The sequence below is a fragment of the Vicia villosa genome, unplaced genomic scaffold (assembly GCF_029867415.1).
Source record: "Vicia villosa cultivar HV-30 ecotype Madison, WI unplaced genomic scaffold, Vvil1.0 ctg.000359F_1_1, whole genome shotgun sequence".
In the NCBI taxonomy this organism is placed as follows: domain Eukaryota; kingdom Viridiplantae; phylum Streptophyta; class Magnoliopsida; order Fabales; family Fabaceae; genus Vicia; species Vicia villosa.
In genome coordinates, this window is record NW_026705162.1 from 630955 (window position 1) to 703043 (window position 72089).

General features: G+C 34.0%; 5 protein-coding genes across 5 annotated transcripts; 4 read left to right on the forward strand and 1 right to left on the reverse strand.

Annotated features, from left to right (window-relative positions):
• The first annotated feature begins 13628 nt into the window (after positions 1 to 13628).
• Positions 13629 to 17245, forward strand: LOC131627350 (fluoride export protein 1-like). Its single transcript, XM_058898194.1, has 7 exons — positions 13629 to 13806; positions 14149 to 14507; positions 14614 to 14691; positions 14808 to 14906; positions 15376 to 15568; positions 15674 to 16095; positions 16471 to 17245. Exons 2-7 carry the CDS (start codon positions 14232 to 14234, stop codon positions 16696 to 16698), a joined length of 1296 nt encoding a protein of 431 aa, XP_058754177.1. The 5' UTR covers positions 13629 to 13806; positions 14149 to 14231; the 3' UTR covers positions 16699 to 17245.
• Positions 17246 to 18082: 837 nt separating this feature from the next.
• LOC131627351 (flavonol synthase/flavanone 3-hydroxylase-like) lies at positions 18083 to 19509 on the forward strand. The gene is made up of 3 exons (XM_058898195.1): positions 18083 to 18675; positions 18846 to 19173; positions 19254 to 19509. The coding sequence occupies exons 1-3, from the start codon at positions 18221 to 18223 to the stop codon at positions 19464 to 19466; spliced, it is 996 nt and encodes a 331-aa protein (XP_058754178.1). The 5' UTR covers positions 18083 to 18220; the 3' UTR covers positions 19467 to 19509.
• Positions 19510 to 29612: 10103 nt separating this feature from the next.
• On the forward strand, positions 29613 to 41109 carry LOC131627387 (origin of replication complex subunit 3-like). The gene is made up of 17 exons (XM_058898242.1): positions 29613 to 29907; positions 30191 to 30409; positions 30498 to 30672; positions 30800 to 30969; positions 31067 to 31197; positions 31555 to 31828; positions 31950 to 32021; positions 32647 to 32714; positions 32803 to 32893; positions 33653 to 33861; positions 34626 to 34695; positions 36380 to 36465; positions 37546 to 37635; positions 38980 to 39055; positions 39894 to 40021; positions 40246 to 40422; positions 40562 to 41109. Exons 1-17 carry the CDS (start codon positions 29842 to 29844, stop codon positions 40665 to 40667), a joined length of 2208 nt encoding a protein of 735 aa, XP_058754225.1. The 5' UTR covers positions 29613 to 29841; the 3' UTR covers positions 40668 to 41109.
• Positions 41110 to 41123: 14 nt separating this feature from the next.
• On the reverse strand, positions 41124 to 44095 carry LOC131627386 (G-type lectin S-receptor-like serine/threonine-protein kinase At5g35370). The gene has a single exon (XM_058898241.1). The coding sequence runs from the start codon at positions 43978 to 43980 to the stop codon at positions 41299 to 41301; it is 2682 nt and encodes an 893-aa protein (XP_058754224.1). The 5' UTR covers positions 43981 to 44095; the 3' UTR covers positions 41124 to 41298.
• Positions 44096 to 46743: 2648 nt separating this feature from the next.
• LOC131627363 (uncharacterized) lies at positions 46744 to 47459 on the forward strand. The gene is made up of 3 exons (XM_058898208.1): positions 46744 to 46818; positions 46891 to 47100; positions 47193 to 47459. The coding sequence occupies exons 1-3, from the start codon at positions 46744 to 46746 to the stop codon at positions 47457 to 47459; spliced, it is 552 nt and encodes a 183-aa protein (XP_058754191.1).
• The last annotated feature ends 24630 nt before the right edge of the window (positions 47460 to 72089 follow it).

Here is a 72089-nt window from a genome sequence, read left to right on the forward strand (position 1 = left end):
CAGATAAATCTCGGATAAACCTGGCCAAATAAAGGCTTAATAGTGTCCAATTTATCAGAAATATAGTATTTTACTCTTTATTATTTGGAGGAGCTTTAGTTTTTTATTGTATTTTTTAAATTTAAATTCCAACTTTATAATTTTTTTTCTGGCCATTGAACACTTAAAAAATAAATTAATATTGTCTTTGTCAGTTGGCCACTTCTTTTTTTTACTTTTTGAAGTGAGTTCAGACAGACAAGTACATACACATAAATAATCATATACTTTCTCTAAATTACATTTGAACATATTTCCTTCCTGAGCGTTGCTATGTTTACACTGGAAATTGTATATCATAGTTACACCATCACTATTTCAAATCATTTATAGTGTGTTATACAAAATCCAATACAAAAAAAATTATTAAAAAAAACATAAGGTACGTGAAACTGTATATTAATCCGGTATGAGTGTAGCATTTTCATGTACACTTAGCATTTCTCTTCCTTTATCTTATCAAATATCTTCTAATAGTTATTGTAGAAATCGTCTTCAACTTTTCTTAGTTTCTAATTCAACAACCCTAAATTGTCAATTAAAAGTATTGGTCATTGGGGTCCTTACATACAACTAACAATAATTGCCCATTATATTAAGTCATTGAGTGACAGCCATTAGGGGTGGGAGTAGACTGGGCCGAGTTAGGCTTTGTCAAGTTTGAGTCTGCCCTGTCAAAAATTTCAAAGCCTAAGTCTGATATACGGTCTATCAAAGGCTTAATTTTAGGCCTAGTCTAGTCTTTTTGAAGGTTTGTTTGACCTAAGAGCCTACATAAAAGCTTATTTTATTTGAGCATTTGTAAATAAGAAATTTAATTAATATTTAAATAGATTAACAAATTAAAAGATCAACAAAACTAAATGTTTATTTGCATTTACTTATTCAAGTTTACCTATTAACATAAATTTTTTGATACTATTTGTTTGACAGAACTTAAGAGAACAACTTATGGTGTTGTTCATAAAGTTTTTGCAGTTAATTTTCATCCGTTCATCAAAATGAATAAGCTTGATTTTTGTATTTTAATTCAAAGTATGAATACAATATTATAATAATAATTAAATTATTCATATTTATATTTAAATAGGCCAGTTTACTAGGCTTAAAAGATTTTTTGTATGGACTTTGACCTAACCTTTTTAGCTAAATAGGCTCTTAAAAAACCCTAAGTCTTTTCTATTTGAAAAAAAAAATCCGGTCTGATCTCGACCTATGTAGGCTAGATCGTCGTAGGCCCCTGTTTTTTTCTTCTTCTTACATTATTACACTGGTTGATATTTTAGATTTAATATATTATACTTTTGTTATTTATAAGAGTTGATGTTTCCAGTTTCGTAAGTTCAACTCAATTGATAGAAATAAAAACATTCAATTGTTTGAGGATAAATTGAAATATATAATTAAGAGTTTTTTAATAATAACATTTTTTGCAATTGATAGAAATAAGGGCTATTTGAGGGAAATTAAAAGACTATTGCTTTTTTGTCAAAAAAAAAAGACTATTGCTTTTGCAATTGATAGAAATAAGGGCTATTTGAGGGAAATTAAAAGACTATTGCTTGGATGAATAATAAATTTAATTTAATAAAATTATATTTATATTTTCATATAATCATTATTAATATTTTAGAAAAAATCAAATAAGGAAAGTGGAGAGTATGAAGATTAAGGGAAATGGTACATAGTAAAACTTCATCAAGTTTTAGATAGAAGAACAAACAGAATTTTAATCGGAAGCCCAACCCAATTTCTTAGGAAGAGGCCCATCGCCATATATGGAAAATTTTAGAGAATTTATCTTGCCACCTTTATTTTATACCTCCCAATCTCCCATCTCTCTAAATAAGGTGTTTTTATCGGATTATTCATGTAAAATATCAGATTTTCAAAATTTTCGGTATTTTATCGGAAACTTCATATAAATACCATAAATATTGTTAGATTTATCAATTTACCGTGCCAAATGCTACATATCAGATATTTTAAATTTTTGGTATGTAGCAACAGTTAAAATTAATACCGAAAATTTGAAATATCCGATATATGAAAAATACCGAATATTTCAAATTTTCAGTGTGACTTCTGTTCATAAAATTATCGAAAATTTTAAATTTCTGGTATATGAAGAAGCTGAAGCTGCCGGTTCAGGACCGTAAAGATATAAAACTTCATTTGCCATACCAAAAATTTCTGGTATACACCAGAAATTTAGAATTTCCGGTATTGGTTTTCTACCGGAATTTCGTGAAATTTTCGGGACGGGGTAATGAATTTTGTAAAATTACCGAAAATTTTAAAATCTCCGATAAATCGCAAAGGAAATTTTGAAATTTCCGATAAATGGATACCGAAATTTTGTAAAAAACAAATAATTTCCAGTATCAGCCAAAAAGAGGTATCAGAAATTTTCTTTTTGATGATTTTGGCAACAAAGGTAAAAAATTTGAGTAAATAGTGTCAGGGGCATTTTGGGAATAATGTAAAATGGGGGGTGACATGTATAACTTGGGGGTGGCAAGATAAATTCTCAAAATTTTACCTTCAACTGCTATATTTATGAAAAATATCAATTTTACCCATATGTATTTTTAACTAATTTATTATTTTATCTTTTTAATATTTATTTTGCATACCGGAAGACTTTACAAAAGAGTTCCAGTGGTTATTATTTTTAATATTTTTCAAGTTTTATTTAGTATTCCGAAAGACTTTGCTAAAGACTTTTGGTAATCATTTTTAACTTTTATTTTGCATATCGGAAGACTTTGCAAAAGAGTTTCGATAGTCTTTTTTATTTTTTTTACATTTTTCAAGTTTTATTTTGTGTTTCAGAAGACTTTGCAAAAGAGTTCTGGTAGCCAGTTTTAACTTTTATTTTGCGTACCGGAAGACTTTGTCAAAGAGTTCTGGAATGAAAAATAATTTTGCAGGAAAAGTGAAAATTGTGACGAATAAACTATTTTTATTATGGTATTTTGGTCCCAAAAAATATAATGTAGGGGTAGGGGAATAAATGATGGGGTATGAGGTAAAAAAAATTCATTTATGTAGTGTACCTGAGCTATGCCCCATAGAAATATTTATGCCACCCTTCATTTTATAGCTGACACTCCTCATATTCAATAATATTCATGCCATTCTTGTAGAAATTTAAGTAAAAAATCTGGACAAAAAATCTGGTAGTTTAATCAAAAAATTGGGTTCACAGCAAAAAATATGGCAGTGTAAATAAATATCTGGTGCATCGGATATTTCAAAATGTCTAGAATATTTTTTGTACCGAATTTTTAGCAAAATCCGGAAGCTACTGTTGAAGCGATAAAGAGGCAAGCAACAAAAGTTTTGAAAATATTTATCCGGGAATTTATCGTGTCCACAGAGATTAGTGATATCAAACTGCCATTCAACAGTTTCCGCAGTTATGACTTTAGATTAAATGGGTTTTAAGTAAAAATGGAAAATATAACATATGAACATAAAATAAATACATTCTTGATAGAGAATAGCTTATCTGGTTTGAATCTAAACTAATCCTCACAAATTTAGATTTATCAGTCCGTTGAACTCAATCTACAATACTCATCAGAATCACCACATACCTCTCACGTCAATGTCCATTTCTGCAACACCGACGAGAGTTGAACTATATTGCTCTTTCGACGATGTCTCAACCGATCGAACAACACAGAAGCATTAAACTCCGATATCATGTGGATGTTAACCCCAAATCCTATGTCTAGAATCTAAAACTAACAGGTATTCTCCTAATCAAGATTCACGAAGCATATTTCTAATACAACATAAATCCGAAGCGATTAAGCAAAAAGATCAGAAAAACACCGATTAAGATTTGTAAAGCAAACTTTATACAACTAGTAGAAAGAGTAACAAACATCCATGTGTTTAGAGTAATTTACATACAAACTCAACAAAAGAGAAATACAAAGAAAAGAAAAGAAGAAAACCAAACATCTCACGGTTTATCATTGCCGATTAATGAGAAATCAACTCCCGAATCATCCATTTGCAAGTCCCAAATGTTGTTTCCAAGCTAAATCTACCAAAAATGGAAGGTTGATGAGTTGAAGTTCAAAAATACCCAAAACATAACCTAAAAATTGTGTTTTTGGCCCTTAAAACGTGTTTCTGTCAGCACCGCTTCGCCCGGCGGCAAAATGGCTTCGCCCGGCGGCTCAACACAGAAAATTTTCACATTTTTTGGTCAGTCAGGCTCGCCCGACGAGCCCAAAATTCGTCCGGCGGAACACACCAGAAACAGCAAAAATTCGGCACTGTTTCGGCCATAACTTGAGAACCGTAACTCCGATTTGCACCCGGTTCGAAGCGTTGGAAAGCTTATCCAATGCTCTATCTAACTATGAATAAATATCAATGCTTGAATACCTACAAAAATGAGATGAAAACAATTAAACTCAATGATATTTACACAATAACGCAATATATACACTATAACGTAAACTATACCAAATATTGACTAAAGTTGAGGTTTATTGATGTAAAACAAATGAATTAAGCCGATGAGTGCTAATTATTCACACTCAAATTTACAACAATTTAGAACTCATCAAACTCTCCCCAACTTAAACTTGTTTGTCCCTAAACAAGAATTAATCAACTCAAAGAAACAAAAGCGAAAATCCCAAAATCACAAATCAACAAGTTTTGAAAAAATAGAACAAATGTATGGCTCAAATGAAAAATGGTACACACAAAGAAAATATACTTACCACTAACTACGACGACAACATAAACATGACACAAATTCTAAATACAAAGAATATGTCAAACATTCTAAAACAACACTAGTTCGCAAGTGAATCACACCTAGCACACAATCATTGGTAGATGAAAAACACAAAAGTGGTGTATTTTCACTCATCCAACAATCTTGCAAACAAAAGACTAAATTATGCAACCATCCAAAAATCATGTTGAAAACATAAAAACAAGAATCACAAGGACTTTCAAGGTTGTAATGTGGCTTGGTTAACAAACAATGGATAACTCCTAAGGCTAATGGAAATAAAAGCTTGCCCAAACCTAAGGGAGTGATCAGCTCACAAAAGTTCAAACACAAAATTTCAATCAAACTTCTTCATAATCCCAAATTTCTCAAACCAATCACATACTTATTAACACAACATTATTCCATATTCTTTTTTTTTTTCTTTCTTTTTCAAAACTTTTTCTTTTTTTTTTCTTTTTTTTCCTTTCTTTTTCTTTTCACTTCTTTTTCACATTTTTTTCTTTTTTCTTTTTTTTTTTCACACCTCATAATCAATCAACCAAAAAGCAAGTAAACATTCTCTCCCCAACTTGAATTCAACCATATTATCAAAGTGTGAATACTCCCTACTTTCTAAGGCAAGGTAAAAATTCAAACAAAAAATCATGGTTGAGGGTTCAAAAAAACAAAGAATCAATGTCCATACAAAAAGTGAACTAAACACTCATAGACAAGCATCAAATTCAAAGAATATGGACAATGACAAAAGGCTCAAAAGGGATACAAATGATCACACACTCACAAGGTGAATTGACTATTTGGCCAATGTAGTTGTGCTCAAAATGGAAAAAAAATGTCTTGATCACTTTCATGCATCATATAATCAACACAAACAAAAGATTAAGCATAATAAAATCCAGTTAGAACAGGAATTGTGGTCTCCAGCATATGTGAACAATGGAAAGCTACCTCACAAAAAGGGTAGGAACTAAAGTGATCCATAAACGAACAAGTATACAAAAGAATGAATGGCATAAAAGTTGTAAAAAGCCTAAGTATCAAGAATATGCTAAAGTCTAGAAAGCGATAAAAATATGCCTTGAATGTGTACAAAACTTTAACAAAATCATTATCATACACTCGCGAGTCGAAATGATCAAACTTGGGAAATCACCTTAAATTCCTCAATCTACTCAAAACAAGCTCAAAGACAAACACACAACTATTAATATACACAAACTAAAAGACAATATGAAATTGTCTAAACAAATTTAAAAGTGAAGCTTTGAAATTTAAGAACTGGTCCGATTTAAATTTGTTTAGACAACTGCATCAGACTACCTAATCTTAACACAAACTAAAAAGAATAAACATGCTTGTTTTACGTCGTAAGCTCGACGCCTGTTATTTAAGAACGTAGAAACTAGGACTCGAAGACACGTTCTCTAGAATGTCCTCAAATTGCACAACCACTGAACCATTCAACTAGATGTGATTATTTTCTTAAGTGACATGTATATATTGCATGATTCCATATCATATTTTAAATTTCCATTATAATTTTTGTTTACACTATTATATATTTAAAATTAATTAACATTATATTATTATTATATAGATATTATTTAATAAACTGTAATAAGTTTAAAAATAATCCATTGTATATATTTGAATAAATAAACTATTGTATATATTTAAAAATAAACAGAACTTAATTTTTAATTTATAAAAATAAACTGATATATATATATATATATATATATATATATATATATATATATATATATATATATATATATATATATATATATATATATATATATATATATATATATTTATAAATAAATTGAAATTAATTTTTAATATATAATAATATACTGAAATTATTTTTTAATATATAATAATAAACTGAAATTAATTTTTAATATATAATAATATACTGAAATTATTTTTTAATATATAATAATAAACTGAAATTAATTTGTAATTTATAGTATATATTTCGATAAACTGAAATAAAAATATTTGAACAAACTGAAATTAGTTTTTAATATATAATAATAAACTATTATATATATATATATATATATATATATATATATATATATATATATATATATATATATATATATATATATATATATATATATATATATATATATATATATATATATATATATATATATATATATATATATATATATATATATATATATATATATATATATATATATATATATATATATTTAAAAATAAATTGAAATTAATTTTTAATATATATTAATAAGCTGAAATTAATTTGTAATATATAGTATATATTTGGATAAACTGAAAATAAATATATTTGAATAAACTAAAATTATTTTTTAATATATAATAATAAAGTGATATATATATTTAAAAATTAATTGAAATGAATTTTTAATATATAACATAATCTAAAATTAATTTGTATTGTATAGTATATATTTGGGTAAACTAAAATAAAAATATTTGAATAAACAGAAATTAGTTTTTAATATATAATAATAAACGGATATGTATTTAAAAATAAATTAAATTCTTTTTTAATATATATTAATAAACTGAAATAAAAATATTTGAATAAACTAAAATTATTTTTTAATAAATATTAATAAAGTAATATATAATTAAAAATTAATTGAAATGAATTTTTAATATATAACAATAAACCGAAATTAATTTGTATTGTATAGTATATATTTGGATAAACTAAAATAAAAATATTTGAATAAAATGAAATTATTTTTTAATATATAATAATAAACTAATATATATTTAAAAATAAAAATGAAATTTTAATATATAACTATAAACCAAAATTAATTTGTATTGCATAGTATATATTTGGATAAAAAAATATTAATTTATAAATATATCAAATAAAATAACACTTGATTAATATAACATATACAATTCAAAAGAAGAATTACTTGAAGACCAACGTGGCCTAGTGGTTATGTGTCTTGCTTGATTTATGGGGGAGGTTCTGGGTTCAACTCCCATTCCCAACAAAACTTTATAGTTTTTCATCTTTACAATGTTAAAAACTTAAAATAATAATAAATAAAATGTTAAAAACTTAAAATAATAATAAATAAAATGCCTACGTGGAATTAAAAATAATAATAAATAAAAAACGTTATTCCATGTCAGCATATTAAATTAAAAAAATAAATAAAATGTCCAATCAGCATGCCAAATAAGCATCAGGCGTGTGTCTTTTTCCTCCAAGGTCTAAAAAAACAGAATCTTCAAATGGCAAGGGTGCTTTAACAAAAAAAATTTTACAGGGGGCAAAATCAAAAGTCGCCTATATGGCAGGGGGTAAAATGATATTAACCCTAGATTAAATGGGTTTTAAGTAAAAATGGAAAATATAACATATGAACATAAAATAAATACATTCTTGATAGAGAATAGCTTATCTGATTTGAATCTAAACTAATCCTCACAAATTTAGATTTATCACTCCGTTGAACTCAATCTACAATACTCATTAGAATCACCACATACCTCTCACATCAATGTCCATTTCTGCAACACCGACGAGAGTTCAACTATATTGCTCTTTCGACGATGTTTCGACCGATCGGACAACACAGAAGCATTAAACTTCGATATCATGTGGATGTTAAACCCAAATCCTATGTCTAGAATCTAGAACTAACAGGTATTCTCCTAATCAAGATTCACGAAGCATATTTCTAATACAACATAAATCCGAAGCAATTAAGTAAAAAGATCAGAAAAACACCGATTAAGATTTGTAAAGCAAACTTTATACAACTAGTAGAAAGAGTAACAAACATCCATGTGTTTAGAGTAATTTACATACAAACTCAACAAAAGAGAAATACAAAGAAAAGAAAATAAGAAAACCAAACATCTCACAGTTTATCATCGCCGATTGATGAGAAATCAACTCCCGAATCATCCATTTGCAAGTCCCAAATGTTGTTTCCAAGCTAAATCTACCAAAAATGGAAGGTTGGTGAGTTGAAGTTCAAAAATACGCAAAACATTCTAAAAAAATGTGTTTTTGGCCCTTAAAACGAGTTTCTGTCAGCACTGCTTCGCCCGGCGGCAAAATGGCTTTGCCCGACGGAACACACCAGAAACAGCAAAAATTTCTGCACTGTTTCAGACATAACTTGAGAACCGTAACTCCAATTTGCGCCCGGTTCGAAGCGTTGGAAAGCTTATTCAATGCTCTATATAACTATGATTAAATATCAATGCTTTAATACCTACAAAAATGAGATGAAAACAATTAAACTCAATGATATTTACACAATAACGCAATATATACACTATAACGTATACTATACCAAATATTGAATAAAGTTGAGGTTTATTGATGTAAAACAAATGAATTAAGTCGATGAGTGCTAATTATTCACACTCAAATTTACAACAATTTAGCACTCATCAGCTACCAGATATTTAGTCAATTTATGAATTATTCAGTGGTTATAAAAGAGTGAAAAATTGAACGACTAAGATTTTTCCGACACTTTTATATGGCTGTGATTGCGCTGACCGTATTGTGTGGTCCATAATAAATTCAAAGTTGTATAAATAGGGGTCATATGTTGTTGTTAAAAATAACATTTTACATTGCCTCTTCCTTAGTTTTGTCTAAGGTAGGAGTGTACTTCAACAAGGTGAAAACTCTTGTAGAGTTTTGGCTTCCGAAAAAATGATGTATGTCTTGCCGTCTTGATATCCAAGTTGAATGATTTGTTGTCGGACATTGATAACAAAAAGGTGAGTAAGATCGAGTTTCGTGAAAATTGAATTGATATTGATGGAAGGGTGAAATACAACCTTATTGAGTTGAAGACCAATGAAGATTTGATATTTATATAGAGATTATATCACTGTAGGCTAACAAAGGGATCAGTCGAGTTCGATGCGATAATTTCTAGATTTAAGGACATTATCAAGATGTTGAAACGTCCAGAGTCATATGATAGTGTTTAGGTTTTCTTAATTATTATTGTTTTCTTAAGTTATGTAATCTGTACTAAGTTATGTAATAGTTTGTCAAATGTTAAGTTATGTTCATCATGCATAAATGGAAGTGTCAAAATGTTATCTTATAAACAGTGTTGTGCAGATGTCTAAGTAATACTACACATAATATATAAATAATACATAAAAATAATAATAATGTCTAAATAGCCCCCCCCCCCCACGGGCTATGTGTGCTGCATGTGATGCTAAATTATGAACCTTGCCATACGGGTTCACCAAACCTATGAAGTTATCCATAATGATGGTTGTCATCTACGCATGTTGAGCATCATTCGTACCATGTGGAGGCGGCGACACTTCATCTGAAGGTACCCTAACATCAGTATGAGAAGTTCCAACATGAGAGTGTATAGTATCATCTCCATGTTGCATAGGTGGGATGATGTGAGGGTATGATACAGTAAGGTACGAATCCAAATACCCATCCACTCACTTCGCATGAAATTGAACCTCCACTGCACGATCTCTAATGGCACGTGCAAACCTCATAATGTTACAACGAAACCAGCTATCAATGCCCTCAGATGGAATAACATAGTCTAGTCGTGCGATGTTCTGGACATATCCAAACTGACGCAGACACCTCTCAGGTAACTTTCTAGACACTAACCCTTCCCATCACAAATAACTAGAAAAAAGTATAGCGTCATTAAACTCCTTCTCCACTCTATGGCCTGTGTAGGGTGTCTAGATGACATCGTTTATAGTTAGCGCATCAATCATCCTCTTGTACTCCATAACACCCCTGGGTATGCATGCCTTCCCCTCCGTCTCTTGGCCCGTGGGGACCCAGCAGTGGTAACAATAACTCGCCTCTCACAATTGGACGGAAAATACTCGTATATCCACCACTACACAATAACAAAGACTCAGATAACCAGAAATAATGTCATAAATATAACTAACATAATAAGAAATAATAATTTTCTGAATACATAAGCTACTAGAACTGGTTCTGTAGAAGGCATAACCGATTACTAGAATCGTGTAACTGGTTACGGCAACGAATATTTGAATTCCCAGGTTGCTGGTGGTACGGAACAGTAACCGGTTGAAGCCGGAATCGAGGAAAATAGTAGACAGCCAACTAGGCAAAGAGGTTTGCCTCAGAGACTCCAAGATGATGGCGATTTTGTTCACTTTACGCTTATGGGAGAATCTGAGCCCGTTAACACGGAAGATGCATTAAGTGATCCAAAGTAGGTGTGTGCGATGAAAAAGGAATTGGAATCGATCGAGAAGAACATTACTTGGGAGTTGGTTGATCTGCCGAAACGAAATAAGCCAATCGGTGTGAGATGGGTCTATAAAGTGAAGGATAAACCCAAAGGTGAAATTGTCATGCATAAGGTTCGACTAGTTGCGAAGGAATTTTTGCAAAGAGAAGGTATAGACTTTGATGAGGTGTTTGCACCTGTTGCTAGGCTAGAAACGATAAGGCTAGTTGTAGGCATTAAGAATTGCAACAATTGGTCGATGTATCAAATAGATGTGAAATCCTTGTTTTTGAATGGTCCACTTAAGGAGGAAGTTTTTGTAGAACAACCCCTGTTTTTGTTATGATAAATCAAGAGGGAAGGGTCTACAAATAGAAGAAAATCCTTATGGTTTTAAACAAGCTCCAAGAGCTTGGAACAAACGCATAGATGATTTCCTAGTCAACAATGACTTCAAGAAATGTGTTTCCAAGCATGGTGTCAATGTGAAGGCGGATGCAAGCAAAGGTGTGATTATACTTTGCTTATATGTTGATGATTTGTTGATAACGAAAAGTAATGAGGTGAGTATCTCTAAGTTCAAGAGTGAGCTTATGAAAAAGTTTGGGATGAGTGACCTTGGAATCATGACTTACTTTCATAGCATAGAGTTCCACAAGTCAAAAATAGGACTGCTCATGCACCAAATGAAGTATGCACTTGAGATATTGAAGAGGTGTGTTATGGAGCATTGTAATGTTGCCAATACACCAGTTGAAGTAAGGTTACAACTGTCCAAAAGTGATGATGAGCAGAATGTGGATCCAACGCAATATGCAGCCAGATTTGGCCTTTAGTGTCAGTATTGCGAGTAGATTCATGGAGAGGCCGAATGTGTCTCACTTGAGAACAATTTAGAAGATCCTAAGATACGTCAAAGGAACTCTTGGTTACAGAATTCTCTTTCCCGCCGCAAATACGGGCAGAAAATGCAATTTTCTCGGTTATACCAATTTCAATTGGTGCGGAGATAAAGATGATTGAAAGTACGACTGATTATGTCTTCATGTTTGGAGGAACACCAATCTCTTTGTGTTCTAAAAAGGAACTGGTGATTGCACTCTCTTCTTGTGAGGCAGAGTATATTAATGTGTCGTTATGTGCGTGTCAAGTTGTGTGGCTTATGAATCTGTTGGAAATGCTGGGCAGCAATGTTAGAGAAGTTGTCACATTCTTGGTTGATAACGTTTCAGCCATTAACCTTTGCTAAGAACCCCATTGCACATGGGAGGAGTAAGAATATTGAGATGAAGTTTCATTACTTGAGGGATCTGGTGTGTAAAGGCAAGCTAAAGTTGGGATACTGTCGAAGCGAAGAACAAGTTGTGGATTTTGTTGAGAAAATAGGTCACAAATGTTGTGTTCAAGAAGTTGGTGATGAGCTTGGGCATGAAGAAGTTGGAGCACTTGAATTAAGACGGTGTATTGGATATACATAATAATTCAAACGCATTGTATAAGCTTCTGGGAGCAATCTGATGTGAGTAGCTTAAAAAATAAAGCACTTCTAAAACTGCATGAACTGGTTTTTCGAGGGCGTAGCTGGTTACGTGAAATGGTGTAACCGATTACGGAAGGTGTTTTTCAATTCTGCATTTCTAGTTTGTGTAGGTGTAACCGGTTATAACCGGAGTTTGAGTTTTTTTAGCTTATTTTTTAAATTATTTTGTATTTCACTTGTTTTGACTTAGTTTGTATATGTACTCTCATCTCAAGTATAAATTTCTTTGTTAATGCCAAATTTACTCTTCATTTCAATTATTCTCTATTATTTTCTCACTTTCTCTTTTCTAATCATCATTTTTCTCCCTCAATACACCAAGATAGTTTGTGTATGATCTAACACTTCCATTCATGAATTGATTTTCGACTTTCACCATCCCAATCCGTCTTACAATAATTTCTCCGCCGTGATTCCCGAATTGTTTTAGTGCATGTTTGGATTGGCTTCTACAAACCCCACAAGCACTTCTAATTCACTTTAACTTGAAAATTGGTTTTTTTTTCTTGTTTGGATACTTTTTCAAAATCAATTCTCCTCCTCCAAAAGCAATTTTAGTAGAAGCTACAATTCCTAACTTTTGAGTTTAGTAGAATCAATTCTACATTTATTATATATTATTTATTACAACTCTTTTAAATTTTTCTACTTTACCCTCTTTAATTTTCATGAATTACTTATTTTCTTTTTTATTTGTACTAGAATTCATTACCATTTTGGTATTTATACAATTCAAAACCAATTTTGTTAAAACTATCCGAACAACATTAATTGATATCAATAACTTGTATATCATTGTATCCAAACATAAATCAATTCTTCTAAACTCAATTCTATTAAAATCAATTCTACCAAACTCAATTCTCTCATAATCAATTCTGACCACCGCGGATCCAAACACACCTTTATTAGATTTTGGGAAATGCTGGTTGGTACTTAGCTGTAATCGTTGACCTTATTATGGATCTGATTCTCTCTCCCTTTAAATCTCAGCCGTCTATTCCTCTTAATCAAACGTAAAAAATAAATAACCAAAAACACGTCGTTTTAGCATCTTCTTATCCCTTCCACCACGAGGTTCCTCGGCGCAGCCGTGCCGGAATTCTCTCCTGCTCGCCGCCTCCCTCTTCATTCAAAAGGGTGAGGGGTGATGCAACCATTTCTCCGAACACCGCCACAAATTGTCGACCACAATAATAGTAAGCTATTCCAAACTCATGCATTGTTTTTCTTCTGAAAACGACATCTTGCGTTTCAGCCTCATTTGTTAGGCACATCAACTTAACGTCATTTTCATTCTTTTTGTACTTTCTTATTAATGCTTTATCATTGATTCTTGTTCACTTGTATGTAGCTTTCGTTATCTTTTCTTTCTTTTTGTCATTATCCACGTGATTCCATCCATAAGTCAATTTTGATTGCGTATGAGAACTGTTTTATGTATTTTTAATAGTAGTTATAATATATTGTGTGTTTTTCAATGATAATAAATAAAAAATGGTTAAGTAGTAAATTGTGACTCAAACTTGTTCAAATTGCAGGGTGGTTGCAGAGTCAAACTTGTATTAAGTTTGGTGTTGTTCAAGTTCAACACAGTTTTCTAGTTTGATGTGGCTGTGTTAGCATGGTGGAAATGGAGAGAATGAACAGTGACGGCGGTTCTTCGATTCGAAGACGGTCATTGAGTTTGTCAAGTCATAGAAGCCATCACACAGATAATGATGTTGATTGTGAGAGTGTTTCAGAAGCTGGTGACATAGGCGACCGAGCTCTACCGAGCCGAAGGTTCAGCGAGAGCAACAGTTTCCATTCAGAAAACGGAAGCACTGTTAAACCTTTGCCACAAGAACTCTCATCCGCTCCACCTGATGCAGTAGTTGGTTCAGAAGATTCAAAACTTGTAAGCTCTCTTCAAAACTACTTTCCATGTGATTGTGAGTGATTTCATCTTTTTAATGTTTGTTAATTAATCATATATGTGGATAGTTGATTTTTTATACTTTCAGGAACCTCCTAAAGGTTTGCCACCGTTACTAGACTATGTTTCATGTATGGCTCACTTAGCTGTTTTTGGAATTCTTGGGGTAATAGTATGATAACCTTTTCACATTCCTTAAATTGTTAGATTAGATATGTTGATACTTGATATTGATGATGGCACTTATATGCTAATACAGAAATTGTCATAATAACTACGCAGGTCCTCACGAGATATTTACTGCAAAAGTTATTTGGCCCTCGGGTTGCTAACGTGACAAGCAACCATACTATTCTTTACCTTGACCTTCCTTCTAATATGGTATGTCCTCTCAAACAATCTGGTAATGACATTCTTAAAAGCGCAATATGTATTAAATTCCCCATATCTATTGCTTTTTTTAACAACAGTAGTTAGGTATGTCCTCTCAAACAATATGGTAATAACAATCTTGAGGTTGAAGTAGTTAGGTATTCTTTTTCTCATGGGTCAGGACAGAAAAAGATTGGCTGCATTTGCACAACTTAAATCCATGATCTACAGGATAAGCAATAGAAAGAAATTGTTTTGCATCTTTCTAAAATAGTGTTTCGGAATGAATCAGGCCAAACACATTGCATGAAACATGCTTTATTTATCTTGTTTTAATATAATCAATTTAGAAGTTTTAAATTGCTGTTAGATGAATGTGAAACTTGTTAAGTCCATTTTGAAGTGCACAAAAAAGGAACCTGATTCAGGTAACATGATGCTAATGTCTTTTGTTTATTTTTTTTACATTTCATTTCAGATTGGTTCATTTCTTATGGGATGGTTTGGTGTTGAATTCAAAAAAGACATATCTCACGTGTCAGAGCATCTAGCCATAGGAATAACGACTGGTTACTTGGGGAGCCTTACAACCTTCAGTGGTTGGAATCAAAAAATGCTTGAACTCAGTGCTTCCGGCCACTGGGTCATCTCTGCATTGGGCTTTATAATAGGTTAGTAAGTTCATTTCATGAAGGTGTACAATTATTTTAAGTTTATATCCCTTTCATTCAATTTTTTTTCCTTCAGTTTTGAGTTTTATAATTGGAAATTTTCAGGTTTATCTCTTGTTGCCATCTCCATCGCATTTGGGGTTGAAACTGCAAAGGGTTTTAGGTGGCTTCTCCACAGACTGAATATTACAAGTCCAGAAAATGGCATCTCTAAGGTCAACTACAAAGTAAACAGCTACCATCGCCAAATGACAGCTATGGTGATATTCTTGGTGATATTGGGTATATTATGGGGTGTGAGTGGTGCATTAGTAAAGGCTAAGTTCAAGCATGGCGGCAGTGCTGCTGAGTTGTGGTTTGCTTGCATGGTTGGACCTATAGGTGTATGGATTAGATGGTTCTTAGCGAGGCTTAATGGGCGTGGGTTAGGAAAGGAAGGTTTGTTTCAATGGATACCATTTGGGACTCTAATTGCCAATGTATCCGCTGCTTGTGTTATGGCTGCACTTTCTACTATAAAGAATGCAGTAAGTTTCTATCATCATTCATTTTCTAGTCCCCCATGCTCGACTTTTGTTGGCTAATATTAAACTGTCAGTCTATTAAACACTGACACTGGATACGAGATACTGATGCTGACACGTAGACATCGATAATAATGTGAAAATAGAAGTGATAGGTAACCACCACTAATCACAGGTGTAGACGTGTTATCGGTGGCCAACACCGGCACATAGTCTACTATATATAGCTTCTGATTGCCAATGTATCAGTTTCTGTCATCAATTATGACTTATATAATATTTGTGAATTTTGTATTATATCCCAATACAAAATAAAGAAAATCTTCAACACAATTTTGAAGGTTACACTCACAACTAGTGTTAAATTGTTGGATGCAGGTGAACACAAGGGATTGTGACACTGTTGTAGCAGGAATACAATTTGGTGTGATGGGGTGTCTGAGTACTGTTTCTACATTTGCTGCTGAGTTTAATGCAATGAGAAAAACCAGTCACCCTTGGAGAGCATATGCCTATGCTGCTATCACAATATGTGTGTCCTTCTCTTTGGGAATCTTAATTTATTGCATCCCGTATTGGACAAAGGGATTTGACATTGACACGTAACAATCTGCAATTCAACATTGTTTTTGTCACTTGATGTGGTATGGCCGAACCATCAAAGTTTTGTGGCAGTCTCCCTCCTAAATCTAAAGATACCAATCTTTTTACATACGAATTGAGAATTCAAAAAAACAGCGATGTATGTAGTTACTGCCTTTGATACAAAGGTGGTGGTTGAGTTTGGATCCTCTACCGTCTGCAGAATTATGCAGCAGCTGTACTACTACTGCACGAAACTGCAGGGGCTCCAAATCCAGTGGTTTTGGTTATGTAATTACATTGTATTGTAACACTTGATTCCATATTCACGGTTTCCACAAAGTTCAACCTTAAGCTAAACCTCGTCACATATGAAGTTAGAAACTGAGCCTTCTGTTATTATGTTGAGTGGTCTTTTGCTTTAGGCATTTAGCTTCACTTCTCACCTATGACTATTAGGTGAATCAACTAAGATTGATTCGAGTTGTAAGAGATGAAGCCTCTTAAGTAAGTTATGACATGTTTAAATACATCGGTAAATGAAAAGAAAATCTAGTTGCAAAGAGGAAAACTTCCATCTATCTCATAGGTCCTACGTAATTCTCTTAAGCCATTTTTTTGTCTCACATCTGTCATCTTTATTTACTTTGAAAACATTTATATATACACAGAAAATCTGATATTAGCTCTAGACATTGTTAAGAAAAAACTCTAGATATTGTTTTCCTTTTCATATAGAAAATCAACATGCACTAGAAAACTAAATCTATGAGCAAAATGGCATCTGAAGTGCTTACAGCTTTACTTTCAAGTAGTTTTTGTTGGGATATAGTATATAATAAGATATATATTTTTTTAAAAATTATGATGTTTTTTCAAAAAACTATAAAATTTTCTATGTCCTTTATAATAGCACTTTTTGCATAAAAACGCATTGAATGATTGTTATTGTAACTTAAATATAACTTTCATGTTCTTCTTAAAAGATTATTTTTTTTAAATAAAATAAAAACTGTAATTTCAAGTAATTTAACTGCTCTTTAAAATAAGTATTATTTAATATTTTATTGTAGTTTCATTATTTTTTATTTTTTATAAACAGTTTAATACGTATAATCAATAGATTTAATATTTTGTAACGTTAACTTATTTTATATATTATAACTTAAACACAACTTTGAATAAAACATAGCGTTTCAATTGAGATGTCTATTTTTATAAAATGGCAAAATATGAGTTTCAATTGTTACACATTATTACTTTGGTTGCTAAAATAATAACAAGGCGTGGCTAAATTGAAGAAATAGATTGAAACTTGAAAGCATTTATATTGTAAAGTTGTTGATAGATATTAAATGTATATATAGTTTCTTGAATATTTTTTGTTGAATTGTGGATCACTAGATTGTATACACCTATGAACCATACTAAGTCGAATGATTATGATTCCTTATATATTGTGATGCTAGATTGATCATTTGTGTAGATTACCTCCAATTCTAAGACTTGAAGGTAAAGTTAGTCAATCATTCACACACTAAAGGTGATGGAAGTTAAGAGAGTACAAACCTTGGCTTTTAACCAGCTAAAAGAGCTTCCACCACAATTCATTCGTCCAGATAATGAAAGACCAGAGAATACCAAAGCGTTGGAGGGTGTTGATGTGCCTATCATTTCATTGTCTCGACAACATGATGTTTTAGTGACAAAAATAACCGAAGCGGCTTCTGAATGGGGTTTCTTTGTCATCACCGATCATGGTATATCGGCGAAACTCATCGAAAATTTGCAAGATGTAGGGCAAGAGTTCTTTTCTCTACCTCAAAAGGAGAAAGAGGTGTATGCAAATGATCCATCTAGTGGTAAGTTTGAGGGGTATGGGACTAAGATGACCAAGAATCTTGAAGAAAAGGTTGAATGGTTAGATTATTATTTTCACCTCATGTCCCCTCCCTCTCGGGTCAATTATGAAATGTGGCCCAAAAATCCTCATTCCTACAGGTTAGTTCTTATATTATCTACGACTTGTATCTACACAGTTGTGCGATCGTCGCAAACATTGTTTTAAATTGTAGTTGTGGTTTGTGACGCGCGTTGCAGATGTTGTGGCTTAAAATAAAATAAATAGTTTAAACTAAGAAATTATAGTTGTATTATTTTTTGTGTGATAGGGAAGTGACAGAAGAATACAATAAAGAGATTTTAAGGGTGACAAACAATATCTTGGAGCTTTTGTCTGAAGGGCTGGCATTGGAGAGTAATGTTTTGAAGTCTTGTTTGGGAGGTGATGAAGTAGAATTAGAAATGAAGATAAATATGTATCCACCTTGTCCACAACCTGAATTGGCATTAGGAGTTGAACCTCACACTGATATGTCTGCTCTTACTCTACTTGTCTCCAATGATGTTCCAGGCCTTCAACTTTGGAAGGACAATAGTTGGGTGTCAGTAAATTATTTGCAAGATGCAATCTTTGTGCACATTGGTGACCAACTTGAGGTAATAAAATGTCACATTTTATTGAGCTATATCATATTATTTAATGTTAACTATAATAAATACTCTCTTTGACATGGTAGGTGTTGAGCAATGGAAAGTACAAAAGTGTATTGCATAGAAGCTTGGTGAACAAGGAACTCAAGCGCATGTCCTGGGCCGCATTTGTTGTTCCTCCACACGAAATTATGGTTGGCCCTCTTTCTCAACTTGTCAATGATCAAAATCCGCCCAAATATTCAACAAAAACCTATGGCGAGTACCGCTATCGCAAATTCAACAAAATTCCACAATAGAGAAAAGAAAATAATAGAATTTGATGGTTAAGTACACAGTTATGTCGTGTAATAAAAATATCATTCTAACGTAAATTTTGTATTGAATATCAACTTCTTCTCACTCTATTAATTAGCTAAAATAATTGTAACATAATTGAATGATTGTAACGAGGCTAGGATAGTTCACAACAACATCAATTTTTTAAAGCTACCAGTATTAAACTTTTCAAAATCATATAAGCTAATGCAACCCCTTCCTTCTTGTAAAGAATGATAATGTACTTTAAAAATGGTAATGTTGTCGCGACTGAACTTGTTATAATGGCTACTCTTGCACATGAAGAACATAGTAAAAATTAAAAAAAGCACCTGATGTGCTCATAACTAACTTAGAAAAATCACTAAAAAATATAATAAAATAACTCTAATATGGTAAAATTGAAATGAATAATCCAACTATTAAAAGTTTAAATATCTTACAATAAATGAGTTATCAAATTTTCAAACTTAAATCATTGCTTATCCTTAGGTGATATGGCAAGATAAATAAAATAAACAGCCAAATATCATCAACAATATATTTCATAAAAATCAATTTATTTTCTATGGACTGTATTAAAACATTGACACAGTACAACCTTTCATAGCATTTTCTTACTCAGTGTGTGTGACTGTAACACATGATGCCTATATTGTCATGGCAAAAGACAGATAAATAACATAATTCCTAGTTTATTTGCATTGTCATATGATTCAAGACTCAACTCTAACTATTTTCTTATTTTGCAAGTCTTTTTTTTTTGTCTTTTTGAACATGAAAATTCTACTTGCACTACTTTATTTTCTTTTTATTAGGTATTTCACCTTTTCACCTGACGTGATCTCACTTGTAATGAGTTCAACTTATTCTTAAATTAAAATAGCCATTGTTTCTTGATAAGTGGCAAAAATACGTAAAATACATAAGCACTTATTAACTTAATTCGCAAGTAATCAATGGAACCCCCCAATTATCTCTAAAACGAGAATAAATACTTGTATGAATTTGTACCGAGTATTCACTAAGTAAAAGTAAACAAGAACCAAGAAAATACACAAACAACACTATAAGACTTCACTAAGCAAAGAATAAGCACCTTCCAAGAAGACATGTTCACTAAGTGAAGATCAAGGTCGCGCTAAGCAAGCAATGGCGACACAAGATAACTTCAAAGCCAAGCAATTTCAAGGTTAAGCAACACAACTTGCAAAACGGTGTGGTAACTTCGCTGAGCGAGTTATGGGAATTCATTGCTTCTTGGCTATGTTACTTCAAAGGAAAATGAAGGGTTTTCTTGCTAAGTAAGCATGGTGGTGCGCTAAGCAAGGTATCATGACAAAGCCCACTTAATAATGAGCTGACATAACTTAAGGGAGAATAAATGTAGGTGCGCTAAGCGAGCTACCAGCCTTACTTAACAAGAAGGCAATATTAGAACTCTATGAATAGGTGTTCAAGTCAGCTTAGCTAGAGAACATTCAGTGGATTCTTTGTGGTTTTGAGAAAAAACACACTTGATACCAAATCACACTAGGAGAGGAAAGGAGAGGAAGATTGAAGGCGGAAGCACTGTTCGAGGAATCATCACAAATGTTATTCAACTTCTTTCTTCTATATCTTAATTGTAACTATGATGAGTAAGGGTGACTAATTTTTCTTTGGTTAGGGTTAGATGTAGTCGTCCATATACTCATGTATTGTTTACGATCATGACGTTCTATATAATTATTCTTATGCTTTAATATTGGTGAATTCTTTGCACTTAATACTTGTTTGGGATTAGCTACCTAAAACATGTTTTTATGATTTTGGTTTGATATTCGAAAGGTGTTAGATCCAAGTTTTTCATTTACTAGATGCTAAAATGTAAAGATAGATTTGGTTTATCATGTGCATTAAATATCGAAGCTTAATGTTATGTATTGGTTAACATGCTTATAAATTGTCGATTAGGTAATATAACTGATCTCATATTGTTGACTCAGACATGAGCTATGTCGAAGAGCGATGGGTGACAATATTAATAGCTTATTAGAATAACATATTACTAATAAATGATCATACATGAGGATACATCACCAAAAAGGTATAAACTTCTCTGAAACCTTTGCACTTGTTGCATGCTTAGAGGCAATCATACTAATCATTTCCTATGTTATTAATCATAATATTATTCTATATAAAATGGATGTCAAGAGTGCTTTCTTGAATGGTGTGATTTTTGAAGAAGTGTATGTCAAGCATCCTTTTGGGTTTGAGGATTCCATGCATCCAGATTATGTTTTCAAGCTTAAGAAATCTCTCTAAGGACACAAACAAGCTCCCAGAACTTGGTATGAGAGATTGGGTAATTTTATGATAGAAAATAATTTTAAAAAGGGTCAAGTTGACACTACACTCTTCAAGAAGACACTAAAGAATGAAATCTAGATTGCTCAGGTGTATGTAGATGATATTGTCTGTGGTTCTACTAATGCTACTCTTTACAAAAAAAAAATTCTAAGACTATAGAGACTGAATTTAAAATGAGCATGGTAAAAGACAAGCAACTATTGCTTTATCCACAACAGAACCTGAATACATCTCAGCTGCTAGTTGTTCCACCAACTACTCTGGATGAAATATCAACTAGAGGATTAGCCGATTTGCGGGAGTAGTATACCTATCTTCTATGATAATACTGTTGTTACCTGTTTGAAAAAGAATCCAGTTTAACATTCCAGAACCAAACACATTAAAATCAAACATCATTTTATTAGAGGTTATGTTCAAAAGGGTGTAATAGATATACAATTCATTGATACAAATCATCAATGGGATGATATATTTACTAAACCCCTTACTAGGGTTTTAAAAACCAAATCGGCCCAATACAAAACCGCAAAACTGAACTGAACCAAACTGAAACCGCAAAAAACTGTATTTGATTCTGATGTGTTTGGGCATTTTTTAACAAAACTGTGCGGTTTTGTTCGGTTTGCATTTTGTAATTTACAAACCGAACTAAACCGGACCAAACCGCATTACGTTACAACCAACATTCAATTAACCCACATCCAACCCAAACTCAAACCTATTATGCCTTTGTCTTACGATTACGAATAATTTTTCCTTCCTCACACTTAAGGTTTTAATTTAAGTCTTCTCAAATCTCGCCTAGCAGTATTGCGATTTTTCTCATCTTCTTTTCCAAGTACATATCACCTCTTCTTCTCTAGTCTCTCATCTCTTAAGTTATTTATTTTTCATCTTATTATTTCTGTTCTACTATTATCTCTTCCAATTACGTTTTTAATACTCCTCTTATTCTCTAATCTCTCATCTCTTTTGCTCTTTCTTTTCCATCTTCTCTAATCTTTCACTCCTTTTTTTTCTAATTTATTATAATATTTTTGACATTGTTTTATGCTACTATTTTATGTTTTTTATTCCACTTTTATCTAATTTTATTTATGTATATTAAATGAAAAGTTGTTGTCCAAATATGATGGGTTTTGTTGTTATTTGATAACGCATAAATAACTAAATACAAAGTTATGTTGTCATCTATATGTGTATGTATGGTTCAATAATTTTTTTTTAAAAAAAATCAAACCAACCGAACCAATCCCAACCACATTGGTTTGGTTTGATTTTATTTCTAAAAGCCAACCGAATCAAACCGAACCACACATTTTTTTCTTTGGTGGTTCGAATGATTTCTTACGTCAAAACTGTCAAAACCGCACCACGAACACCCATACCCCTTACTATTGAAAGATTTGATTTCATTAAAAAGAATATGAACATTCATGAAATTTTGGCACTCGCAACACATATGTCAAGACAGATGTCTCAACACACACAATTTTAGAACATATGTTATAACATCACACTCTGACAGAAAATAGATTGTGTAGACAAAGAAATTGCAGAAAGATAAATAACACAATTAATTGTTAACCCAGTTCAGTTCAACTTCACCTACTCTGGGGGTTACAAGGCCAGGAAGGAAATCCACTATAATAGTATTAGTTCAAAGCCTAAACAATCCCAGTTTACAACTTATCACCTAATCACTACTTCTATGCAATTTCTACCTAAGAACCTCCTAGATATGAGAATCCCCTATCACTTTCCACAATCACCTCAGTGATTAAAGACAGCTACAATCCCAACAACTGTATCAAAAACCAATCACAATCCCAGTGTCAGGAAGAACTAAAATAGAAAAATTACACTTTCAAATACACAATACTTGGTCTTTTTTAAAGGCTCTAACCAAGAATAATACTTAACTCTTTTGCTTAAAATCTTCAAGAGTGAGAACAATCACTCTACCTCGATGTATCATAAAATACCTGAGTGACATACAAATAAAAACACACGAAAAACTTAAAAGACTCCCAAAACCTAAACCTTTATTTTTCACACACTCTTTCTTCTCGTGAATGCTTACTATACTAGGTTTAGTAAGTCTTTTTTTTTTATAGACTCTTACAGTATAAGCTTATACTCTTGAATCGACATCAATCTTTTCATTTTCAATCAGCTGCAAGATCTTCACAGAAAATAGGAACAAATCAAATCAAATCTTAGTTTCCTAAAAAAGTCTCAAAGATCCTTTTTATGAGACTCAATCAAATATGCATTTATCCTAAAAACTCCTTGATTGGTTGCACTTGTATGAGTGTCTGAATCTTCCGGACACTCATATTTTTCAATCAAACCTTCAAGGATTAAAAACAGTCTAAACTGTTATGATGTCCTGGTATAACATGTCACAACATCTGGAAAAACATCTATAAAAACTCATGACAACATAACCTGTCATGATAGTTAGTCAAGATGTTACAATATCGTGCCCAACATCAATTAAGAACCATGTTTTAGAAAAATTAATGCCAACCAGAAAACCATGGATCTAACAATGCGTTTTGTTGAAGATTAGTGTTAGTTTCTGAATGAAGGATCAAAGTCTGATGACGATAAAAAGATAATGTGATCAGAAGGTTTAAAACAGGTTCTGATGAACATTAGACTCTAAAGCATCTCATCCTCTAAAACTTGGAACTTGATTAATTGGTTTTGATAGCATGTAAGTGGAATATTTTTAGTTGAAAATTTTCTAATCACTTATGTGTCACTCGTCTGAATGATCCTTTGAACTGTTTTGGTGGGCTATTTGTTGGATCCTCAATATCCTCCAAATTCTATTGTATTTGCTCACATTATGAGCGATCTTAATTGGGATTTATTTTTGTTTTTTGATAAAATAAAATATGTCTTAAGTATCCCTAGTGTTGAGTTAGTTCTCAAATTTTTGGCTAAAATTATATTAAAATGCTCTAAAAACTCAAAGATGAGTGGTCAAACCACAGGTATTTAAAGTTAGGAGGATTACATGCATATAAAAGAGAAAGATCTCATTTTCATTCATTACGAAAATGATTACATAAATTTCAGATGACATCAGTAGACCCTAAATCAACAATGAAATAAACACTACCTTCATCTGCATCTGAATCTCTTGCAAAATCCTTTATAGAACTCTTTTTATCCCTGAGATTCTTCTTTGATGTCTCTAAATATCTTTATATCTTGGAAGCTGTTATTGACATGCTTGAACCTTTACATTTTATAACAGTCTGAGCTTTTGCAGCTTCAGCAAATCATATCTTCTCTTTCCTCTCCTGCTTCTTCATGATTTTTCTAACTTCCTTAGATAAAACTCTTCTCAAGTTATTGTCTTGCTTTGGCTTGCCCATTACGCTTGGCAAATAGAAGTATGGTAGAAGGAAGATGTGATCTTATTGTTAATGCAAAGTTATGCTTTATAGAAAGAAAAGGATAACGCTTGATCAAGTTTCGATCCTTGTGTACCAATGGTTGCAGAAGAGAGAAGTAGGTATTGGTCTTCATGCGCAAATTTTAAGATCTCATCCTGTGCTCAGTAGTCAAAATCACAGTTTGACCACCTTGAAACTTGATAGATGCTTTTATCAATCTTACTAGCCAAATCTTTCAGAATTGTATTGAACTAAGGGAGAGCAAGATTGTTTTTAGCTTATTTTTATTCAAAATTACTTAAATCCCATACATAGTTTTACTCTTCAGTCTCTTTTATGTTCTTTTTTATCTTTTTGTTGATGACAAATGGGGGAGAAGAAAGATAGGTATTTATGCATCTGAACTTGGTGAGTTTAAATATGTTAATTTTGAAGAATTGTTTTATTGTCCTTCAATGAAAAATTTATTTAACATGGCTAAGACTTAAGGGGAGTTTTCAAACCTCACCCGTAGGACTTTCTAACTTAGGGGAAGCTTATAAACCTCACCCATAAGACTATCAAACTCAGGGGGAGCACATAAGCCTCAGACCTTAGGGTATGTTTGGATATCACGAAATGAACGGAGCGGAATGGAATGGAGCGGAGTGGAACGGAACGGAACGAATGTACCATTCCATTGTTTGGAAATCTTAGAACGGAATAAGACAAATTATTCATTCCGCCCAAATCGGAGGGGAGGAATATGGTGGTAAGTGATGGAATGGAATGGAATCCATACCACTCCTTTCCGCTCCGTTCCATCCGTTTTTAAATTATCCAAACAATGGAATATCATTTTATTTCATTCCATTCCGCTCCGCTCCATCCGATTCCATCAATCCAAACAAAGCCTTAAAGTCATAATGTTAATTAAATTAATATCCATTGTCCTTAAATACTTGTGTTTGTCATCATAAAAAACAGGGAGATTGTTGGGACAAAATTGGTTTATACCATATCCCTTGGGTTTTGATGATAACAAAGTATTTGAAGAACAATTGGGTATACTATTGTGTGTTAAAGTGTGCGGATACAAAGATGAATATGCTGATTGAAAGCCAATTCTGAAACTGCACAAAATATTGAAAGAGAAGTTTTTAAGAGGCAAATTCTCAACTTCTGATCAAGATGATCAAAATCTGATGTCTCCAAACTCTGAACAAGCCAACCTGAATAGTCAAAGTCTGAATGATCAGAAGTAGGGATGTAAATGGATATCCATGGGGACATATAGTAAGATATATGTGCCCATACCCTAGGATAAATATGATATCCATATCCATCCCATCTTCATGCAGATATCCATTAAGCGGGTAATTTGCGGGTTTCAAAGTATTTGTGGATATTTATAGATATCCATGGATAACACTATTTTTCTAAAATTAAGTTTTGAAAATAATATTTTCAACTTCTTTTAAAGACACAAACATTCATACAAATCTCTTTTATTTTAATAAAAAAAATTTATCACATTAATTTTCTTCATTTTCACCAAAGCATAATATCCATACATTTCATTTTTAACAAAAAAAGAAAGAATGGTATTATGATTGCGAGTTAAGGGGAAAGAGCTGACGACGAAGGAGTAGAAAACATGACAGTGGTTGGACGGAGAAAAAGCGATACAAGTTGGTTTGATGTTATAATTGTTGAAGTAAGGTATGAAGTATAGAAGAAGCTTAAATATGAAATGGCCAATAAGATTTGTATGGGATATAAAGGTTTTCTTCAAAGAAAACTTCAAAAAAAAAAAATACGAGAACACTAATTTTTTAGTTTTTAGAAGATGAAAAGATAGAGTATAATAAATTAATAATATTTAAGTAATATTTATAATTTATTATCGGATACAGATGTCCTTGGGTACAAGTAACATTAAACTCATATCCATATCCATTAATAAACATGTATTTAAATATCCATTTATCTTATCCGCAAATATTTATTAAACTACCCGTCCCATACCCGTGATGGATTTTTATCGCGGATATCCATGGGTATGGAGACTTTTTCCATCCTTAATCAGAAGTCAAGAATCATACTCTGAATGACCAGAACCTGAACCCAGTCAAAGCTCAAGAACCGAGGAGGTCCTGACACATCGCTATCAGACTCAGAGGTCAATTTGTCTTGTTCTGGTAACGTGATAACTCGACAGAAAGTTGCAGAAGCTTGAACGTTTGCAACTCATAATTCCTTCTGTAGAAAATGAAGTTCAAATGAGCTTGCAACGATATTATCCATTTGAGAAAGCTTTGCAACTAATTTTGTGGTGCCTCTTTACAACGTCTATCTTGTGATTGAAGATATCTCCAACGACTCTTTCATGGAACTCTATAAAAAGAGCTGAAAGTTTGGAGAAATACACAACACTGCGTCTTGACAAGAAAAAGAGAAGTTACTCTGTCAAAATAGAGAGCACAAGCTAACTTAGAACTTCTTACCGTTGTACATTCTTATAAGTTCTTAAGTCTTAGAGTTTTGATGTGTTGTAATATGTTTATATCTCTGATTGTATATCAAGTGTAACTATCACTCTATCGCTATCATTTATCTGTTGGATAGATTATTATAGTCTCTTGCTTGCGTGCTTGAGCAGTGAAGTCTCTTGCTTATGTGCTTAAGCATTTGTGAAATCTCATGCTTGTGTGCTTGAGCATTTGTGAAGTTTCTTGCTTATGTGCTTCAAAATTTGTAAAGTCTCTTGCTTGTGTGCTTGAGCAATCAAAAGTCTCTTGCTTGTGTGTTTGAGCATTGAAGTCCCTTACTTGTGTGTTTGGGCATTGAAAGTCTCTTGCCTGTGTGCTTGAACAACTTTTAATCAGATTCGATTATAGTGAAAATCTCTTGGAAGTGTAAGGGATCTGGACTACTTCTGATTTGTAGGAGGAACCATGATAAATTACTTGTGTGTTGTCTTGCTCTATTCTTTACTTTTGTTCAATATTATTCCACTACTATCAATCAGACTCTGAATCAGATTCTGAACCTTACAATCAAAATATGATAACACATCTTAAAGAAGAAAAAGTCAACACAATTCAAATCCTTCTTGTGACTTTCTCATCTTCAGAGGAGTCATTCCCTATAAAGTTAAGGGGACAAGGATGACTTGCTTAACATGTCATTGACCTCATCCACCTTTTTTTAGCATTCTAAGTCCACTTATGAGATGTTTGATTAACTGGCTGAATCCGTTGACACTTATCGATTATGATTTATGGCACAATGGTTAATAATTCTTCAAGTACGAGACGTGAAGTAGTTAAGTAAACATATAACAACCCATTAATAAAAAGAAAAAATAACAAAAGAAATGAAAAAAAAAGATGAACTATCCTTCTGCTGGTGTGGCCATGAAACTCCACCGCCATAGCTAATCAATCTCATTCGCAATTTTTTATTGTATTTTTGATTTCTTTCTCGATCATGTTTTGCAGTTCTTCTGGTGCACACCACACATAATTTTGCCGCTGCTACTAGCATGACAGTTACCCGTTAATCTTGCTTAGACATCACAAATAGTTAAAGTTGGCGGTTACATTCTCTATTAAATCTTCCAGTTTAAAAAATAAAAGTCCATGCGGCTAATTTTTTAGCACAAGATTAATCAAATGGACCAAAATACTCTAAGGGTGTGATTGGTTGTGGAGGACAAATGAGAAGAGAGAAGAAATATATAAGAGAAAGTATGAAAAGAGAGAATAATATGAGAAATAAAGAAATATTGGTTGATATAAAAGAAAGAGAGGAAAAATAAAAGTGAAAGAAGAGTGTTCTCACACATTTCTTTTGTTCGGTTTAATAGAAAGTAAAAAGAGAAAAATGTAAACTTTTTTAAATTAAAAAAAAAAATCTTTGGATTAAAATTAATGTATGATTTAATGTTAACTTGATTACTTATTTTGAGTAATTATTTGATACTTTAATTTATTTAATAATTAATATATTGCAATCCAATTAATTTAATATTTATTTTAAATTTATTAATTAATAAGTGAGATTAAAAATAGTATTTTTGTCATTCAATAAAGATTCATTCATTCAGTCATATTACACAAATAATTTAAAAATAAAATATTAGTATAATTTGATAAAATACATAGTGGTGATTGATAAATAATATAAAATAATTTTATGAGTGCATATCATTTTTTTCTCTGACTTATTTTAGTTAAATCTTCCAATAAATTGTATTAATATATTTTGTGAATTCTAGACTATTTATGTTAACCTCATAAAAATTTCTTTCATAAGTTTTACATGGTTTATTAGTTGTGAAAAATATGGATAGATAATAACTTAATTATCTTCTAACACCACTTTTTAAAACAATTTTTCTCTCTCTTTCATTTCTCTCTTGCTTATTTCTCTGAAAACAACCAGTGTAAAGGTCGAGTGTCGTTTCCCGCGTGAAAGTCAGAAAATCCGGACCCGTTTAACCTAGCATCCGCCACTCTAATTCAACCACGTCCGGCATCACTGTACGGGCCAGCAACCGCCCGCTCCGAACTACTGCGAACGCCGCGTACAGTTCTCTCCGATGGCCCCTTCTTCTCCGAGTAACAGTTCTCTCCAACCTCTTTCAACCGCAGAGAATGATCTCCAGGTTCTTTCTAACAATACTGTAGATTTTCACGTTCCATTGCTTTCTAGGTTTTCTTCTTAAGTTGAAATGTTGTTTTATTCCAAGTATTTCTTTCAGTAATCTTACTAATTTTCAAATGCACGAAGAATGTCATCAAATGCAAATTATTTGTTTCGTGATGTGTTCATACTGCGGATTTTTAGCCTTTCGCCATTGACTAAACTGTCTGAAATTGGGGAAAAACACGATTTAACTATGGCCAGAATGCTGATCCAGTCCTTATTTCTTTTGTTTGTTTTGATAGCCATTCTTTGTTCTACATAAAGCTTCACATCAGTGGAAGGATAGAACATCAGCCGGACAAGGAAAACCTCGCAAGAGAAATAAGCTTTCTCTCAGATCGTCACAGAGTGCAAATGAACCGGAAGGAAGTTCAGCCGAAGAATGTGATCGCCATTTGTGTAGAAAAATGAAGATTGAGGCTTTTGATATTGTTTGGACAAAAATTGAATCTACCATTAAGGTCATCTAAAAATTGAATTTATTTTCAGTCTTTACCCCTTCGAGCGATCCGGTAAGATGATTATTGAGTAGTTTTCTTTCTATTGCAGGATGTCTTGAGAGACATTAATGCTAGTGTATTCAATGATATACAACAATGGGCTATGGAGTGCTTTGATACTACTAGATTGGTTGGAGAACCTAGCATTGCTGAAGCAACTCGGTCTTTTCCTGTTCTAAATAATACTACTCCTTTGAAGTTGTACACTGCATTAGTTATTACCAGTAAGTGTCTTTACATTTTTCGGTGAATCCCATGAATGCTCTGATAGTCAACCAATTCTACAAGAATGAAAAAGAAAAACCATTTATATCTATATATAAAATCTTGAGATTGAACTATGATTGACAGGAAACATAGAGTTTGTTGATGATATAATGACATTTGAAGAGCTTGGCCTTTTCTTGAAATCCCATGGATGTCATGTGGCTATGCTTTCATCAATGGAGTTTTCGTTAAGAAATGGGATTGCTGGTTGCTTGAAAGCTTTATTGCGAGAGTTTCTAGGGAGTTCTTTCGATGTGGGTGTTTTTATTGAACTTAATATGTATAATTAAATTAATTCTATCTACTGCCACTGTCTCCTTTACTTTTAATTTTCTTTATCATGTTAAGCAGTCACCTGATATACAAACCTTAGCATCATGGTATAGAGAACAAGACAACTACAATAAGCCACTAGTGCTGATAATTAATGATTTGGAAAGGTGTTGCGGATCAGTCTTAACTGATTTTATCCTGATGTTGAGGTATGTTTTAGCATCTTTTGTAAGTGTGCATGCATATATATTTGTAACCTAGTTTGTATTTGTGCATCTTGGATGGTTTTGGTTATTTTAAAACTTCGATCAACTATGGTGGAGGTTTCACCATGTACTACACTAACCCGTAGCAACGAAAGTTTTATTTCTAATTCTACAGTGTGGTTTGTTAGATGAATTCTATGATATTATTGTGTTCTGTCAAACACTTACTCTTACGGTGTAAATAGTTTATTGTATATCTGACATTTGGAGATTGTAATTTATTTATTTGTTCATTTTTAATGTATAATATAATGGTAATGATATGAATTGACTTTCATCCTTTAACATTTTTTGTAATAGTGAATGGGTTGTCAAGGTGCCAATCATCTTAGTATTTGGAGTTGCAACGACAGTGGATGCCCCAAGAAACATTTTTCCATCACATGCTCTTGAGTGTTTGTGCCCTTCTATGTTTATGCTTGGAACTCCAGCTGAGAGAATGGATGCAATTGTTGAATCTGTTTTTATAAAACATTGCACCACATTTAATATTGCTCATAAAGTGGCGCAGTTCTTGAGAAACTACTTCATCAACCAGGATGGGACAGTAACATCTTTTATAAGAGCTTTGAAGGTTAACGGTGCAATATTTTGGTTACTAACAGCTCTCTGTATTGCCATTTTATGAATTACATAGACAGTGATAGGATATATGACCTAGTATTTACATTTCACATTTCTGACTTATCTTTCAGGTAGCATGTTTATTACACTTCTCTATGGAACCTTTGAGTCTCGTACAAGGGAGAGTTATCGTTGAAGATCAGGTCTGTTTTTAACTCCTAATATTTGAATCACTTTTCTTAGTTTGCTCTTCAAATATGATTCTAGTATCATATAGCCCAAGCTAGTTTAGTTTTCTTCAGTTGGTTTAGTGTTTGATCTGTGCTCTTGTTACTAAAATTTAAACATTTCAACATATGGAAACATGAACTTAATATTTTGATTAATTGTTAAGGGGAGCGATATAAGCGTTAGTACTAAGAAGGGGTTGTTATGACTGCACTACCCGGTGCGTCGCAGATAAAGCCGCACCGGCAATCATTAGCCATAAGTAACAGATTTAGTTGCACAGTTTATGCTATCCATTATTCCACCGGCTTCAACAAATGCTATTACAATGTGAGTATAATTTAGTTGATAAAAAGACAAACTTGCCTTGAAGTTTTTCTTGCTTAATAAATTAATAAGTTCTTATCATCTTATTCCTTTTATATTTTATTATTTTAATCGTTGGATAAGCTATTACACGTGGCCACGTGGGTATAACTTAGTTGATAAAAAAGACAAGCTTGCCTTGAACTTTTTCTTGCTTAATATTTTAATAAATTCTTATCATCTTATTCCTTTTTTATTTATTATTTTAATCGTTTGATAATAATGGTTTCTCAGTTGAGTAATTCTGGATTATCACCTGAGACAATGATGAAATACTTGGAGGAACTTCCATCATATGCAAGGTATTTCACTTTACAGATTTTAAGGTTCTAATTTTGATCTTTTAATGGAAATAACAACGATTTCACCATCTGATTATAATTTGTCTAGGAATAAAGAGGTTGATGAGACTAAGAAGAGCATGGCTGAGGGTTTGTCAGAATTGCTGACAGTGAAGAAACTATGGAGCACTGTGGTTCTTGTAAGATTTAGGAATTGCTTTTAAAGAGTTTTGCACTCATCTTCTGTTCTTATTGGTCAAATTCTACTTTTTTTAATCTATTGATGATAGTCCAAATAATACAAAGTAACTTTTCAGTATATTTTATAATAGTATTTAGTTCATATGCATAATTCTTTTACACCATCAATCAATTGTAACCGTCACATCATTAAAAATATTTGAATTTTCACATAACTCCTTATGAAATGGCACACAATTGATTGTGATTTGTTGATAGTGTAAAACTTTTTACACCAACAATGTATCATAATTAAACTCTTTAAATTTGGGCATTAAAATTGATAAAATGAATTCATGTAGTCGACCTAAATATAAACCTAAGGATTGATCTTACACGTGGAATAACATAGCTTTCCTAGGCCTCTCGGAAACTATTGAGTTTGCGAAGATGCTAATTAAAGTGTCAAAAACAAAACCAAAATGTGGAGAAGACTTTGTTTTCTTGTTAAGGAAGTATTGATACCATGTATTTATAAATATTTCATAGTTATTTAATGATGTTTTGAAATAGATCTTTTACACGAGTGTGCTGTTCTTGAACTTCATTTTTGTATGTTTAAGGTTCCCTGTCTCTGACTTGTTTATCCTATTATCTGTGTTACTAGTGAGTTTCATGTCACAATAAAAAAAATTATCTGTTCCTAATGAAATTGTTGGAAATTAGTTGTTAACGTGGATGAGTTGGAGTTCATGATATTGAATTATCCTTTTGCCCAGTGCCTATATGAGGCTGGAAAGTATAGCGGAGTGCGGCTGCTGGATTTGTTTTGTGAAGCACTCAATCAAGTTTTGTATCCATCAAAGGATTCTGTTTGTAATAAGAGGGATGAAAAAGACCATGGCCTGTCCTCATCAAATGATCCCTGTCAGCAATATTCCATCATGCAAAGTGGAGGTTGTATTTGCCAGATAGTACGCAAAGTGAGGTAACTAGGAGAATGACACTTGATTCCTTTTATTTACCATAAGAATCTTGCTGATGTGGAGCAATATCTGCTCTTAAGGGAAAACTAGTTAGGAAATCCGTGCGATGCACATTTAAGTCTTCATACATAAAACAAGTATTTTCATGATATATAACTAAGTATTTACTATTGAGGAATAATACTATTTATCATCTAAAAGATTATTTATATTAAAGAGTTGAGAAAATGGGCATAGTAAAAAGACTAACAGTTTAATATTAGCATTATTTTCGTATAAGTTTAATATTTGCATTGTAATTGAAGTATAAAAAAAATATTAAAGTTTAATATTTGCATTAAAATCGTAAACAGAAAAAGGAGGGAGGATAAATGTCAAAAATTTGCACCCGAAGCATACAGTTATTAGCTACATCCTTATTTTACTGCTGAGAGTATTCCCGTGCCTGTATCTAATAGTTGAAAAGAAATTGAATAACTGTAAGTCTGTAACAACCTAAATGAAAAGTAGGTTCCAATTAATGACAAACTAAAAATGGTAATGTCTTCAGTCTATATTAACGCCCAAATGATAATCATCGAAATCAAATTGCAATTTTCATTTCTTTTTATTTGTCCATTTACATCTTTCCTGGTGAACTTTAACATCAACTTTGTAAGTATGAATGTTATAGATATGTCTAGATGTTATTAATTTAGACACTTCACGCAAATCTTATTTTTGCTTAGTTCAAATATCTATAGACTTCTGATTGGAAATTATACAGGGATCTCCCTTCAGGAAAGCTAGATCAATTGATTGAGAGTTGGGAAAAACTTACAGAAGATATTTCAGAGGTATGTTTACGCATGAATATTTGTTTACTAGGAATTTTAATTTTATTTTCTTGTCGATATCATGTTATGGAGTACTTTAGACCCCATTGTTGAATATTGGTATCGTATGATGAAGTCACTTATGTTCTCTTTTTATTGCCTGCCAACACAAGAAGGTCAGCAAACTTGTTGTGCTCATTGGCCTTAATCTTCTGCAAGTGCATTGCTAATCTTGAAAGGTTATCTATAACTGATAAACTAGATTATAAACTAGAAAGGATAGATTTGGTAGTGTGAGATAAACCATCTATAAGAGACATTTATCTTATGACATAAGAATTATGATTTCTGCAAGTGTTTGAAGATCTTTTTAAAATAACTTATAAAAAACGCGCATAAAGTGTTTTCATAAGCTCTTCTAGATAACTTATAGAAAACAACATAAAAGAGCTTACGTAGAGTTTACCCCCATCCCTTCTTCAGTTTCAGAAACAATTTGTACATAAGTTATAATAAAATAAGAGCTTATCGAATAAGTTTCTAATTAATCTTTTTACTCATATATGCTCCTTAATAAAACTAGTTATGCGGGGCCAATCATTTTAGTAAATTGATGAATTACATCAGAATCGAGATTAGCATGTTTAAATTGATTTGTACATGGAGGACTGTTTTTTTTTGGGGGGAGGACTACACTACAATTTATTGATGCCTGGAAAATAAATTAAGATACTTGTAAGTTGTATAGATGAGTGATTAATATGGTTTAAGAAGGCTTCATTAGTGTCAATATGGTTACTGGCATGGTTGTCAAGGTTTCGATCTAGATCTTAAAATCTTAAGATTTTACGATCCCACTCACCCGCAACAATCCCGAATTTAATTAAAATCGTGTGTTAGTCAAATTGTGAAAAAAACCGTAAAAAATCATTGATTTTGTGCGATCTTTGCCAGTTTGAGCCTTGATTAGTCGTTTTCCGACCACCACCATTAAAAGGTGAGAAGGATGACAAAATGCAGAGGCCCAATAATTACGGTTCGGCGGGATGAATGCGTGTCTTTTCAAATGATGGTGTTTTAGATTTAGGGTTTAGAGAATAAACATCTCATCTGTAGGGTTTGTTTTAGGTAATTATATTAAGCTAATCCTAGTAATTGACCAAATATGTCCCTAAAGTCTAACAAATCTTCCATGTGTTAGTAATAAAGTATAGGAATTAAACTTAATATGAGGTTACTTTTTGGTTAATCTACATCTTTTATTGTTGGGGATGATTTGGGTAATATAGTTATCTCCTGATTTTTTGAGAGGTTTCTACGTGCATGAAAAGAATGAGCTCCATGATCAGTAAATGGGTAGAGTTTTCTACAAGAAGTTGACAATATGTCATTGTCATATGATTTTCTTAAGTGTGTTGTTCTAAACAGAACGGATGATGCTATTCCAATGAGTATGGCTACTCGTTGGATGAGAGATAAAGAGGCATAATATTGTGACATGTGTTTCAACTTCACAACAAAGTCAGTTTTATATGGCCTCAAGAGAATAAGTACCAAATAAATATAAGAGATATTATTCCTATTTATATGATATGTTGTGATATGCCTGTACAATAATCCTATACAATAATATGTTTTCAATATTGTGCAATTTTAATTGATTCCCGATCAAAGCTAATAATTACCAAATAATGATTTCTTGCAGATTCATGAGAAACTGAAAATTTTGAAATCTTCAATAAGATGTAAAGATGGAAAGAGTTCACACAGGAATTCCAAGGACATTTCCAAGTAACATTCTATTTCTCTAGTTTGTTGTTGTTTCCTGATAGATCATAGTTTAATTGTAGATATTAACTGGTCATGGGATTGAGGTGCTTTCTTCTTTGTTAAAGGTGAAAAAAATAAGTCATTCAAATGCAGTGTTTCCTTGGTGTATGAGATGGATTACTCAAAAGATAAGAATAAAGTCTGAAAAGAAAAAATAAAATTGGTATAATTTGAAACAAATTATATTATTCTCTAAAATGATTTTTTTCTTTTCTGGTAACAGTAGTAGCTGAATTATAATAGAATATAATAAGAAATGGGTATATAGTTGGGTGTAGAGTTAGGATCTGAAAGAAACAAACCAATCATCCTATTAATATATTAAAATTTGGAAACAAATCATAATAAAATAATAATAGTAATCACAACGTAAAAAACTAATATAGTAAGATCAGTCCCATCTAGCATGGGAATTTGGGCAGTTTTATCACAGGAGGGTACTGGAATGACTTCCTTTAAGGGCTGTATTCGGAAGGGAGCCTCCCTCTATTATTTGTGCCAGTTCTTTTCCATCAAAAGTAGAAGCAATGAGTATGTCGTCTGAGTAAAGATATTGCATTCTGAATAAATTGAGCAATAATTTGAGGATGACACAACACAAGATGAAGCAATAAACATATAAAAAATGTAGAGAATTACTTTAAGGCGAGAGATTGGATGTAAAGCCCAGCAAATCAAGTTGAAGTTGTTTATCCAAAGGCGAAATGAAAAAGTAGCCTCTAAATATTATGGTCCATTTAAATTTTTTGCTATAATAGGTGAAATGGCATATAAATTACAGTTTCCTTTGACTAGCAAAATCTTACTGCAGTGTTTTATGGCTGTCTGCTCTGCTCTTCTGCTTGGGATTATTATAACCATAAGATTAGGAAGTTTGTATGAGATGCTGTATTGTCTTCTTTGCTTTGGTTGTCACTTGCCAAGAAGGATTTCTTGTCTGATCGATGCATACAATTTCATTTCTACCATTAAAGTCTTTTTTAGTATTTTCTTAAATTATTGTTTTTCTTATTTTTATTGTTTAATTGTTTATATTTTTAGGAGAGGTGTGTCCAAGGGTTCTATCAATAATGATAAGGACTCAAGAATGTCAAACTTGCAAGCTATCGCATTTCTTGATGATTTAGTCAGGTAATGATTAATTTTGCCACTCTGTTTCATTTTTAATGTTTTCAATCTTCTATATTTGTTGATTTACTTGCACTGCACTTTTCACATCCTTTTTCTTTGTTTTCCTTAAACAATTTAATTAATACAAGACAGCAGTTTCATGACTTTCTTATTCTGGTTAGAGAGCTGATGATGTGTGCTCAGCTTACCCATCAATCTGTAAATTTGAACTTTAAAATTTAATGTATGTATCTCAACTTGGAGATATTTATAATCATCGAGACTATATTAACATGGAAAATAATGAATCCAACACAATCATATAACCCTTTTTCTTTGTTTTCCTTAAACAATTTAATTAATACGGGACCGTAGTTTCATAAATTTCTTATTCATGTCAGAGAGCTGTTGATGTGTGCTCAGTTTTACTATCAGTCTGGCAAAATTCATTGGCCTTTATATTTAAATTTCAAATTTTGATGTACGTATCTCGACTTGGAGATATTTATTATCATCGAGCCTTTGGTAATTGTATTAACATGGAAAATCAAGAATGCAACACAACCATTTAACTTCTAGTCGATTGTATTTTACATCAATGGAGTTCTTGCTCTTCAGGCACTGTTAATGTTGATTTCATACGCCAATATTCATTTTGATCATTTTGTGTGTACTATTTCTTTTCATACCATTTAAAAACTACAGTCAAAAGTAGTATTGACAAAACATTAGCCTATTCGATTGAAATGGATTTTGGTGATACAATCTATGAGTTAAAATTTTAATCCGGCAGTGCAGTTTATGGAAACATCTCACAATCATGTATTGTATTGTATTGTGTTATGCCCAAGAATAAACTTGCTAACACGTACAGCCAAACTAACTTAGGGCCTGTTTGGATAAACAACTTATTTGCAGCTTATAGCACCAGTGCTTATCAAAATAAGCGCTTATGAATAAGCTCGTATAAGCTATTTTTATAACAAAAGATAAAATTAATTTAAATTGTTTTTATATACATTATAGATTGTTTTCATTAATTATCTTGAAGAATTTATAAAAATAAGTTCATAACAGTTTATGAAAAATGTCATAAGCTGTTTTGATCAAGTCTCCCAAACGGTGTCACAAAACTTATGGCAGTAGATAAGCTCAAATAAAACCATCCAAACAAACCCCTATTTATTTTTGTTGACATCCTTTATGGGGGAGATGCCTTCGTTTGTAAATCCAGCCAAAAAAAGCAAAGCATTCCCCCAATACAAAGTTTAGTCTTCTCTCAAATATCTTCTCTTCCCTAACTCCAATAAGTTCTCAATGCTGGTTATTAATTACTGTTACTGGTTATTCTTTTTCATGCAACAGAAATTATTTGAGGCCCATTGAAGGAATACCGTTCCATGAAATTTTCTGCTTCAAGAATGTTGAGAAGCTTCAACTGGTAAGACATTCCATTCATATCAACCACTGAAGTACAGTTGGGATTTATCTGGGAACCTGATAGTTACATTTAGACACTACCAGATGATATATAAAAACCCTGATTAACTTATGCTTGGCTACAGTCCATCACATCCTCCCTCTTGTATCACAAACTCCAACTGATAGATCTTATCCTTGCAACTAGGAAGGTTATTAATGCTTAATCAGTTTGTTCAAGAATGTAGCTTAGTTACACTTGGCAATAGCCTTGGCAAAATTAGAAAATAAATCCCGAGTAAGAGTATGTTTTTGCAAGATTACTTGAATGAATGTATTTGCTTCAGGAAAATGTTATTGACAACCTGCTTGATTATGGGAAACAGAGTACTGTACGGGATATTTTCAGATGTATAAGTAACTGAGATTTTGTTTTCCAAAGAAATTAAATCACAAATTTAAGTAACTAAATATATTTTCCTGAGAAAAACGATTTTCATGCTCATTACTAGCCATTCCGATAAGCACCTTATACGTAAGGTGGACTTTTGAAAGAGGTGGGATAAGTGATATGTCAGGTGGGAGTTGTATTGTATTAGAATAACTGACTCAACAGAAAGTGGGGTAGCACTAGCAGAGAACAGAATGTATACTAGAGGGCATAGAAAGGATTAGAGAGGAGCATGCTGTAGACTGGGAGAGATTTGGGGCTCTTGATTTTCCTAAAGCTTTATTTTCTCTTCAAGCTCACATTGAGCTAGGGGTCCACTGTCTTCAGTAGAAGTTTTCTTGGCTGGTCTTTTCACTCTTGATGTCTTTTTTGTTCTTCTGTTGTTTTAATTAACTTCTTGCTTGTATAGGTTTTGATTGGAGATCCAAGGAGAAGGATTCAAGTTGATCTGTTGGAGTTCCATAATATTTTACGTTGTAGTTGCTGTAACAAGAGTGGCAAAGCCCTATTGCCATCCATGCATGATTCCTCAATTATGTAAGTATATTGTATCTTTGTTCAGATAGTAATTGTTGCTCAGATAGACATAACATTTCTGTTTTTAATTGGACTTGTATTAGTTGTACTAGACTGTTAGGTATGGGTTTAAGCCTGAGCCCAACAAATGTGTTGAATGGGATAATTGGTTACCACTGTGATGTGACCAGTTTGTTAATAGAGGAAATAAAAACACAAGATTTGAGTTGACATTTTGTGTACAGGTATTCGCTGGCTCAAGAGCACGGAGATCTTATCAATCTTCATGACTGGTTCCAGTCTTTTAGAACAATTGTTCTTCAACATACAAATAAACGAAAACAAAAGTCGAAGCAGACTCCTCTACCCAAGAAGAGACAAGACACAAGTAGATCTGAAGATCAAAATGAAGCGTCAATTCAGTATCCTTTATATTTTCCATTGCAGAATCTAGCATGCCTATTGTATTTTGTATTTTCATGTTTCTCATTTCCATCTCCTAAGTTGTGGCGAACCATTTTGTTTATCTTTGTCATAATCCTTAACTTTGGCTTGTCATAGAGCGCGATTTTGCAGGGGAGTTACAGAGCTGCAGATCACTGGACTAGTTAGAATGCCTAGCAAGAGACGTCCAGATTTTGTACAGAGAATAGCATTCGGAATTTGAATACAGAATTCACCTGATTACTTTCCTCATTTAGTAGTTTATCTAAGTATTCGTGATTCAATATGATATGATAATTAGTTGATTGATGCCTACGAGCTTCGCCCCCTCAAAAGAAGAAAGGTATAACTGGAAATAGAGGTAGAGAGAACTGTCACCATGTTTATTAAAGATTTATAAAAATTATTATTTTTATAAGTAAAATGTAATTTATTTAGATTATTATTTAGTCAAGAATAACGGGTTACACCTAAATTTAATGTTATTATTGAAATTGTCTTTGTTCATTTAAATTTATTTAAAATCGAATACAAAATTAAACTAATAAAATTGAATATATATAATGTATTTCGGAATAATTCTTTTAAATAAAATGAGTCGGATTGGAAATAAATTGTCTGTAATAATCCTTTAAAAAAAGAGGAATATGAACATTTTTGAGAGTCCTGCTGAGATAATTTCCCTCGTAATTATGTCTTATGAATTCAACCTGTATCAGTATACATGTGAAAAATTTGAAAACTTATATTTCATTTTCAAAATACAACTTCAGCTTACATACAGATGCAATCCTATACATGTATCAACACAAAATTAACATAAGAAGAAACAAATCACAATTAACAGAAAATCACTATCTTGGCCCTGAGATCTGTTGTGAAGATATGTAAGAATTCTCACTAACCAACCGAGTTGAATCGCGTGGTTGTTGAATCCTCACAGAACCACGTTCATTTTCTTCAGCTATAACAGAAGCCTCAGAAAACCTACGACCATAAAATCTTAAAAAATTCAAAGACTCCATCCTAGGTTGTGGCAATGGTGTCCCACCTTCCAACATTCCAACAATACTAACCATGTTTGGTCTAAGCACTGGATCTTCATGGACACAACACAATGCAATACGAACAAGTTTCTCAACTTCATCAAACGTAACACGTCCTTCTAGCCTTGGATCAGCTAAATCCATGTAACTCTTTTGTTCATGCATCTCTAATGCAAGTAGCGGAAAATAAGCAAGTTCTGTTGTTGACGAGCTCGATGAATTTCCATTGTTGCTACTGCTGTTGTTGTGTTCATCATCCATGCTATGACTTCTTGATCTGAACGAACAGTTTTTTCTACCACTGATCAGTTCAAGAAGCACCATTCCGAAACTGTATACATCAGTTTTTTCAGATATTGCTGAATTTGTTAGCCATTCCGGAGCAAGGTAACCGCGAGTTCCTCTCATTGTTGTGAATAAACCAGATTGTTCAGGACTAAGCAGCTTCGAAAGTCCGAAATCAGATATCTTAGCTTGAAATTGATCATGCAGAAGAATATTCTCTGGTTTGATATCACAGTGAATTATCTTACTCTCACATCCACTATGAAGATAAGCGAGTCCGCGCGCTGTTCCAAGCGCAACGTCTAATCTCTCCTGCCACTCCAAAACCGGTTGTCCACTCCCACCGAAGAGGTTCCTGTCGAGCGAACCACGGTTCATGTACTCATACACCAACATTCGGTGTCCCCTTTGAGCACAGAAGCCTTTAAGTCTAACCAAATTAACATGATGAATGTTTCCAATAACAGCAATCTCGGCGAAGAAATCTTTCTTCCCTTGAATTCCAATATTGATTATTTTCTTCACTGCTACAATAGTCTTATCAGGTAGCACACCTTTGTACACTACGCCGAATGCACCAGATCCTATCAGAGTCTTGAAATTCTCAGTAGCAACCTCAAGTTCTTCGTAATCAAACCTCGTCGGTAAACCAGGAATGCAGAAGGGATCCGAATCCAAGTCCCCCGAAGAACGCGAGATCGAGACTTGTTTCCCTAATACTACCTCTTGTTTCTTTGATTTAATGAATTTTCTCCATAAAAGAAAAAAACCGAAAACCAGCAAAAGAATCATTCCACCACTTGGTAATAGCACTGCAGCAATAACAGGAAACCCATCTTTGGAAGAATTTTGTTCATCATCATCAATATCAACCAAAACCTCATTCGCTTTAATCAAGCCTAACATATCTACTTCACCTCCATTACTAATTGATCCCAATTCATTTTCAATCATGTAACAAGAACCAGATGAATTTCTATACAAAATTCCCAAGCAAGAACAGTTACTTGAACAAAAAGCTTCACAAACAGATAAATTCACTCCATACATAAATGGATCAGAATAAACATTTGCAAAGTACCTCACACCATAGCCTATGCTCAAAAACGAAACACCTGAAGAATTTGATTGACTATGATTATTGGTAGAAGAATTACTACAAGCTAACGGCAAAGAACGCGATCCATCGTTCGGAACACAACCACCGAGATTACCCGAGACACCGTGGAAATTCGAAGGACAAGAACAAACAGGTGAAGATGAAGAAGAAGAAGATGATGATGATAAAGTGTTATCATTACATAAGCCTATTCTTCCACAAGCTAAAGGAATTTGACAACCATCATCTGGTCCAACAAATTCCTGCTTCAAATTTGTTCCTGAAAAGCTACTAACTGTAAACTGGCCATTGAAAGCCAATTTCGCGAAACGAAAACTAGTTACTGATAAACCAACTTCATAGACATGTACTGTTTCATCATGTCCAAAGAGATAAAAACCTGTTGTGTTTACAGCCATGTACTCAACATCATCACTCGAACTCTTGTAAGCCTTTGAATCCCTTGAAAGTTTCCAATATGTTTGTCCATACCATTGAAGAATCGCATCAGAAGAACTTACTGTCAAGACATAATTTCCTGTTGACCAATTTGAACTGGAAGAAGCACTCGACAACGATGATCCAACCGATAAACGCTGTCCGATAACAATAGTATCGGTTGGATGGTCGAAACTCTCCCAAAGAGATTCATTGGATTGACCAAGTAACACAAGGTTTCCCATCTCAGTGAGTTGAAGCTTCTGTACGTGTGATTTAAGCGACGGCGTCGACCATTTGGACTTTCCGTTTTCGCCATAGATCGTTATCCCTTTGGCAGTTAGGTTCACCTTATCAGAATCTGAGATGGGCGCATCGCGGTTAGCAGACCAAATGATCGTGTTTGACGCGGAATGAATGATGCATAGGTAAAAACTTGTCTGTTGGTTACCAGGATTGAATATAGCAGCCTTGAATGTTTTGTTTCTAGAAAACAAGAATGTGCCGGTGTTACTGATGAATTGAAGATAAGAAGCAGTGAAATTCGGCGAAATATGATCCGAAAATGTGTAAGCAGATACAGAAGTAGCAAACAAAAGAAAAATCAAAGAAAAAAACATGATATATTTCATGGTGTGATAGTTTGTTGAAAAACAAAACTGTGACATGTAATGTAAGAATGGAAGATAGAAAAGAGTGGAACTGGTCTATTTGAATGCCCTCCATTTTCTTTTCTGTTATAGTTGACTATTGAAAATCATGCATTCTTTCTTCTATCTAACAAATTTGATTCCATATTCCAATTGATTATTAATGTGGCCATTATTGATTATTTAGTGATTATATAATATGGACACGCAAGAATAGATAATTCTTTTTGGATTTTTTTAATGTATATAGTTATATGTTCTGAGTACTTAGTTGTCAAAGTGATAAAATAAAGCCGACTTATTTTACATAGTGATGTTTTCTTGGTCTGCTTTGGTTGGTATTTTATTCTGAAATAAGTGCTGTTACATGTCTGTTGCATTATTTGATTATTAGAGTATTGTGTGGAAGAATGAGGTAGACTTAGAAGGATGTGCAGATACATGAGGATTGAAACATGGTTAAAGATATGTTTGAAGGCAAGAAACTTGTGCCCTATTAGAGAAAATATAGAGGAGGTTGGTTCCAAAATCATTGAAGGGATTTTCTCAATAATCACTTATGAATAATTCTATTTTAATCTTTATCTCTTATTTCTTTGACATGAGTAACTAATCTTTATCTCTTATTTCTTTGACATGAGTAACTAAATCTCATTGTTAGGGATGCGTAGAACTTGATGAAAATTTAACTACTTAATTTAATCTTTATTTATTTAAATAAATTTACTTGAATTGTTTATTGGAATGATATATCATTCTTAGTTTAGTAGGAAAGTTCATTCTTTGAAAATTTGGGAGTAAGAATTCATGTTTGTAGTCTATTAACAAATATAAATAATTGAAATTCTTTGAGATTTTTTAATTATTAAAGTTTAGTTTTGATTAATTTATTTTAATAAATTAAAGATTATATTTTGTCCAAGAGAAATAAGGGGTTATAACATTATAGAAGATTCGTTAACAATTTAATTAGTTGTTTAGAAGAATTGGACTTCCACCAAAGAGATTTTCAGGGCTCATAGATCATCCACCAAAGAAATTATTAGGACTCACCATAGTCTGGGAATGTCTCAAAAGTTCAAAGAGTGTTTATAGATCATCCATCAAAGAGATTCTCACATCGACAATTGGAGTTGAACCCACAACCTTTCAATGTGTGAGTCAACTCTTTACCAACCGAGCTAGTCTACCTTAGTTGCTCTAAATGAATCAATCAGAATCATTTTGTCTAATTAAATAATTTAATTATGAACAGATAGTATATCATTTGGCCTTTATATTTTGGAAGTACATCTCCAAATGCATTTTTTTTGGATAAAAAAAGTTATTTCGGAAGTGCATATCTGAAGACCTTTTTTTTAGAGAAAAATGTGACTTCGGTGATTCACTTCCGAAAACACCATTTTTTTAGAAAAGAGGTGTCTTCGAAGATTCATATCCAAATTATTCTAATTTTTGGTTTTGAAATTTTCGAATATGCATATCCGAAAAAATCCAATAATTATTAAAAAAAATAAAATCAAGATGAATTAATACAATTAATAGTATAACTAATTGTATTAATTAAAATATAGTATTAAATATATATTATTATAATCAAGATATAATAATAATAATAATAATAATAATAATAGCCTAATAAATATTTAAATTAACACCCTATTTTTATATATAAAATTAATAATAATAATAAAGATATTTATTTACTATTTATTTATTTATTTTTATGATACATAAAAAACTATTTTATAAACTAATTTTCAAAAACAATTTTATAGTTAAAAAAATTCATTTTATAAACAAAATTTTTAAAACAATTTTAAAGTGAAAAATTATTTTACTAACTTATATAAATAAAAAATATTCTTATTATATTTCATAAGTAAATTTTGAATTATATAAAATTAAATATATAAAATCTTCTTGTAATTTTTTCAAACTAAGCGAAAAATAATTTTTTATCATAATTAATTATTAAAATAATTTTTATATTTGTTTTTAATTTATTATTTTAAAAAACTATGTAATTCAAAATTTATATTAAAATATGAATAAAATAGTAAATAATTTTATTCTTACTTGATTTCTTTTATTTTAAATTTTTGTTGAATAATTATTAATGTATTTATTTTTCATATAATCATGATTGCTGTGTATTAGTTATAATTTTAGTAATTATTAATATGAAATTTATCAAAAAATAATTAAATTTTTTATGAATTTTATTTTTTTTAAAAAATGATTAAATTTTTTATGAATTTTATTTTTTAAGTTATAATTGGAATTATAATAGAAATATCAACAGTATAATTGTCATTATTATTATTATTCATAACTTATAAACTATATCATCTCCGAAAAATTGGGATTTTGGTTATTCGGAGATGCATCTTCGAAAACACCCAAAAAATTGGGATTTTGATTAATTCGGAAATGCACATCCGAAAAAACCTCTAGGTATGAATATGTACTTAACCCCTAGGTACATGGTTCGATTCCTGCGGGAGGCAAAAACAATATTTCCTGGGCAGCCGATAAGCGGACCTAGGGGGGATTATTGATTAAGCCGGTAACATGGTCGGTTGGCCGACACGGTTGATGCGTGCAGCAGATATCGGGGTGTTACAGGAGGTACTAGGCTGCCGCTAGGGAGTACATGCTACATCAAGTGGCATGTACTTTCTTTGCGGATAACTATGGATATTATATATATGTCCGCTATCTTTCTATATCAGCGACCTTGAGACCCCATGTTGAGCTTGGGGAGTGGCTGCATTGACTATGTTGTACACGACGCTTGATGCAACATCTCGTCCTGACACAAGACAGCTTGCTGGTTATCTGAGCTTGTTACATGTATATATTCTTACATGGTTTTTTTGTGTTTTATTATATTTTACCTGGACTTGATTATTTTTATTTATGCAGTGTTGGATCTACGAGCACTTCCCTCGCATCTGTGAGCAGAATACTCAATGTTGTGCGGTTGCTAACCCTTGTGCGAGGAGGTGGAAGGCCAGACAGACCCTTCCAGGAAACAGACCCTTGATGGAGTACAAGCGGAGGCTGGATGCTCTGATGCTAGATGATGTCATCTGGAAACTGTATACAAGTCATCGCGAGCATCTTCCTTTTGATGTATCTTCTTTATATTCAGGGTATGTCAGATGGGAGAGCCATGTGGCTAGACACTTGTCTGAGAGGTGTCAACACCAGTTTGGTATATATAGGGCATCCCACGGCCGGTCCTAGAGGCTCCAGCTGGTGGCATTGATCACTGGTTTCAGACTCACATCATCAACTCTCCCCGTGAGATCCCTCATACAGCCGTTGCGGTTCAGCAGCCTGGGCAGTGTCAGGATGGATACCTGGAGTGGTTCCTCAGTGTATCACACCCTAGGGTCAGCCCATATGCCGCATCATTTGATGTTCCAAGGCCTTCAGGTACAAGGACTTCTTCACCACCACCACCACCTCCACCTCCTGTTGGTGACTAATTCAATCGCCTGCAGTACATTGCAGTTCACTTGGATAGCCTCATGGGTTTGGTGAACCCTGATGGTGAGGTTCACACTATTTTAGCTAGGTTGGCGGATGTTGCATGTGGAGGACCTATGTAGATTTATTTTGTTATGATTGTATTATTTGTATATTTTGTACGAACATCTTATTTATTGCATAATCTTTTTGGTCAGTATATATTTCTAGTAGATAAAGAAAAGGGTTAATAGCTATTTATCCCTTGCCATATGGGGCCTTTACGAAAACCCCCCCTGTAAAAAAAAAGTCACATGGATGACCCTACAATTTTGAAAAAGTCACTATTAAAACCTTTCCCATGCCAACTCACCCAAAATGCTGATGTGTCATTGTTTTTCTGTTTTTTCCATTTTCTTTAAATGCCACATGTGATAAAGTACTTTTGGAAGGACATTTTTACCCTCACGTTGTTTTCTAACCCCACTCTTAAAAACTCATACTTGTGGGTGGAATCCCTAAATTTCCCTCTTCTTCTACCGTATTCTCTCGTCTCCTCCCATCGCTATTTCTAATCCTTCTTCCTTGTTCGTTTTCCTTCTCTTCTTCCTTTCTCGCCATACCTTGTTTGTCTTCTTTGTTTGTGACTTCCAGTAATGTTCTATGAAAAAGTTAGGTTGTTCACAGTCAAGCATCTGCATATAATGTGCATAACAGGTTTGGTACAAAACATGACATGGTAACTAAACATACTTGTTACAAAATAACATAGTTCATAACCAACTGCATATTAAACATAACTGAGACATAGTGAATAGAAAACTACTGAGTCATTCTCCTATGAATATCTTCCCATTCTCTTGGCATGTTCACAATAGCTTCTTCTTCTTTATCAATAAGCAAAGGTGCATCTGAATTTGAACCAATCCCATCCCATTTTTTAGCCAAAAAAACAGCTTTCAACCTATCACTGCTCCTTTTAGGTACTTGATAAACATCCTTCTTTTTCTTGTCAACAGCTTTGCAAAGCCTCCTTTTCTTTTTCTGACTTGGCTCAGGTTGTGTATCTACCCCACTTGGTTCAGCCACAGGAGTAGGAATATCTTCAGCTTGTGCATTACCTTCCACACTTCAGGAGTGGGATTGCAAACTTGCAATTCTCGAGCTTCATATGCTGTCATCATCTCATCAAGTAGATCATCCAGCTCAGCATCCACACCATCTAGCTCAGTATCCACACTCTACCCTAACCCCATAACTCTCATTCTTGACAAATGTTATCTCTCTTCCATTTAATATCGACCAATCCCTAATGGCATCTCTAAACTCAGACAAAGAATTGAATTCCATACCTATTTGAATTGAAAGTCTTTGTTGAGCTACTCACCTCTGAACTTCTCATACTTGGTCTTGGCCTTTTTTCCATCATTGTCACTTTCATCTGGGTCAGAGCTATCCAATTCTTCACTATCATAATCCACCTCTTTACTTCCCACACTCCTTCTTGAACTACTCCCCATAACACTTTTAGGAACCAATACATTCACCTTGGGTGACTTCTCCATGTCTTTCATCTTTTTAGGATCTTTGGATGCCATTCTCTTGTATCTATAAGACCTCCCATTAACCTGAACCCTGTTACCTGATTCTGGTCTCTCTAATTTAACTCGAACAAATTCTTCATCATCATTTCTAAATGTTCTTTCTTCTTCATTATCATTGAAACTTATGCCTCCATCATCATTAGAGCTCTCATCATCATTGCACTCACTAAATTGATCAGCATCGGGCTTCGACACTTTGCTATTCATATTTGTAACACCATGCTCAACCTATAGATGCCCATCTATATTACCACTTATGCAGTGATTAGCAAGCTCTCCAGCATGTACATCATCAGTGACTTGAGTAAACTCTTCATCCTTTCCTGAAATCTTTCTCCAAATCCTGAACCCTTCATACCCCCAGTCTTTCACCAAGCTCACTGCCTCAAAGTAACCCCACATATACAAGTCTTGCCCTTCCACAGTTGTTTCACTCCCTCCCATGTAAAACACATGTCTATCGTGCACAAAATTTCCCCCATGGTGGAAGACAACACAAAATAATCCCATTTTCTGCAAAGACACAGTAAAGTTTAACCCATGAATGAATAATCGCAACAAGACAAAGTCAAGGTGGGACCATGTACATTTTACAGATTTCAAGAGAATGGACCACTAAAGTTACTGAATAATGTACCTTTTTGTCTTTTTCGCTCTAGCAAACTTTGTCGCTCCAACAATCTTTGTCACTCCAACAAGCTTTGTCGCCCTAGCTGAAGAGAGTTAACGAATGAAACATGCATTATCTGGAAACTGGGTTAGCGAGATGTTTAGGGTTACGTGAGTGAACAACGATGAAGATAAATGGAGGAAATTGAATGGTTTTTTTAAGAATAGGGTTGAACATACATGAGGGTAAAAATGTCCTTCCAAAAATATTTTATTACATGTGGCATTAAAAGAAAATGGAAAAAACAGAAAAAAAATGACACATCAGCATTTTGGGTGAGTTGGCATGGGAAAGGTTTTAATAGTGACTTTTTCAAAATTGTAGGGTCATCCATGTGACTTTTTTTTACAGGTTTTTTTTTCCCGTAAAGGCCCCATATGTCAGGGGGATAAATAGCTATTAGCCCTAAAGAAAATAACATTAATAACAAACAAACATAGTTAATAAACATCAGATGACAAACAACAAGCATAAACAATACTCTGAAACCTGAAAACCTAGGCACTACCGGAAGACTCTGGACGAATCAGACACTTCATTATATCGTCAACGGATCTTTGGATCTCCACATCCAAATTAATCGGACCTTTGGTTATCCTACGACGAAATGATTTCCACGTGGCCTTCACATCTTCATCTTTCTTCAACTCAATTAAGTTGTATTTCACCCTTCCATTTGTATCAATCCAATTCTCCCGAAACTCGATCTTTGTCACCCTTTTGTTATCAGAATCAGGCAGAAAATTGTTCAATGTTTCTTTCAAGGTGGCAAAGGATTCAAGCTCATATGGAATCTTGATTTGAACAACAGGGTTGCGGTCATTGAAATACACTTCTACATTAATAAAATACTGATGAAGAGGCATTTTGTTGAAATGATGTGTTATCCAATAACCTTAAGACCCCTATTTATACAAACGGTGGTGCATTCTAGACCACACAAATGTATCAGTGCAATCAGGACCCTCCAAATGTGTCGGAAAAATCTCAACCGTTTAAAAAACTAAAAATTACAACATACCAGAAATTTAGTTAATTCAAAAATTCTGGTATACCGGAAATTTCAAATTAACTAAACTTTTAGTATGTTGTACCGGAAATTTCAAATTAACTAAATTTCCGGTATTTTGTACCGAAAATTTTGAGGTGCATACCAGAAATTTGCTTCAGAAATGCTTTGTTTTTCACATTTTTTTAACAGAGGTAAAATTGGAATAAATAAAATTGGGGGTGGCAGGTACAATTTTGGGGTGACAAGTTAATTGCTCAAAAGATTTGGCAGCTATGGAAATTTTACTTTGTACCCCTACAATAAGACTCATACTCCTACACACACAAAATTTGGACCAAAATACCCTTGTATAAATAATACATATTTTAAAAAAAAATTTACTTTTTTTTCACATTTCAATTTTTTTTTTCGAAACACCCAAAAATATAAACCGGAACACTTTTTCAAAGTCTCCCGGTTTAAAAAAAACCACACCGGAACACTTAGAAAAAAAGTTTCGGTAGTTTTAAAGTGGGGTTTAAAGATGCATACCGGAAGTTTTAAAGTGGGGTTTAAAAAGTGTTCTGCTGCTTTAATTTTTTTAAAAATTTCTAGACTTTACGCAACGGTTCAAAAGGTATTGGCCAACAGAGAAAAATCGTTGCATATAGTGATTGGTCAGCGTAAGCTTAACAAACTTTAGGAAACAGTTTTATTTTATTTGCCATTCACTTTAGACAACGGTTTTAAGTCGTTGCGCAAAGTCTAGAATTTTATAAAGAAAAAAATTCACCGGAACACTTTAAATAAGTGTTCCGGTATGCAACTTTAAACAACTTGAAAACTATGGAAACTCTTTTTCTAAGTGGTCCGGTGTTTTTTTTTTTTTATATTAGAAGACTTTGAAAAAGTGTTCCGGTTTATATATTTTTGGGTGTTTCGAAATTTTTTCTGAAGTGTAATGAAAACATGAAATTTTTTAAATTATGTATTATTTATATGAAGGTATTTTGGTCCAATTTTTTCGTGTAAAGATGTAAGTATAATTGTAGGGGTACAAAGTAAAATTTCCTACCAAGACGTATCAACGTCCTTACAAAGTTTCACCGTTGTCATGCAATATAAACTTAGTTTATGTTGAACCTATAGGATTTGGAAAAATTTATATAAACTTTCACTATTGTATTTCAATTTAAACATGAGTTCTGTCAGTAATTCTTGGTGAGGTTGGTAATCGTCATGCATTCACGCCTCCTTGATGCCTAGAACCATCAACGTACCTGCGTCTGGGCTTCATTCCTACATATGTCACCACGCGTCCATACAAGAGTGGTCTGGAATGAAATCACTTGACTTTTAACGACTTTCATAAGAACATATTGTGAAGAAAATTCCAAAGAAGAAGTAATCCATTTATCGTTGCACCCATTTAATACCGTTTTTTACCATTAGTATTTGATCAAGTCGATTTTTGGTAGAGCATAAATGTTACAAAGTGTTATCTAATATTTAAATTTTTTGCAAGAGTAATGCAAAGACAAACCCAACTTTTCAATTGATAAATGGTTTACTATCCTTTTTGATCCCATATGTTAACTTTAGGGGTTTATTTTGGTCCCTTAACTCTTCAAAACTTATCATGTTAGTTCTTTTTGTCTAATTAGCGACGAACTTGACAACTAAGTTTTGAGTTTTTCCGTCGCTAATTAGGCGGAAAGAACTAACACGATACTTTTAAAGAGTTAAAGGACCAATATGATACTTTTTTAAGTTCAGGGACCAAAATGAACTTCGAGATTAACAAAGAGGATCAAAAAGAGTATCAAGCCTTGATAAATATATAGTTTCAAAATCATTTTACAATCACTAAGATTATATCCAACTCATTCTACATTATTTTCATCATCTTGAGCTAATAAATTACCCATATTGATTTCCAACGCCAAAATTTATATCTTCAAAGATCACCTTGGGATAGTAATCATCATCACCAAAGGCTCTATTATATTTTCTTGCAAGCCTCTTGATGTTGGCCTTCCCAAACAATCTCATGTCCAACCTTTAATTAAACAAATGAGGTAAAAACCTGTGTCTTTCCTAACAAGTTGATTATGAATCTCCTGGGAAAGTTAACCATTCTTAAGAATGATTAGGTTTCTTTCTTGTTTTCAAGAGGTGACATTTTTTGGATGGATTTGGTCTTTTTTTTTTTACTTTGATTCCCTTCTCGTAGAGTGGGAATTGCAAATATTAAGTTTCCAACACACAAAACCCACCCTTTTCTAAAGTCATCTTAAGGTTGTGTTTCCTCATTTTTTAAAGATTTTCCTCGGATGAAGTGTTGCTCGTGACTGATGGACTTGAGAATTACATCGTCAATGTAAACCTCAACAAACTTACCAATTATATTATGGAAGATGGTATTCACGGATCATTAATTAATATTATAAATAGTTTAAATTGGCCTACAGTTATAAGTATGCTTCGGAAATCAAGTATCATCCTATTTGCTCTCTTGGAATAAATATTTAAATCACTACCATATATCACAAAGACTTGCTTCATAAAATTTTACAATGCGAACATATTTGAGTTTTTTTATAAGCAATGAAATTCATTAAAAGGGCGAAGTACAAATCATACTCCCCCGATAATTACAAAATCTACTATTAAGAAAGTCGATAGGCCGATTGCACCACAGTGTATAATTACAGTACATATTCGCCGGAATTCCTAAAACGTTCCATAACCACGACAAAAGTTTTACCCTATATACCTCACCAACTTGAAATACCGCTGCATTGAAATAAATATCATTCCGCATACTCCATATTGCCCAACAAGTGGCTAACCACGTTACCAGTCGCTTTCTCGCACAAACAACCCCAACCACCCCTATAGAATGCCAACAAGTGCTCCACCACCTCAACAGAATTGCCTATATCGAAACCTAACCACGCAACTATCTCTTGCCAAACCAATTTCGAATAATAGCATTGTACCATCAAATGATTTAGCGACTCAATATTTGATAAACAAAAAAGACATACATTCTCATTATCAATCTTTATAATACCTCTTTTAGCTAGTTGGTCTCTAGTTGTGTTTCTGTTCCTTATGCACCGCCAATCAAACCCCTGAATTTTCGACGGAACCTTGGTCTTCCAAACAACCCTTATAGCGTACGAGATGTCTGTATTTTGGAGATCTAGAACAACGCAGCACCTAAAAGCTTCGAACATATCCGAGTTATAAAGAAAGAGAGCAACTTACATTTATGTTTTGTACGGAATACATGGGAGGTCAAAGTTTGACTACCAATCATAACTATTTGTGAGGTATTCGTTATGTATATTTTATTAACATTAAGCATTTCTCAACTATTAATTATCTATACAGAATACAAAGTAAGTAAATATCCTTTTCAGTGACATATTAGTATCATGACAGTTAGCTTGTTAAACTATTTTCAACAAAACACACATTTGAAATCGAGACACCCTTAAAATTGTCTTCATTGGCCGACATTCATCTAATTGGGGTTTTAATACATCAAATGTTCAATGATCACATTCTTCAATATCAGTGTTTATAGAGAAAACGTCTCACGACTTAACATTTTTATTAATTTTGCTTCTACCGGCCATTTGTGATTTTCGTCAAATCATTTTACATTTTGGTAGATTCATGATTCGCCGATTTGTTAAATTATCATAAAAATGTTGACTTCAATGCATTCCCAAAAATTCTAAATTTTGTAAGTAATAGCCTATTAAAAAATTCTAATTAATGCCACTAATATTTTACACTAATAGGAGTAATACTCACACTTATCAAGGTTTCAAACATTTACTTTATTACAAAATAATAAAAATTTGGACGCACGTCAGAATATGATGAAAGTAATGTTGTTCTGAGATTAATGCAAGTTGCAAGGTTAATTTTTTCAACAAAAAACACTCAATTAATGAAGTTGAATATTAGGATGTGATAGTTAGAATGTGGTAAACGCTGTCTGAATTAAGTTGACAAAATGAGCATGACAGTTTATAATTATCTCATCCCAACTGCTTGCAAAGCTCGGCGTCTCACATGCAAGTTGGTGGCTTGGCTGCCGGGAGGATGTTTCGTTCCGCAATTTAATAATAAATTAATAATAATAATAATAATAATAATAATAATAATAATAATAATAATAATAATAATAATAATAATAATAATAATAGTTAAATATGTTTTTTTATCTTATAAGTACACACATTTTTATTTGTTAGTCGATGCAAAAAAATTTCTTTAAATAATCGTATATTTTATAATAGAAGACTTGTTCTATCATTCTTTATTATAAATTAATTTTTATTTTTTAAATTTACTGAATAATTGATATATTTAATTTAAATTTATTATTCATATTAAAATTTATTTATAATAGAGAATAGATACTCATAATTTCTAATAAAAACACATATTATATATTATAATATAACTAATAGGGTCGTCTCAAATAATTTAAAAGTTCTGTTTAAATTTTAAAAATATATTTTTAGTAAAATAAAATAAAAAAATTTCAAAAGAGTCACTGTGATAAAGGTCTTAAAATTTTAAAATTTTAATAGAAAGAAGGAAATTGAATTAGTTAAAAAAATTTAAAATCTTATAGATACTAAATTATGCTATACTAGCTAAAACCAAATTATTCAAAAACAAATTTAATGATAGTAATTTAATTTCTTAATTTTTTAATTTTTACCTTTTTAAGTTTTAACAATATAACTTTTTATTAAATAAATAAAAAAAATCAAGCCAAAGATAATAATGTATTATACTTCATCATAAATATTTAATACTAAATAAACTAATAGTATGATAAACCTTTAAAAAATTAAATTAATATAAAAATAAATTATCAAAATTTTATAAATAAATAAAATAATTGAAAAATTACCAGTGTGGATAAATAAGGTATTGCAGCAGATATTTACAGTTACAATAGATAACAATTAAGAGGATTTGAAGGCTGATTGTAAATTTAAATTGATTATATAACAAAAATAATAATGATATAATTTGATAGTAGACTTGAAAATAGAGTAGCAGAAGCAAAAGTTTAAAAAATATTTTTAGAAATTACTACATATAATTTGATAAATGTATAGTGGAATTTTAAGAAACATATTTTTTTCGTAAAAAAAAGTTAAATTACAGAGAGAAAGTAGAGAGAGGGGGGAGAGAGTTTTTTCAGGGTTTTTGGGTGTGGGGTTTCCGGTCGCAGCCACCATGAGTGGTGGTCGATTTCCAAGTAGTGGGGAGTGGCAATTTGTTCATAAACGGGCGTTTAGGAATTGGGTTCCGCAATGGGACATTTTTAGGGCGCGGAAGACTCAAGCAGAAGAAAAGCTGTGTTCGATCTTTGTGTCGGAGTTTCCAGATGGATGCAAAGCGCGGGATCTGTGTGGCTTGTTTGGGTGTATAGGTGAGGTCGTGGAGGTCGTCGTTTCTCCTAGAAGGAACAGGGTTGGGAAGAGGTTTGGCTTTGCAAGGTTTGTGGAGGTTCAGGACGCACGTCTGTTAGCGGTGAAGCTTGATAATGTGATTATCGAAGGGAGGAAAATCCATGCCAATGTGTCGAGGTTTGAGAGAAAACCGATTGTTTTGGGGAAGAAAGATATGGGGAAGCCGGAGGTTCTCGAGGGGAAGGAGGTACGTAGGCAAGTGTTTGGGGGTCGTGGTGCGTGGAATAGTTTTGATGGCAGCAGGGGTTACAAGTCTTTTACTGATGTTGTGGCCAACAATCCGGTGCGAGAGTTTCATCAGGATGCTTTGACTATCAATTTCATTCCGAAGGAGGAGACGAGATTGAGGTTTTCTAAAGCATTAGTAGGTGTTCTCAGATGCCCTGGTTCTGCTCACAAGATACAAACGCTGATTGAGAGGGCGGGTTTCTTTGCCATTCGCGTCTCGCCGATGGGAGCAACTAAGTGCTTGTTGGAGGAAGAAGAGGAGGGCATTCTGAAGGAGTTTTTGGCGGACGGAGAGAAATGGTGGTGTGACTGGTTTTCAGAGGTGTATAAGTGGAAGGAAGAGGAGCTAGATCCGTTCCGAGCGGTGTGGTTGAATGTGTTTGGAATTCCATTGTCAGCATGGAACTCTGAATTCTTTGAGGCTCTGGCTATGTTGTTCGGCGATTTTATTTCAGTTGATGACAGTACAACGAATGGGAGTCATTTGGACATGGCGAGAATCCAGGTGAAAGTTTGCTTGACAAAGGTTATCCCTGTTAATGTTGTTGCTGTAATTGGTGGCAAGAGGTTTGGTTTGGTTATCTTTCAGGAACATCGTGTGTTGCACGGGCACCATGCAGGAGCTCCATCTCTTGGGTGTGTGGATTCGGATTCGTCTGGATCGGTTGGGTCAGAGGATTTGTGGTCTGATGATTTGTTGTTGGGTTCGGAGAAGAGTATGGATTCTTCGGCGAGGCAGGATCATGATTTCGGTAAGGCGGAGGTTGTTAGGGGTCAGGGCGATGAAGCGGTGGTGTCTGGAAAAGTTGGTGAGGTGGGGAGGGTGTTAGAAGTGGCGGTTCAGGATGCAAGAGGTGGCGGCAGTTTCAGTGGCGATGGAGGTATGGTCAAGGGTTTGGGAGGGGCAGAGCCTACTGCAGTTGATAGGTTGGAAGGGGTTTTCGACAACGCGATTTCAGCGGCGAAGGTTGACTCTATTGTGGCGGCATCTGTTGTTGATTCCGATTCGGTGGATTTCTCTTCTTCTGTGGGCAAGGAATTAGAGGTGGGGGTGTGTGAATCGGGTCCTGTTAGGGGGGCGGTTAATAGGAAAGTTAAATTTAAAAAGATGTTGGAGTTGGGGGGTGGTCTAAGCAGGATGCAGTTTAGGAGTTTGAAGTCGAGTGGGTGGAAGAGGAAGTCGGTGGGTTCTAAGAAGAAGGGTGTTCTTTGTCTGGAGGAAGTAAAATCAATCCCAGGGGCTGTGAACGGTGTAGCATCTAATATAATGGAGCTGCCCCAGAGTGTTTCTTCTGCTGAGAATGTTATTATTAGTAGAAATAATGCTGCTCAGTGGAAACAAGTTGATATTGGCGATGAGGTTAGACTAAAGGGTGCGGTTGAAGCACTGGGGGTCTCAAATATAAAAAGGTAGTGTTATAATAAGTGTGTTGTTGGTGAATCCTCGGTGGCTCTTGAGAGAAGGGAATCGGAGTCGGCGTTCACAAACGGTATCAAATGATTATAGGCTCCTTAAATGTTCGTGGGTGTGGTAATGCTCTTAAAAGAAGGAGGATTACCGACATAATAAAAAAGGGTAATGCGGATATGTTTTTTATTCAAGAATCAAAGTTATCAAATACGGAGGAGTTTGTCGTCAAAAGCTTATGGAGTAATTCGGAAATTGGCTTTTCTTTTTCTAATTCGGAAGGTTTGTCGGGAGGAATTATCTCTCTTTGGAGGACGGATAGGGTGGAGGTTATTTATAGTTTTAGAGGCGAAGGTTTTTTGGGGAACAAAGTGGTGTGGAAGGAAGGGGTGTATTATGTGGTAAACGTTTATTCGTCTTGTAACTTGGAGAAGAAAAAAGTTTTGTGGAGAAATTTGTTAGATTTGAAACGTAGGTTGTGTGATGGGTGTCATACCCCAATTTTTGACCCTAAGATCACACATCATTTGCATACCAATCATCAATCAAGAAGTTTCAACTTAGAACTCTACTTGTGATGTTATGCTCAATTCATCTGCAAGGGAATCATCAAGCACCCATGTTTAGTCTTGTATATATTGTTTTACTAACCAAAATACCAAAAATATTGCCTTGTGCTTTTGTGTGTTTGTGTTTTGTAGGCACCAAGTCAAAACATCCATCAAAAGGAGCATTTTTCAACATTTTCACTATGCAAATCGATTTGCATAAGGTGTAAATCGATTTACACAACTGTTTCTGCACCAGATTTGCTTCTGCCATCAGTGCAAATCGATTTGCATAAGACAGCAATCGATTTGCATAACTGTTTTTGCCCCAGATTTTGCCTTTTTCAGCTATGTAAATAGATTTGCATAAGGTGCAAATCGATTGCACCAGTGCGAATTTGGAAAAAATGGAGGCAAATTTCAGCTTTTGAAAGTGTTGACATCATTTGCAAGCATGGGAAGCATGACTTAGTTCTTACATTTGATTATCTACATCATTTAATCATAGACCCTCATGTGATTGCATCAAGACCATTGGATTTCATTTTTGGCTCCAAAACCATTTCCCAAGCCTAATTCTATTTTCCAATCCTAACTCCAAGCCACAAAATTTCCCAAGCCTAAGTGCTATAAATTGAGGCATTCCCCTCCTCATTTTTCAAGCTTTGATAGCCAAAAAACTTATTGCAAATTCATTTCTTGAAGCTTTGATAGCCAAGAAAACTCTTGCTCTTTCTCTCCTCACCTCTTCCAAACCCCTCACTCAAAGCTCTCATTTCTTCCACACAAATTAGTGAGTCACATCTTGAACCTCACTAATTTAGAGCTAAACCTCAACATAAACACTACTTTTTCTTCATCAATTGTGAGAGATCAAGGCTTGTGGTTGTGTGTTCTTGAAGAAGATTCAAAGTTTGTGAAAGATTCGGTAAAATTCTAGATCCGTTCCATAATTCAAGATGTGATCCATTGTTGTTTATGCTTGATGCACCTTTGGTGCTACATTGATGAGTTTTGCTTGCTTAATTGATACATTTTCGTGCACAAATTGATTCAAGATCACAAGGTGTTTGGTTTTATGTTTAAACAAGTTTTCTTCTCTTTATTTGCTGTTTTTTTGAAAACTGTGTTGTGCAAATCGATTTACATCTGGTGCAAATCGATTTACACAACTGAAAAACTGCGCAGATTTGAAAACAGAGTTATGCAAATCAATTTACACTCTGTGCAAATCGATTTACATCTGGACAGAATGCTTGTTTTTGTGGTTTTTGACTTGTTTTTGGTTCTAACTCATCTTCTACTCCATTCTTTTGATATTTTCTTTGAATCACAAGTTAGAGGCCTAATTTCTCTCTAATTTCAATGGACTTAGGGCGTCGATAGGATGAGAATCCAAATCCGCAATATTAAGTGATTGAAATTATGGATGAAAGGAGCTTTTAATGTGGTTCCATCTTTATTTCTTTTTCTTTTGATCGATGAAAGTCTTAACACCTTGAGAATTCTTATGGATTCTTGGTAAAGACTAGATCACTCACCATTTTTCTTTTCGTGCGGTATTGCTTTCGGAGAGTGATCTACATATCGCTTCTCTCGCATGCATTAGCACATAAAGTTTTGACCGGCCTCGTTGTAGGGTGATTTCTACATAAATCACTTGGCGATCTGCTTAACATAGCGCAATATTTCGTGTCTCGAATCAAAAAGATCAAATATGGAAGAGAATTGTATGCGGTTGATTTAAGACTTATGGAAATTTATCGTGTAGTCGCTATGATTTTATCAAGCTTCTGATAAGTTTCCATTGACTTTAAATCCGAGAACATCCTTCACTCACCATCGATCTTCATTACTAACTTTGATAACATACTTGACAAGTTTCAAGATGGTTATCTTTAACATCTAACAATTGACTTTAATTTCCGCACTTTATTATATTGCTCTCTATATTTCTCGCTTTATCGCTTTATTTTATCATTTCATCATATTTACATTCCGCTATTTTTCCTTTGTCCATTTGGACGTTTATATTTCCGCTATTTTCTCTTTGTCCACTTGGACACTATGTTTATGTTTCCGCTATTTTCTTTTGTCCACTTGGACCATACTTTACTTTTTTGCTAAAACACTAATAAATAACAAAAATCTAAAAAACACCTAAGGCTCTCTTTTGGACTATTGGTTACTATCCCTAGCATTTTGGAGATTCGGACTTATGGACTTAGTGCCTCTGGACCCTTATTCTGTTGTTACTCTGCTGTTATTCTGTCTGTCTGGCATTGGATTGTTGTCTGTTTGTATGTGCAGGTATTTCCTTGAAAGCCCTTGATGGTTAATTCCAAGGCATTGATATAAGGATTTTACCCGAAAACAGCCGTTACTCTGCCCGATTTTCGTCAGAATTTTAATGTGCTTAATGCGAGATGGTGCTAAGATAATAAGTTCATCTGGATCCCTAAGTGGTAATGTGATGGTTTAGTATTGATATTCCAAAGGATGGGAACTCTACCTTGACTCTTAATGTCAAGTGTTGGCTTCTTATTTCGGTTAGACCGTTTCTTTCCTTAGCTTTTATTTTACGCAATAGGATAGCCTCTTCATCTCCTCCCATTCTTAAATTTTCAAAATCTTCTCCCTTTTTCCAAAACATTCTTATGTTTGCAAACCTTTTCTTTAAAAAACATCTTTTGCCCTTAGTGGCCTTTTTCTTCAAAGTTTAGACACCGTTAATTGTCGAAACGAGTGGTTATACCCCACGATTTTGAAATTGATTGATATAATGAGATCTTTTCCGCGTGAGAGAGCTAGTGGCATACTCGTTGATTTTATCCGAGTTGGAGCCCTTCTTTCATTTGCGATGCAAAGAACTCATTTGTTCTCATGCTCAAGATCAATGGCTGAGTATTTCTCTCCAACGACGATAAAGTGTTTATTCGTTTTTAAAATGTTTTCCCTTTAAGCGGAACTACATTAGCTCTGACTTCTCCATTGCACCGAGGAGGTATGTAGGCCCAAAGCTTAACGCTTTGCCGAGCTTATTTTAAAAATAAAACAAACCCTTTTTTTTAGCACACACGACACAGATTTTCAAAAAGGTTCCTGTGGAGTACCACAGATATGAGGGGTGCTTTAAACCTTCCCCTCATATAATCAACACTCGTACCTGAGATCTCTCTCTTCTTTTTGTTTTAAAAACAAACTCTGGGTTTTATTCGTTCTTTTCCCTTTTCCTTTGGAAACAATAAAGCGCGGTGGCGACTTTCACTGAAATATTGAGTCGAGTCAATTCCATGGCTTCGATCTCAGATTTTCCCCGCTACAGAAAAATGGCGACTCTGCTGGGGATCCAGTTTTAAGTGTGTTAAGCCTACTTTTGTTTATCTGTGTGTTTTTACCTGTATATACTGTTGTGTGTTTTGTTTGTTTATCTTCTTTTTTTTTTCTTTTTGGTGCTCGATGGTTCCTCTATGATGAGATAAAGTTCTAACCCGGACTTTGGTGAGTAACTTGAGATAGGAGGTGGTAAGACCAATAGTCGCATGTCAGGAGCAATCCTTACCATGAGCGTCATATGGTGGAACCCCAATCAGTGGAGGCCTCATGGAAGGTAGTAGAGGTTGTTACGAACCATCGTGATAACGCTATTACTTTCAATAGTGAGTGTCTGTAGAAGCTGAATGGCCTAGAACCCTTTTAACCAATCTAAGCCTTTTTAGGATGTAGTGCAGAAACAAGATCAAGTACCAATTTGAGCTTGTTGTCATGCGATACTACGCTTAGACGAGGTCTTTTTAGGCATATTATTGGCGCCCATGAGCAATTGTGCGTGCCGGTAATATCCGATAGAAGATTGAAAACTCTGGGAACCTTTGTAGAACCCGATTGGCAGGTACAAAATTCCCTAGATCATACCTTTTGGGATGGGTGGACCCATGGATCCATGCTCGTGACGTCGAACCTTTGAACTATGATCTTATGTGACCTTGCATGCTCTTGGTTGTGATTGATGCATAAACCATGCATTCATGCATCCATGAAAACTCTTTTTCTTTTGATTTTCAAGGAACTTAGAGGTCTTTCCTTGTAAACATCATAAGTTTCATCAAACTCAATGGATCTTGGGTGTTGATGGGGTGAAAATTCTAATCCACCAAAATGGATGATTGATTTTGATGATAACTTAATCAAAGCTTTATTCCAATGTTTGAGTGTTTACAAGTTAATATCTTAAGTTCCTTGAAACTCAAAAATTAAAATAAAATAAAAAAAAACAAATTACTGCATTGCATGCATCATTCTACATTTGGTCCTGCTTTCTAAAGAAATTCTCCAGAGCCTTATTTCCTTTCTCCTGGTATCATCAGTACAACACTCTTGCTAAGAAGAAATGGAAAGCAACAAACAAGAGATTCTTGAGCTCCGTGAAGAGGTGGTTACTTTGAAGGCTGGTATGGAGCATCTGACTGCTCTGGTTGAGGCTTTAGTTGCTGCCCAAGTCAATCCTTCTATGAAGGAAGAAAGGATGGCAAAGGTCTTTCTTCAAACTCTGAACTCATCCTTTCTTAAGGGGATAGTAGTCCATACACCTACTGACTCCCGTGGAGAGGTGGATATGAATGCGCTTCTAGAAAATGATGTCCGAAAGGAGTGTTTGCTTGAAGAAGGTAACTCAGTTGGTAGTGTGAAGAAGTTTGGTAATGACTTTTCAAAGAAGAGAATTAGGGGAGGAAACAATCATCATCAACATCAGCATGTTTCCTATGTCATTCCTGTATCCAATTCAGTTCATGCAATTCCAGATTATCAGCAGAGTACTCGTCAACGAGCTCCTCCACTGAGTGAGCAAAATCAATCTCGAAAGCCTAATTTTGATCCTATCCCTATGACCTACACATAATTGTTCCCTGCTCTAATTCTTAAGAATTTGGTTCAGACAAGGTCACCACCTCCAATTCCAGAGAAGATTCCATGGTGGTACAGTGCTGATGTTACTTGCGCTTTTCATCAGGATGCTCCCGGACACAGTTTAGAAGATTGTTGGGCTCTAAAGGTTGAAGTTCAAAGATTGACTCGTGCTGGTATTTTGGCTTTCCGAGACATTGGCCCTAATGTTCAAAACAATCCCTTGCCAAAGCATGAATGAAGATCTATTAGTGGCAGCCATGAAGTTTGAAAGATGTTTCCTTCAGCACAAACCCAGATGGAGAGAGTTTTCTCAGTTTTTAGTATTCTTATTGATTTCCATTTGTAATACTTCTTGTTTTTCAATGCATTGTTTGCATGTAGAAACTTGTTTATTTTTGAATGTTAATGCTAACACAATGATAATGTTTGTCTTGAAGTAATCCATTCGTTTCACTCATGTTTATTTCTTTTTATGCATTATGATACCAATTGCTTTTGCCAAACTTTTGCTTAGGCGAAGATTGAAGGGAGGATGATGATCTGAAAACGCGAAATTTCTGGTTGTATGCTCTTGAATAAAACCCTGCTGATGATGTACAGGCATTGTTTCAAATTCCCAAACACCGGAGATATAAGGAAGATAATCCCTTGTTAACCCCTTTGAGCCTTGAAGTAGGAGTTTCTTTTCTGAACGAAAAACCCTAATTTTTAACCTGGGGCAGGGTAGTGTTCAGTTGATTTGACCAAGTGTTCAGATTTCAAAAAGGATTGTGCATCCAAGGGTCGAATACGTCATATCCACATCAAAGGATGGATCATGGGAAACCACAATGGTTATTCCCCGCGCATCAAAAGGCTGGAAAATGTGAAACCACAATGGTTATCCTCCCTACGCCAAGGAATGAGGCAGTCACAACCCTCTCAGCAAGTCAAGACAAAGTCAATATCACACAATTTGTTCAAATCAAAAGAGTAAAAAAAAGAAAGAAGAAAAAGAAAAAAGGCTCGCTAAGTCAGAAACTCGAAAATAAATGACTTAGGCAAAAGTTAGAGCATCCCGCTGGACGACCAATTCAAAAGAATTAGTCCAGGCAAAAGTTAGGGAAAATAAAAAAAAAAAGTGAAAAGTGAAAAGAAAGGACTACAGAGCAAAAGTCCTCAACAGTAAACAAATATGTGTGAATACAAAAATGAAGACAAAAGGGTGACTGCTACTCCAAGAAAGCTTCATTAGGTCCTTAATGGCACAAAATCCTTTTGAGAGATGAATACTCATGTTGAGTTAACTGAACATAGGACTGAAGAACATCACGAAGTTGGGGTGGGCTAAATAAACTTTGAGCCTAAAAATCTTTTTTTCTAAAAACCGTGAACCAGGCCACATTACAACCCTCAAAAGTCCTAATTGAAGCAGGGTTTATTTCGAAAGCATACTTAAACAAGAAAGCGTTCCTGACTCCTATCGGTTATGCTGAAAACTTGTGTTGGTATCATATGCAAAAAAAAAAATCAATGTTATCTCTTAACTAGTGATTCATTCACAAGGTTTGCGACATCTTTTTGAAACTTCAAGACTTACATAATTGTTGCATTTTCATTATCATTCTCAGAATAAACATTTTTCTGCTTGTAAACATTTGTTTGACATCCAGGAAGTTTACATCTGATTATCAGTAGAAAACTAAAACATTGCCAGGGGCATGTTGTTTTCCCAGTATAATGCTTTTGCAAGTTTGATTACCATCATGGGGCAAAGCTCGAAGACTTTGTCGAGTAAAAGAATGTTCCAAGTTTAGTCAATCTGGGGCAGCTACGTCGAGATTTGACAAATCTCTCCAAGAATCTGTTGATCTGGGGCAGATTATTCCAAGTCTTCATGACGCCAAGGATCTCTTTGAACCTTTTTGAGGTAGTTTCCTTTCATAGACCATGTAGTCTGGGGCAAGTTGTGAATCAGAAGTTACCTTGATCACCTCGTTAGCTTGAAGTACAAAGGTTGTTGCCATGATTAGTCCAGAGTATGTCACTCTCTACCAAGAAGTTTTGAGACAGCGGTTGACTGTTGGGTTTTCTTTCTCACCTTGTGTTGAGTTTTGAACTAAAATCCCCCGCATGTTAACTTGTTTGCTTTGATGTTAACTTCTTATTTCCTCTGCAAGTTCAGAATGGTGATTTTCTCCAAAGAAATTTTCTCTGATTCCCCATAATAGAGCTTGAGGTGTTGTCCGATCTTTTTGATAAGAAGAAGATGATCTGTAAATTCCTCGCAGAGATTGATAATCCCCACTGAATTTGTTCCTCGTGGAAGAATTTTGCTTCGGTGTTCCTCCTCAGCTCATTTGTCAGGATGGAATTAATCCCCAGTTGAGTTTATTCCTCAAGGGGCAAAGTTTTGTTTGGCCGTTTCTATCTAGTTTGTTCTTGGAGTTGAACTTTGGTCTCTTGCAATACTATTTTGAACCTCTCTAGGCTGGGAAACCTAGATTGAGGAGGCATTTATTTTGCACCTCTTAAGGATTATGCTTTCCTCAACAATGGAAAATTCATTTGTGATTGATGTTCTTATCAGATATGGAAAGGCTTATTTCCCGGAAGTGTTGTCATTGCACTCCGTTGGAATTTGTACTTGAAAGCAAGGGGCAGGTTCTGTCCTTAGCATGTTTTGTTGACAACAAATGCAAGCCTCTTTATTTGAGCAAGTTTGTATGTCTCCACATATTAATCTTATCTTCCAATCAAGTGATAATCTCTCATACTTTATGAACTTCTTGATTCCAAGTGGAAGAAGCTCAGCAAATGGTAAGTCTCTTCAGTGTAAGTGACAGTTTGCATCCAAATGGAAGAAGCTCAGCAAATGGTAAGTCCCTTCATCAAAAGTGACAGTTTGCATCCAGTTCCTTTTCTCAAGCCATGTCCTTGATTAAAGAAGAAGTTGATCCCTATTCTTAGCGGCAACTTATTGTTCTCAGCAGCTTATCGCCAACCATTGAGGTGGTAATTCAATTTTCTTCTACCTTCAACTATTGAGTTGGTAGCTCACCTTCAGTGGAACATTGGTGTATTCTCTTTCATCGTCAGTGGTACGTCGATGAATTTCTCTTTAATACCTTCAGTGGAACGTTGGTATATGTTATCGTTAGTGGTACGGCGGTACATCTCTTTCATCGTCAGTGGTACGTCGATGAAGTATCTCTTTTCATATCATCAGTGGTACGGTGGTATATCTCTTCATACCTTCAGTGGAACGTTGGTATATGTTATCGTCAGTGGTACGGCGGTACATCTCTTTCATCGTCAGTGGTACGTCGATGAATTATCTCCTTTTATATCATCAGTGGTACGGTGGTATATCTCTTCATACCTTCAGTGGAACGTTGGTATGTGTTATCGTCAGTGGTACGGTAGTATATCTCTTTCATCGTCAGTGGTACGTCGATGAATTATCTCTTTTTATATCATCAGTGGTACGGTGGTATATCTCTTCATGCCTTCAGTGGAACGTTGGTATGTGTTATCGTCAGTGGTACGGCGGTATATCTCTTTCATCGTCAGTGGTACGTCGATGAATTATCTCTTTTTTTTATATCATCAGTGGTATGGTGGTATACCTCTTCATGCCTACAGTGGAACGTTGGTATGTGTTATCGTCAGTGGTACGGCGGTACATCTCTTTCATCGTCAGTGGTACGTCGATGAATTATCTCTTTTTATATCATCAGTGGTACGGTGGTATATCTCTTCATACCTTCAGTGGAACGTTGGTATGTGTTATCGTCAGTGGTACGGCGGTACATCTCTTTCATCGTCAGTGGTACGTCGATGAATTATCTCTTTTTATATCATCAGTTCATGCCTTCAGTGGAACGTTGGTATGTGTTATCGTCAGTGGTACGGCGGTATATCTCTTTCATCGTCAGTGGTACGTCGATGAATTATCTCTTTTTATATCATCAGTGGTACGGTGGTATATCTCTTCATACCTTCAGTGGAACGTTGGTATGTGTTATCGTCAGTGGTACGGCGGTACATCTCTTTCATCGTCAGTGGTACGTCGATGAATTATCTCCTTTTATATCATCAGTGGTACGGTGGTATATCTCTTCATACCTTCAGTGGAACGTTGGTATGTGTTATCGTCAGTGGTACGGCGGTACATCTCTTTCATCGTCAGTGGTACGTCGATGAATTATCTCCTTTTATATCATCAGTGGTACGATGGTATATCTCTTCATACCTTCAGTGGAACGTTGGTATGTGTTATCGTCAGTGGTACGGCGGTACATCTCTTTCATCGTCAGTGGTACGTCGATGAATCTCTCTTCATACCTTCAGTGGAACGTTGGTATGTGTTATCGTCAGTGGTACGGCGGTGCATCTCTTCATCGTCAATGTACGTCGATGAATTTCTCTTTAATACCTTCAGTGGAACGTTGGTATATGCTATCATCAATGGTACGGCGGTACATCTCTTCATATCATCAGTGGTACGATGGTGTGTTTTCTGTTAACGGAAGATTGGCATTCTGATTCAGGATGCATATTTTTCCCATCCCCAGTGAAAGAGGATGCCCCCTTTATCATCTCCAGCGAAAGGTGATTGCTTTAACCTCTCTGGTGCGAAATGTTTTCCCCAGAGAAGTTTCTTTTCCCACCAAAGTTTCGTCTCTCCAACAAAGTCTTGCCTTCCCCAGTGGAGTTCTGCCCGTAAGACATTTGTTTCCCCAGTGGAGTTCCTTTTCCTCCCCGGTGTTGTCGTGTTTTATTCTCATCATATACATTCATTAAACATTGCATAGCATCTTAGGTTCAAAAATTGTGTTTTATATATTTAAGTCTCTTCGATTTCGTCAAAACGAAGATTTCCAATCATCGTATCTCCGAATCGAAGAAACTTAAATAGGGGCATCTGTCATACCCCAATTTTTGACCCTAAGATCACACATCATTTGCATACCAATCATCAATCAAGAAGTTTCAACTTAGAACTCTACTTGTGATGTTATGCTCAATTCATCTGCAAGGGAATCATCAAGCACCCATGTTTAGTCTTGTATATATTGTTTTACTAACCAAAATACCAAAAATATTGCCTTGTGCTTTTGTGTGTTTGTGTTTTGTAGGCACCAAGTCAAAACATCCATCAAAAGGAGCATTTTTCAACATTTTCACTATGCAAATCGATTTGCATAAGGTGTAAATCGATTTACACAACTGTTTCTGCACCAGATTTGCTTCTGCCATCAGTGTAAATCGATTTGCATAAGACAGCAATCGATTTGCATAACTGTTTTTGCCCCAGATTTTGCCTTTTTCAGCTATGTAAATAGATTTGCATAAGGTGCAAATCGATTGCACCAGTGCGAATTTGGAAAAAATGGAGGCAAATTTCAGCTTTTGAAAGTGTTGACATCATTTGCAAGCATGGGAAGCATGACTTAGTTCTTACATTTGATTATCTACATCATTTAATCATAGACCCTCATGTGATTGCATCAAGACCATTGGATTTCATTTTTGGCTCCAAAACCATTTCCCAAGCCTAATTCTATTTTCCAATCCTAACTCCAAGCCACAAAATTTCCCAAGCCTAAGTGCTATAAATTGAGGCATTCCCCTCCTCATTTTTCAAGCTTTGATAGCCAAAAAACTTATTGCAAATTCATTTCTTGAAGCTTTGATAGCCAAGAAAACTCTTGCTCTTTCTCTCCTCACCTCTTCCAAACCCCTCACTCAAAGCTCTCATTTCTTCCACACAAATTAGTGAGTCACATCTTGAACCTCACTAATTTAGAGCTAAACCTCAACATAAACACTACTTTTTCTTCATCAATTGTGAGAGATCAAGGCTTGTGGTTGTGTGTTCTTGAAGAAGATTCAAAGTTTGTGAAAGATTCGGTAAAATTCTAGATCCGTTCCATAATTCAAGATGTGATCCATTGTTGTTTATGCTTGATGCACCTTTGGTGCTACATTGATGAGTTTTGCTTGCTTAATTGATACATTTTCGTGCACAAATTGATTCAAGATCACAAGGTGTTTGGTTTTATGTTTAAACAAGTTTTCTTCTCTTTATTTGCTGTTTTTTTGAAAACTGTGTTGTGCAAATCGATTTACATCTGGTGCAAATCGATTTACACAACTGAAAAACTGCGCAGATTTGAAAACAGAGTTATGCAAATCGATTTACACTCTGTGCAAATCGATTTACATCTGGACAGAATGCTTGTTTTTGTGGTTTTTGACTTGTTTTTGGTTCTAACTCATCTTTTACTCCATTCTTTTGATATTTTCTTTGAATCACAAGTTAGAGGCCTAATTTCTCTCTAATTTCAATGGACTTAGGGCGTCGATAGGATGAGAATCCAAATCCGCAATATTAAGTGATTGAAATTATGGATGAAAGGAGCTTTTAATGTGGTTCCATCTTTATTTTTTTTTCTTTTGATCGATGAAAGTCTTAACACCTTGAGAATTCTTATGGATTCTTGGTAAAGACTAGATCACTCACCATTTTTCTTTTCGTGCGGTATTGCTTTCGGAGAGTGATCTACATATCGCTTCTCTCGCATGCATTAGCACATAAAGTTTTGACCGGCCTCGTTGTAGGGTGATTTCTACATAAATCACTTGGCGATCTGCTTAACATAGCACAATATTTCGTGTCCCGAATCAAAAAGATCAAATATGGAAGAGAATTGTATGCGGTTGATTTAAGACTTATGGAAATTTATCGTGTAGTCGCTATGATTTTATCAAGCTTCTGATAAGTTTCCATTGACTTTAAATCCGAGAGCATCCTTCACTCACCATCGATCTTCATTACTAACTTTGATAACATACTTGACAAGTTTCAAGATGGTTATCTTTAACATCTAACAATTGACTTTAATTTCCGCACTTTATTATATTGCTCTCTATATTTCTCGCTTTATCGCTTTATTTTATCATTTCATCATATTTACATTCCGCTATTTTTCCTTTGTCCATTTGGACGTTTATATTTGCGCTATTTTCTCTTTGTCCACTTGGACACTATGTTTATGTTTCCGCTATTTTCTTTTGTCCACTTGGACCATACTTTACTTTTTTGCTAAAACACTAATAAATAACAAAAATCTAAAAAACACCTAAGGCTCTCTTTTGAACTATTGGTTACTATCCCTAGCATTTTGGAGATTCTGACTTATGGACTTAGTGTCTCTGGACCCTTATTCTGTTGTTACTCTGCTGTTATTCTGTCTGTCTGGCATTGGATTGTTGTCTGTTTGTATGTGCAGGTATTTCCTTGAAAGCCCTTGATGGTTAATTCCAAGGCATTGATATAAGGATTTTACCCGAAAACAGCCGTTACTCTGCCCGATTTTCGTCAGAATTTTAATGTGCTTAATCCGAGATGGTGCTAAGATAATAAGTTCATCTGGATCCCTAAGTGGTAATGTGATGGTTTAGTATTGATATTCCAAAGGATGGGAACTCTACCTTGACTCTTAATGTCAAGTGTTGGCTTCTTATTTCGGTTAGACCGTTTCTTTCCTTAGCTTTTATTTTACGCAATAGGATAACCTCTTCATCTCCTCCCATTCTTAAATTTTCAAAATCTTCTCCCTTTTTCCAAAACATTCTTATGTTTGCAAACCTTTTCAAAACCTTTTCTTTAAAAAACATCTTTTGCCCTTAGTGGCCTTTTTCTTCAAAGTTTAGACACCGTTAATTGTCGAAACGAGTGGTTATACCCCACGATTTTGAAATTGATTGATATAATGAGATCTTTTCCGCGTGAGAGAGCTAGTGGCATACTCGTTGATTTTATCCGAGTTGGAGCCCTTCTTTCATTTGCGATGCAAAGAACTCATTTGTTCTCATGCTCAAGATCAATGGCTGAGTATTTCTCTCCAACGACGATAAAGTGTTTATTCGTTTTTAAAATGTTTTCCCTTTAAGCGGAACTACATTAGCTCTGACTTCTCCATTGCACCGAGGAGGTATGTAGGCCCAAAGCTTAACGCTTTGCCGAGCTTATTTTAAAAATAAAACAAACCCTTTTTTTTAGCACACACGACACAGATTTTCAAAAAGGTTCCTGTGGAGTACCACAGATATGAGGGGTGCTTTAAACCTTCCCCTCATATAATCAACACCCGTACCTGAGATCTCTCTCTTCTTTTTGTTTTAAAAACAAACTCTGGGTTTTATTCGTTCTTTTCCCTTTTCCTTTGGAAACAATAAAGCGCGGTGGCGACTTTCACTGAAATATTGAGTCGAGTCAATTCCATGGCTTCGATCTCAAATTTTCCCCGCTACAATGGGGATTGGATTATTGGAGGGGATTTCAATGCTACTAAAAGTTCTAGTGAAAGAAAGGGTAGGAGGAATTACGAAGGTGACATTGGCTCCGATTTGTTTGGAGGCTTTATTGGGGAGAGTGGTTTGGTGGATGTTCCTTGTAAAGGAAAGAGAATTTCGTGGTTTAGTGGTGATGGGAGAGCTATGAGTAGAATCGATCGCTTCTTGATTTCAAATAGCATTGTAAACAAGTGGGGTGTGGTGGGGCAACTTATTGGTAAGAGAGATATTTCGGATCATAGCCTGGTGTGGTTAGTGATGGATGATGTTAATTGGGGACCAAAACCGTTCAAGTTTAACAACGAATGGTTTTCTTTGTCTTCTTTTCTTCCTTTTGTCGAGAAAGAGTGGAATGATATGGTTGTGGAGGGTAGGGGTGATTTTGTCCTTAAAGAAAAGTTGAGAAGATTGAAAGATAGGTTGGTTTGGTGGAATAA

Bases quoted from the DNA above. Each gene is read 5' to 3' on its own strand.
- LOC131627351 (XM_058898195.1), top strand. From the start codon at position 18,221: ATGGAAGTTAAGAGAGTACAAACCTTGGCTTTTAACCAGCTAAAAGAG. The intron at 18,676-18,845 runs GTTAGTTCTTAT...TTTGTGTGATAG, and splicing joins AAAAATCCTCATTCCTACAG to GGAAGTGACAGAAGAATACA. The intron at 19,174-19,253 runs GTAATAAAATGT...TTGACATGGTAG, and splicing joins ACATTGGTGACCAACTTGAG to GTGTTGAGCAATGGAAAGTA.
- LOC131627363 (XM_058898208.1), top strand. From the start codon at position 46,744: ATGTTGTACACGACGCTTGATGCAACATCTCGTCCTGACACAAGACAG. The intron at 46,819-46,890 runs GTATATATTCTT...TTATTTATGCAG, and splicing joins GTTATCTGAGCTTGTTACAT to TGTTGGATCTACGAGCACTT. The intron at 47,101-47,192 runs GTATCTTCTTTA...TGGTATATATAG, and splicing joins GCGAGCATCTTCCTTTTGAT to GGCATCCCACGGCCGGTCCT.
- LOC131627350 (XM_058898194.1), top strand. From the start codon at position 14,232: ATGGTGGAAATGGAGAGAATGAACAGTGACGGCGGTTCTTCGATTCGA. The intron at 14,692-14,807 runs GTAATAGTATGA...ATAACTACGCAG, and splicing joins CTGTTTTTGGAATTCTTGGG to GTCCTCACGAGATATTTACT. The intron at 16,096-16,470 runs GTAAGTTTCTAT...TGTTGGATGCAG, and splicing joins TTTCTACTATAAAGAATGCA to GTGAACACAAGGGATTGTGA.
- LOC131627386 (XM_058898241.1), bottom strand. From the start codon at position 43,980: ATGTCACAGTTTTGTTTTTCAACAAACTATCACACCATGAAATATATC.
- LOC131627387 (XM_058898242.1), top strand. From the start codon at position 29,842: ATGGCCCCTTCTTCTCCGAGTAACAGTTCTCTCCAACCTCTTTCAACC. The intron at 33,862-34,625 runs GTAACTAGGAGA...GAAATTATACAG, and splicing joins CAGATAGTACGCAAAGTGAG to GGATCTCCCTTCAGGAAAGC. The intron at 37,636-38,979 runs GTAATGATTAAT...TTCATGCAACAG, and splicing joins TTTCTTGATGATTTAGTCAG to AAATTATTTGAGGCCCATTG.